At 54.6% G+C, this 69,939-nt stretch overlaps 1 protein-coding gene and 1 non-coding gene across 2 annotated transcripts; both read right to left on the reverse strand.

The window, feature by feature from the left end:
* Positions 1-678: 678 nt before the first annotated feature.
* On the reverse strand, positions 679-32,092 carry NFAM1 (NFAT activating protein with ITAM motif 1). The gene is made up of 6 exons (XM_060656182.3): positions 31,660-32,092; positions 18,479-18,808; positions 17,157-17,269; positions 10,686-10,769; positions 2,778-2,865; positions 679-1,197 (listed from the first exon to the last, which is right to left on the reverse strand). Exons 1-6 carry the CDS (start codon positions 31,757-31,759, stop codon positions 1,172-1,174), a joined length of 741 nt encoding a protein of 246 aa, XP_060512165.1. The 5' UTR covers positions 31,760-32,092; the 3' UTR covers positions 679-1,171.
* Positions 32,093-44,526: 12,434 nt separating this feature from the next.
* Positions 44,527-44,634, reverse strand: LOC145715636 (U6 spliceosomal RNA). The gene has a single exon (XR_014138021.1). It is a non-coding gene; the product is annotated as a U6 spliceosomal RNA (small nuclear RNA).
* Between the last annotated feature and the right edge of the window lie 25,305 nt (positions 44,635-69,939).

Raw genomic sequence — 69,939 nt, forward strand, 5'->3', positions numbered from 1 at the left:
CCAGGTGATCCCCACCCTTAGCCCCCTCCTGCCTGTGTAACGGGTTCCAGCAGGGCTGCTGAGGACTTGGAGCCCCAGAAACGGCTCTGTGCAAGCACTGAGGGCCACTGTCTGCACGGGGCCTGAGCTGCGGCCACATCGAGGGGGCCCTCCTGCAGCCCAGAGGAGCCCCAGGCACCAAACCACTCGGCTAGGCTAGAGCGTGTGAGGAGGTGCCCCGAAGCACTGGGGCAGGTGCACAAGGCAGACAGAGGGAGGAGGTGGGTGGGGTCCGCGGAGATCAGATGGTGAGGGCTCTGGGGGAAGGAGAAGTCGCTGAGGCCCTGAGGGTGGAGGAGGGCTGCAGGTGTTGGCAGAGCGTGTAGAGGGCCAGGCCGATGGGAGACGGCTTTGGGGTCCCCGTTGGGGGATGGAGAGCTTCGGGAGGTTCAGCCCGTTTGGCCAGCATCTGCCCCAAACGTGCTGGATCTGCTTCCTCAGCTGCCCTGCCTCAGGCCCCCAGCCTGATGACCGGCCCTCAGCCACCTCCTTGGCCTCTGGCTCTGTCCCAGAGCCCAGCCCCGCCTCTGCACAGCTCCTTCGGGCCCACACCCCATTCCTCCTGCACCAGCCCCCTCCTCTACTTTGTGCGTCCGCCTTGTGCCTTTGACCTAGCTGGGCAGGGGCACGGAGGTGGGGTATTTGTGTAGTCGTTCCTTTATTCATCCCCGCGGATGCGCGCGCTCACGGCACCAACAAGTGTCCTTTGCTGGGAACCTCCCCGAGGAGCTCACGGTTGGCCTCGCCGGCTCAGGCCGTGGTGCAGGCTGGTGCCCAGAGAGCCCATGAAAGGGTACGGAGGGCTTGGGGGGGGGGGGCTGTGTCGAGGAGAGCCTGTGAGGACTGAGGAAGGGCTCCCGGACAGAAGGGACAGTCTGGGCAAGGGCCAGATGTGAAACGCTGTGACCGGTGGGTCTGGCTGGGACACAGAAGGAGGGGGTAGGGGGCAGGCCAAGGCCGGAAGTGCCTTGAATGTGGGGGCAAGGTGATGGGATGCCCCTGGGGCCTCACTCCTGGGATAGGACAAGTCCTGTGGAAGGAGGAGCTGCTGTGGGGCATCTGATCCAGGGCGAGACCGAAGGGCCCGTGGAGCTCATCCTAGAGATTTTCATAGACCAGGTTAAATTCGCTGTCATTCGTAAATCTGTGCATTTTCTCCTGGGGAAAAAAAGGAAGGAAGGAAGGAAGGAAGGAAGGGTAGGACACAAGGAGAGAAGGAGTGGAGAAAGGAAGAAAGACAAAGAATAGGTAGGAAAAGAACAAAGTTGTACTAATGCAATTTTAGTCAGAGGCGCAGCTCTGACTGGGAGGCCTGTCCTTGTCCCCAAGGCCACCTCACCAGTCTCTTCCTCCACTCTACCCACCCTTGCTCTCTGCCCTCCAGCCCTTCCGCCTCCCCACATGCTCTTCCCTCTGCCTTGGGTGTTCCCCCACCCCACCAACTCCCCGACCACCACCTACTCCCCCTGCAGGGTTTGGTTCAGCGCCCCCGAAAACCCCCTCCCCTGGCCCTAGTCCGATGCCTCCCCCCAGCACACCCCTCACAGGGGGCGGCAAATGCCTCTGTTTGTCAGTGACTGTTCCTGCAGACCCGAGGCTCCCGAAGGGGCCAGCCGTCCTGGCGACACCTCAGAGCCTGGCACAGGGCGGGCACTGCCTAGGATGGCCCAGACATCCTTGGGGGTCTCGGCATGGGGAAGCCCTGCTTCCAGTCAGGGCCCAGTTCAGGGCTGAGTAGAGCACGGGCTTGGAGAAGAGGCATCAACAATGCCAGCCTGGGCCTCCTGGGCTGGGGGGGAGGCCAAGTTCCAGCTCCCTCACTTCTGACGGCTCTTCCAAGATGCCCGTGGGCCCACCCACTACCCAAGGGCTCCTGTACTGGCTCGATGAACCCCCTGCACCTTATGATGCCCAAAGCTCGGGCGTCGACATTACTTAACCTGGAACTCATTCGAATTCAGGGCAGTTGGTGTTGTAGGAAAGGGTCACTCATCCAGTTTACAGATGAGCAAACAGGTTTCAGAGAAATCATGACCAGTGGCGCCTGGGTGGCTCAGTCGGTTGAGTGTCTGACTTCGGCTCAGGTCATGATGTCCCCGTTCGTGGGTTCAAGCCCCGCGTCGGGCTCTGTGCTGACAGCTCAGAGCCTGGAGCCTGCTTCCTTCTCTCTCTGCCCCTCCCCCGCTTGTGCTCTGTCTCTCTCAAAAATAAACATTAAAAAAAAAAACAGAGAGAGGGAGAGAAAGAATAATGATCAAGTGATATGCCTTGGCCTCCATCATGATGAACACGGACCCCTGACCGGGCCAGCTCAGGCTGGCACCAGCCCCCACACCAGCTTCCAACTTTAGCCAGTGTCAGCCTGGGGACAGCTGGAAACCTAATAACCCCCGCCAGATCGACCAGTGTAGACATTGCTCACACCGCAAAGACCCTACGGGGCCCCAGTACCACGTTTGACCCTCATGGCAAGTCTGTGACTCAGTTTACAGAGGAGGGGACTCGGGCTCGGAGGTAAGCCCCTCGGCCAGGGCCGCGCAGCTGCCTGGGGACAGAGCAGAGGTTCAAACCCACTAGTCCTCTTAACCACTAGGCCACCTGCCTAGGGGAGAGGGCTCTGATTCGACTGCAAGAGGTTCACTCCTGTGGTCCCATTTACCCCCATTTCACAGATGAGGAGAGAAGGTCCCATGGAGTAAGAAGGGGAGCCAGGCACGCTGCCCCACCCCCCTGCATACCTGGGAGACAAAGCTCTGGTTTGGGGGGCAGGCTGCTGGGCACGGTCTGGATGCAGGAGTAGACTTCGGTGTCTCTGCCCTGTAGAGACTGTGGGAAAGGGCAAGGGTCAGAGGAAGGTGACCTGGGGGGCAGGGACTGGGTCCCAGCAGCCAGGCCTCCCCGTTATGATCACCTCTGCCTGCGGGCACCCAGGAAACAGAGCCCTTTGGGCCACAGCCTGTGAGGGGACAGTTACCTCGCCCAGCTACGTCACGCACGGCCATACCACTGTACCTTTGCCCCTGCCCTCCTCTCTCTCGCGGAACCGCTTTGCCCTTTCCCACTTGTTCACGGACACTCTCCTCTCTGTGCCCCCTGTTATCTGCCTCACACCATCTCAAGGTCTTCTGCTCAGCCTGGGTGGGCCCTCTACAGGCTTCTGCCAGGGGCCCAGAGCCACTCCCACAGTCCTTGCCGGTCCTTAGACCCTCCAGAACCTGGTTGCCAGCAGTCCCAGCCATGACACCCATGGCCGTGGTTCCAATAGGATGCCCTCCCGGCACCTGTCCTCACTCCCTGGGTCCAAAGCCGCCGCACCCATGAGGGTCCTGGCCACCCATCCACCCCTATAAGATTCCTTTGACACCCCCACCGCGGCCCCTGCTCACAGATGACTTAGGCACCTGCCGGGTCATACACCTCTCCCATTACGCTGTACCTGGTGTGTGTCTGGGTCACTGAACCTACAGCTTGCTGGGCATGCTTGGAGACTGGCACCACAGGAGCTATGATGAGGGGGCTCCTTGCTCACCAGGGCGTGTGCCTTGAGGCCACAGTTACTCTTGGCCTAGCTATGAACAGCCTGGCCAGAGGTGTCAGGATGGTAGAAAGAGCTAGGCCTTGAAATCAGACAAGAGTAAGCGTGGCTCTCAGCTCTGACCATGTGCCAGCCCTGGACAGCCCCTGGAACTCTCTGTGTCTGAGTTTCCTCACCTGCGAGATGGGAATAATCATATTTTACCTTGCAGGCTCAAAGCACGATTAAATGAGAGATTATATGTTTGGCACAGGGTTTGGCAAATAGTAGGTGCTGAACACCTACTGAAGGACTATGAGTTGAGCAATCGTCCGGGGAGGCTTGGTGCCTCCCTCCCCTCTCTGCGGTCAGAGCCTGGACCCTCCTCCAGACTCTGCGGGGGCACCTGGGTCCCATGCGAGGAGCAAACGCTGTTCTTCGGGGTTGGCACATCAGAGCCACCAACGGCCTCGGCGAAAGGCAGGAACCTTCCCTTCCCGCTCGTGTACATGTCATATGGAAGCCGGCTGGTTGCCAAGGAGGTGGTTTCCCTGGCAACAGGCAAGCAGGGGTTGCCGAGGCAGGCTGGAGAGACAGGTGGTGCTCTGAGGCAAGGGAGGGGGGAGGTGGGGAGGAGAGGAGGGAGGGAGGCGCTGAGAGGTAGCAGTGCATGAAAACCCGAGTAATAAACCATTGGCGCTCCGGAGACCCTCACTTCAAGGGCATCACACACAGAGATGCCTAGGCAGCCCTGGGGATCAGTTCAAGGGGCCCTGAGTCAGGGGTCTTGAGGAGAGGGGCTTCTGACCCTCCTCCGGGGAGGGAAGGGGGCCAGACTGCCCCAAGGAGAAGCCCCATCTCCAGTGCAAAGCGACCTCTAGGGCTCCTGCTCAGGCCTCTCTGGTCTTCAGGCCTGCCTGGCACACAGAATAGGCATCTGCTACTCAGCAGCCCTGTGCCCCCAGCCTCTGTCCGCCAGACCTGGATCTCCTCCGAGCTGGCAGCCCTTCCAAGCTAGACATTTCCGGTCACAGAGTGAAGGGAAAAAAGGGCCTCCCTGCTGACATCTCAGCAGGGGAGCCGGTCTGGGGTCCCACAGGTGGCTCCCTTCTCCCTCACGTCCAGCCCACGTGGGCTGCCTATCACACATGAGCCCAGAGAGGCTCAAAGATGTCTCGGGTCACACAGCCCCCTTGGGTGGCAGAGCCAGGATTGAAACTCAGGCCTCCTGCCCCAGCTCCACGCACTCCCCCTGGGCCAGGCAGCGGCTGGGGGACTTCTGAGACACAGAAGAACACCCTGTCGCGGGACCCCACCGGCCTCTGACCCTGCTGAGGGCAGGAGAGGCAGGGGGGCTGAGGGCAGGGCAGGCTGCAGGGGTCGCTGCCAGTTAGCAGCTGCTGAGTGAAGCCTTTGACAAGCCCTGACCTGCTGGGCTGCATTTGCATTCAGGGTGTGACCCGCTTCGCTGGGCTGTGAAATGCCTGGCGGCCTGGGGGCTCCGCACCTCCTAGCCTTCCTTGTTGGTGATGGGAACTGCCTCCCTCGGGGTGTGCCTGCTGGGAGAGGACTGCCCTGGCCTCTCAAAGGGCTGCACTGGGCTGGGCCGGGCTGGGCTGGGCTACAGCAGGGCTGTGCTGAGCTAGGCTGGCCTGAGCTGGGGCGGCTCGGAACGTACTGTGCTCAGGCCATGCTGGCCTGTGCTGTGCTGGGCCAGGGCTGTTTGTCTGGGACCCGGGCCCCCCAAGTCCTTTGCTTCCTGCTGCTCTGTGGGCCACAGTGCTGACCCAAATGGCTGTCAGTGCTGAAGTGTGGAGTCAGTGGCAAAGCCTTCCTCCAGGTCAGCTGAAGCCAAAGCTGAAGTCAGCTGCCCCGGGGCCAGGACCTAGTACGAGGGTTCTAGACATTGGTCCCCCTGTAAGACCTACCCCTCCCTGTGACCAGGAAAACACAGGAACTGCACTCTTGCGGGCACCTGCACTTAGAGACTTGCACAACGCACTCTGGGGGCAGCTGGGGGCAATTTGGGGGTGTTGTGCCAAAAGGGGCAGCACTCATCGGAGAAGAAGTACCTCTGCTGTAGCTCAAGGTCCTGGCATGTCTGAAATGAATGGCCCACTGAGGGGACAGGAGTCCGGGGAGGCAGGGCTGGAAGAGCCCTCCAACGAAGGCTGCCAGGCTGAAGAGCTGGCAGTGGGGAGTCCCTGGAGGCTTCTGAGTGGGAAGCGACCGCATTGATGGTGTGTTAGTGAGGTCCCCCCGCTGCAGTGGGCAGGAAGGAGGGCAGCAGGCCAGGCTGAGGATGTAGCAGAGCTGAGGGAGGTGTTCCGCAGAGCAGATGCCCCCCATGTGCCCCGGGGTGCCCAGCACCGAGCCCCGTGGAAACCCAGGCATCTGGAGGGTAAGAACGGCCCTCCGCTTGTCCATATGTCACTTGACTGCTAGGCACCCACTGTGTGAGACAAACCACTGTCACAAAAGTAAGAGGTGGCCATAAGGACCACAGAGGGACACGGAGAAGGAGGATAGGGAGGTTGGGGTCGTGGAGGGGGTGGGGAGCTTGTATTCTAAAAGGGAGGTCAGGAAAGACCTCATGGCCAACGTGCCATCTGAGCAGGGTGCCAGGGAGGGAGGGAGCAGCCCCCATGGACAGCTGCAGAAAGGACACTCCAGAACAGAGGGCACGGCCGACAGCGAGACCCCGTGGTGAGGGAATGCCTGGTGTTTGGGAACAGCAAGGAAGCCAGTGTGACAGGAGAGAGGGGGAGACCATGAGGGCAGAGCTCGTGGAGGCTCTGTCGGGGGCTCTGACGTCAACTCTGAGTGAGGCAGGAAACTTGGGAGGTTGGTGGCACTTGTGAGAACGTGCTCCCCAGACCTCCAGGCCCAGGGACCAGTACTGACCAGGGGCCCTGGCTGCGGGGCTCTGGAAGCCATCATCATGGGTACACGGAGGCCACGGAGGCCCTGGGGCCTCCTCCCAGCCGGTGGCCAAGCACAGTGGGGGTGCCCGCACAGCCTCCTACCCTGGCAAAGGACCTCCTCTCACGCGCGTGCGCACTCCCACCGGCCTTGCCGAGCCTTCCCTAGACCGTGCGGCCTCGGGACTTCCTCTCTGCCGTCCTTCCCACTTTCCTCACTCAGGACCAGCTCTGCATTGGTCTGATGGCTCGCCCAGCCTTCCCCATTTTCTCCCACAGGTGGTTTCCTTGCTAAGACCATTTCAGGTTCGCCCCAGCTCTGTGGCTGCTTCTCTGACTCCCCAAGGGCCCCGAGCAGAGCGAATGTGATCTGTGCTTGAGCAAGATCGCTCTGGCTGCTGCCCAAGGACAAGGATAACAATAGGCCAGCTGATCAGAAACCAACTGCAAGGCAGCAGACAAGAAAGGGTGGTGGGGGGCGGGGATTCCGGACATGCTATGAAACGCGACGCGCTGACAGATCAAATGTGAGCCGTGACAGAAACAAGGGAAGGACGACTTCCAGGGCTCAGCCTGGACAACTGGAAGGCTGGAGCAGTCCGTCCCTACAACGAAGACCATGAGTCGAGGCACCTCAGTGGGTAAAGACCTGGAGGCTGGTCTGAGAGAGAAGCCGGTGACTCGGATGGAGGGACTCTGGTGTTCAGAGGAGGTGTCTGGGCTGGACGTAGAAACGTGAGAGTTGTCAGAATATAGATGGTGTCAAACCTTAAGGTTGAGTGAGATCACCCAGGGGTTGAAGATGGGGAAGAAGATCAAAGAGAAAGGGTCCCAGGACTGGACTCTGATGTTGAGAAGTCAGGGTTCCACGAGGAACCAGTGAAAGAAGCTAAGGAGGCCCCGGCAGTGAGTCTGAGGAGGGGGCATCACGAGGGTGTAGAATGTTCTGGAAGCAAGGAAAGAAAGTGTGTCAAGGAGGGAAGAGAGTTTGGTAGATGCTGCTGATTCATTAAGGAAGATGAGGACCAGGATTTAATCCAATGACATTTGGATGTAACAAAGTGGAGGCTGATGGTGACCTTGAGGAGGAAGATTTTGATGAATACCTGGGCAGGAAGCCCTCCTGAGGGGGGTCGGAAAAGGAGAGAGAGGAACTGAAGACAGAGAGTTTTGACATTTCTGTTACGAGTCGTGGAGAAAGGGCAGGGTCACTGGAGAGGGACGTGGGCTCGATGTAAGAAATCCAGGATGGAAGAAACCATAGCACGTTTGCAAGCTGTAAATGCAATATTCTACTGTTAAACCCTACTTTACAGATTAGGGAACCAAGACTCAGAAAGTTTAACAGAACCTACGAGCAAAAGAAGTAGGCTTTGAACCCCAGTCTGCCTGACCCAGTCCAAATCCATGCCCCTGAATAGATTACTTTTAAAAAAACAAATTGGAGTGGTACAGCTTTTTTTTTTTCCTCATGCCACAATATATCATGAGTATTTTCCCACATGAATAAAAAGGAAGACTTGACATAATTAAAAGGAGAAATATACAAATATACAAAGAGATGGACAGATTTAACTCACTTCTCTTAACATCTGATAGACCAAAAACAAAAAGTGATAAGGAAATGGAATATTTTATACAGCACGATCAACAGATTTGACCCAATTAACACACGTAGAACACCTAGTCAGCCGTGCACAATGCAAGTTCTTTGCCAGTGCACACAATACAGGCTGAGCCATAAAGTAAGTTTCGAGAGACTTCAAAGGATTAAAATCATATAGACTATATTCCCTGATCACAGTGGAATTGGCGAGAAATAAAAAATGGAACAATGACTAGAAAGTAATTAAACATTTGAAAATGAAGCAAAATACTTTTAAACAACCCATGGGGTAAGGAAGAAATCCCAACAGAAAATTTAAACTGAAAGATAATAAAAATATGACACATCAAAATTTGGGGGATACAGCTAAAGCCATAATTAAAGGGAAGTTCATAGCTTTTAGTGCATAGATTAGAAAAGAAGAAAGATTGGGATACCTGGGTGGCCCAGTCGGTTGAGTGTCTGACTTCAGGTCATGATCTCACGGTTCGTGAGTTCGAGCCCTGCATCACAGAGCCTGCTTTGGATCCTCTGTCCCCGCCCCCCACCTCTCTGCCCCTCCCCTGCTCACTCTCTCTCTCTCTCTCTCTCTCAAAAATAAACATTAAAAAAACCAGAATTAATGAATTCAACAAGGTCACTCTATATAAAGTCAATATGCAAAAGCCAATCATATTTCTACATACTTACGATAGACAATTAGGAAATAAAATTGAAATGGGGCTAGCACCTGTATCTGAAATCCCTAACGTGAGACTCAATGACATAACAGGTGTAGAATCCTACCACAGTGCCTGGCACATAGTAGGCACTCAACAAACGCTCCTGAAGTCATCACCCCTGTCGTTAAAGTCATGCCTACCTGCCCAGCTGGTAGGGACCGGCCTCATGGACTCCCAAAGTCTGTGGCCTCCCTTCACGTCTCCTTTCTTGTCCCGAAATCTCTTGAAACCACCCCTTAACCCCGCGGGGCCGTTGGGCTTCTTTCGCACACCCTGGAGAAGTCTGCCTGAGCCTCGGAGAAATCTAAACACGGGCAGGAAAAAGATGTTCCGTGCAGAAGTGAGTCTCTTCCATTAAAACCACGCTGGTAGAAGGATATTTATTCATGTGGAAAGATGTTCATGAGATACTGCAACACGAACAAAAATAGCTGTACTACTCCAATAAAAAAAAAAAGTACGTGTGAGTGTGTATATGGGTCTCTTTGTATGTATTTATAGAAAAAAGACTGGAAGGTATAGAAGTCGATGTTACTAGTATTTATCCTGGAAGAAAATAGGCTTAGGATGATGGTTATTTTCTTCATAGACATACATACATATATAAGAGAGAGAGAGAGAGACAGAGAGAGAGAGAGAGAAAGATCGTGTGTGTGTCTGTGTGTGTGTGTGTGTGTGTGTGTGTGTGTGTGTGGAGAGAGAGAGAAATGTTTTTATTCAAAAGCTGACACCAGCATCCCTCACAGGGAAAATACCCTGAGTCGTCAAGAGAGCAGAGGGGACATGGGGAAGTCTGGGACCACGTGGGAAAGTGGCTGGTGGAAATTCCCCGGAGTGGAGGGCTGGCCGTGTTCTGTTCCATTTGGAGCTGTTGGTGCTGGAGGGACATTGCCTTTGCCCCATCCCCATCTGTCCCCATCCTCAGGAAGTAGGGCCATACTCTGAGTGCCCTCTGTGTGGCCCCGCGTCTCCTGCGTGTCCGGGTGGTGGGAACAGACCAGCGACAGCAGGTCCCGGCAGAAACGTGCAGGGACAGCCCTCGAACACGCCCCTGGGGAGCCCGCAGGTCCCCGGCAGGGCTTGGTACCTCCAGGTGTGGAGCCGAGATCCTGACCTGGCAGCTGTCGGTCTCATGGTGCCGAGAGCCCAGCTGACACTGGGTGGCATTTATTCACTTCCTCTACAGTGAGCATACGCTGCTTGTGGAACTAAACTAGACGTAGCTGAAAAGGCACGGTTGTCACCTTCCCGGCCGCTGGGCAGAGAGGGGCTGCGTGGGGACCGTGGGGACCGGTGGGCGGGCTCACTCACACCCCGCGGGAGCGCCAGGCTGAGCCTCCCCCAGGTAGATACGAAGACAGGTACAGCGACAGGAAATGCTTATGACACGACATCCCAGCTCATCCCAGCTCGTGTCTCTGCTTGATTTTAAGGAGAAGCAATGCCTGCGTGTGGGGGAAGGGAGGTGTGAAAAACTGAAAAGCGTTGATGTGTTAAGGGCTTGCGATGGCGCCTGACCTTTCCCTCTTTCTGCTGTTTGCTGTGATGCTGTTCGTGCAATAAAAACAGGAAAGAGCTGCTGAGCCGGTCAACGTCACTCATTCCTCCCCACCTCGTGCCCCGGCTGGCCCTTGTCCCGGAAGCGGAGGGGCGTGCCAGGGAGCGGGGCCCGGGGCCACCTCACAGCTCCCTGCCCGCCAGGGGCCAGGGGCCACACGCTTGCTCATCTTCACAGAAATCCCGCCAGGTTAGAATTCTTGTCCCCAGTTTGCGGGCTGGGAACTGGAGGCTCAGAGGTCACGCAGCCGGTGCATGGCTGAGCCGGCCCCGGCCCCTGTGCCAGGCCTGAGAGAGGCAGAGGGAGCCCAGGCCCCAAGACTCACTGTGTAGATGGATTCGGCCACAGGCTGCTCCTGGCCGTGGGCGGTGCCGGGGTCCAGGTGCTTCGGGGGAGCCCGCATCTGTCCCTGCGAGGAAAGGAGTCGGGCGTCAGGGCGGGGGATGGGCAGCTCCCACCGCGCAGACCCCCCCCCCCCGGGGGGGAAAAATAGCAGATTGTCACCAGGCCCCTCAGAAATCGATCACTCAGCACCTCCTCCCACCCACCTTCCCCCAGGAAACGGGGCAAATGCCTCCAAGACCCACGTCCAGCCACCCATCTGCCTGTGCTTATGGAGCGGTCAAGACCCCCACGGGGTCAGCCAGTGCCCGGCTCAGGGGAGACAGGCAGTGCAGGACACGGTGACAGGGCCCCTGGCTACGGAGCTGACTGCTGTGGGTGGTCCGATGTCCGGTGCCACTCTGCCCCTCATTGGCCCTGTGGCCTCCTTCATGCCACTTCCCCCCTCCGGGCCTCACTTTCTCCAGCAAGAACCCTCCTTCGCGAGATTGTTGCAGAGAGGCGGGGAGGTGGCCAGGGCACGAGTACTTGGCACTCAGTCCAACACACGCCCGTCAGCCACCTCCTGTTGGCCGGGTGGTCCAAAGAGGTGGACGCCGTCCCCGCGTTCCTGGAACCGAGGACCCCGTGGGGAGACGGACGATGAACTCCCAGTTTTGCCAAAGCAGGGTTCATGCGCTGACCGACAGGACAGAGAGCCTCCGGTGCACTCTGGGGGGGGGGCATACCCCTCACCTGGCAGAAAGGGGGTTTTAACACTGAACGCTGAGGAACTACGTCGGGCAAGAGAGGGAGGGGAGGCAGGCAGAGAGAACGGCATGTGCCAAGGCCCTGAGGTCTCGAGGAACTTCAAGAGAGTCAACGTGGCCAGAGAGAGGCGAACCTGCCGCAACGACCAGGGCTGAGCTAACAGTGTGGTCTCCGTGGAAAGCGTCTGAGCGCTTCCAGCGGGAGGACGGCCCTCCTCGTGGCAGGCACCACACCGCCACCAATGGAGCCACGGCGGCCTCGTCTCGGGGCAGGGGCTGATGAAAAATCCTGGCCGCCTGCCCGTCCCCAGCCCGTTTACTCGGATTAGCTCTCCAGAGCTCCTCAACTGTCAGGCAGAAGCCGGCGCCACCCCGGTCGCAGCCTAATCATCGCCCAGGAGAGGAAGTCTCACCAGATGCCAGGTGGGGCCCTCTCTACGCGCTTCCCCCGCCCTACCTCATGTGCTTCTCAACACACCAGCAAGACAGGTTTTCACATCACCTCCGTTCCCCACGTGAGGACGGGGAGGCTCAGAAAGGGCAGGCGACCCGCCTGAGCGACACCCCCCCCCGCCGGAGCCGGAAGGGGCAGAGGTAGGATTTGAACCCGGGTCCGTGTGATTCACCAAGATGGCCGACCTGAGAGTATCAGTTTTCGCCTCTCTGTTTTGTCCGAACGTGCGGGTCTCGTGGGCGGTTAGATAGGCCTTGGCACCCGCGTGGCACTTCACAGCTTACAAAACAGCCCTGAGACTTGCTCTCATTTGATTCTCTTTACTGCCTGCGGAAGTAGACCCTACAGAGGGGGAAACTGAGGCATGTCTAGCTAGTCAATGACCGCCTTTGCACGGAACCTAGACGTCCTGTTCCAAATCTAGTGTCCCTCCCCTGCACCATCTGTCACAGAGGCCATGGCTCACCTCAAGACAGCCGGGGGCCTGGTGCCTCTCCCCTCGCTGACCCTGCCAAGGCTGGTGGGTGCGAGCTCATGGGCAGGGGCTCTTCTGGGCCCTGGGGGGGGAGGGGGGGAGGGGCAAGACCCAAACCTGTCCTCACGGTGCTTCTCCTGAGACCAGTGGGGCCACCAGGCAGGTAAGTACCATTGTGGGGGTGTGGGAAGGAGCCCCGAGACTGCCAGGGGGCCGGGGCAGACTTCGGAGGGCTTGCCCTGTCTCCTGAGGATGGGAGAAGAGTCTGAGAAAGTGTCACAGGCCACGGGGACAACGCATGGAATAGCATGAGGGCAGGAATATCCCGTGTCGGGGACACGCTCAAGGATGGACTGTCTGATGGAAAATAGCCGATGGAAGTGAAAGACGAAGGCAGCAGACGAGCAGGAGGCTGGCGAGGGCGTTGCCACACGAGGCGGGGTCCACAGTGTCTTCCCTCGGAGGGCAGGGAAGCCACCAGATTTGGTGACATTTGCATTTTCTAAGGCTTCTCCACTCCCGCCGGTTTGGGTGGGCTGCAAGTGGCGAGGGGCGGTAAGGGGAAGAGGCAAGAGATCTCCAGGAGTGGGGGGGGGGAGTCCTGGGCTGTGGCGCAGAGGGGGTGCCCCCCGAAAAATCAGATGAGTGCATTTTGTTTCGGGGCTGGGGATGCTCCGCCCCTTGGAGCCAGCCTTGCCCTACCCAGGTGCCTTGTTCCCTGCCATCAACATGTGCCCTTCCAGTTGGGCTTTTCAAATGAATACACCAATCCGTGTGGCCGCCAGCAGCTCAGGAAACCTGTAGAGCCCCAGCTTCCCCCTCTGTGAAATGGGAACAATCCCGTCGCCTTGCCTACCTCACAGCCTGGCCGTCTTTGACTCATCTTCCAGGTCTCAGTGCTCACTTACTCAGCCACTCCTCCCACAAGCACTGAGCATGTGTCAGGCTCCCCCTGGCAAGGGGGAGACGAAGTCCCTGCCCTCTAGGGCTTAAGTTACGGTGGCGGAAACAGTGGCAAACACAAAGCACAGGTGTGGGGAGCAGGGCCGGAGGGGACAAGAGTGGAAGCAGGGAGACCGGTGAGGGGTGACGGCAGCCCCAGGCTGGGGGGCGGGGCAGGGGAGAAGGGGCTGGATCGCAGACAGATTGTGGGCAGGGCTTGCTGTGGGGGAGGGGGAGGAGCCCAGCACAGCTCTAAGGCTTTGGGCTGAGCATCTGGGGACATGGTGCCATTTGCAGAGACAGGGCAGATCTGGATGCTAAAGAGTGATGTCAGGTGCGGACGCCTGTGGGCCTCACACAGCGGGCCTGGTCTGGAGCTCGGGGAGGAGCCTGGGCAGCGTCAGGGGTGAGGAACATCACTTCAGGAGCAAAGCCATCACCAGGGAGTGTAGACCGAGCAGGGAGAGCACAGAAGAGGGGGCCTGAGACGTGCAATGTTTAGATATGTGTGACCAGCCCAGGGCTGCCCGGGGGTCCTGGAACCTGGGGAAGAAGCCTGTGGCGGAGGAGGGAGACCTGCTGTGTCACATGCCCTCCAGGGCTGAGGACCGATCAGCCTGCTCCCGGGGAAGCCAGCCTTCATCCCCAAGCCGGGTGGGAGCCCTCCAGCCTGCTCTCGTGGCAGGAAATCATCGGCCTTTTCTAGGCCAGTGGCTCCTGGCTTCGATTCATTTCTCCACAGCTGCCTGTGCTCCTGGGGTCCTCTGTGCCTCCCCCTCCCTTCTCCTCTTGCCTCTTGGCCCCCATGGCCGACTGCCTGGCCTGGTCACGGGCTGGGAGGGCCCCCTGCATGCTTGGTTCCTGCATTCGGTTCAAACCATGCTGGCCTGCGAGGGGACGGGCCACTGGCGGCCATCCAACTCTGGAGCGGCATCCACGGGGTCTGCATCCCAAATTTGGATCCAGTTCCAGGGAGCTCTGGGGACACAACACGAAGGCAGCAGGAACTTGTGGCCTTCCGAGTTCTCTCTCCTTCAAGGCCGGGTCTTGCACCAGCCCTTCCTTCCATACGTGCACGGAGGGAAGACAGGACGTGTCTAAGCACTTCGTTCCCCTGGGGGTCAGGCACCCAGCTGGTGCCTCGCAGACGCTGTCTTTTCCACCCTGGCCAGGTGAGGGGGAAAATCTATCCTTCTCCCGATTTCTGGAGGAGGAAACCAAGGCTCAGAGAGGGCTATGGCTCGAAGCGAGGGCAGGGACTGCATCTGTCTTACTTTCCACTGTGTCTGGCACTCAGCCCAGTGCCTGGCATATACTAGATATTCGAGAGCTATTCCTGGAAGGAGGCAGGGAAGGTAGGAGTCATTGAAGCCAGGCAGCGGGGTGAGGGGCTGGGATTGGAAGTCAAACTGGGATCGGCTGAGTTTGACCCCGCCTCCCAAGACTTCCCTGAGCACCTACTCTGTGCCTGGTGCCTCCTTGGCCTTGCGGGACCCTAGACCCACTCATCACAATCCTGTTTTGCAGAACAGCGGCTGAAGCGGAGGCTCAGGGTCAAGGTCTCGCCCTGACCCGGCTCTGCCCTCCACCTGCTGTGCTTTGCGCCCACAGAAGCCGCTTGTGTAGTCACTCACATAAGCCTGGCGTGGGGGTCCGCAGACGGAGTGTGGGTCCCTCGCCACCCCCGCCTGAAGCACGGTTTCTGGGTCCACACCCCAGTTCCAGTAGACGTTCGCTGAGGGGCAAGCCAATCAAGAGCCGCCCTGCCCGTTGCCGTCATGGGAAGAGCAGAAGTGGTGCAGGATGAGAGCCAAGCTGGACACACAGTAGGTGCTCAGCACGTGTTGGTTGAGGGAGGGAGGGAGAGTGGGCCCAGTGGCGGGTGGGTCCCTGTCCTAATCCTGGGATTCCCGCGAGGCCCAGAGAAGCGTTTCCTGCCATCTTCTGCCTTCACTGCTCAGCTGTCCCTGTGGCCAGGCCAGGGGCAGGGGGTGGGGGGTGGAGGGCAAGGGCCCACGGAGCCGGCATGGCCCTCTCGGACCTCATGGCAGAGTCTGCACCTGGCCAGAGCAGAGTGGACCCCTTCTGCAGCTTGTCGGCAGGATGAGCCAAATTAGGAACAGGCCATGCCAAGGCCACAGCCCCCATCTGTGGCGTCCCAAAGCAGATCACAGGACAGGAGAGGAACTGGAGGGGCAGCTGAGGTTGTCACCAGGCTCTGGCCCACAGCTGGTGGGAGAGGCAGCCTCTGGAAGTTAGTGGCAGATAAAGTGGCCGCATCCACCTTTTTTGAGACCTTGGAGCCTTTTCTGGAAGAGCGATTATGTCTCCAGCCTTGAAACGAGGTGGGAAACGGAGGCCCGGGTTCAAGTCCCAGGCCTGCCATCTCTCCCCCCACCTCCCTGCACTCAGGCCACGCGACCCACGTGGGTCTCCCTGCAGCTCCTGCCTCAGAGCAGCCACGCCTGCTGTTCCCCTGCAGGACACACTCTTCCTGATGTCTGCCTGTCCCCCATCCTTCCGGGTGTGCTGTGGGGAGGTCCTCCCTGGCTATTGCTTAAAATAGCAAGCTCTCTCGTTCCACACTCACCACCCTCTTTGCTTTGCTATATTTTCCCCCAACACTGATCGCATCCGTTATGCTACTTATTTGTGTATTTGTTTATAGTCTGTCTCCCCTCAGCTGGAATCAAATTCGACGAAGGCAGGGATTTCCTGGGGATGAATTTTAGTCATTGCTGTAGCCCCAGGGCCTAAACAGGACCCGGAATTTAGTAGGTGCTCAATAAATAAGTGTTGAATGAATGAACGCATGAATTCCCATCTCAGGGTTCCGGGCGGGGGCGGGGTGCTTCCCTGGGTGTAGATAGGGACCGGCACTTTGGGTGCAGCTGCTGAAACTTTCTTGACCCAAGGAGCCCACATGGCTGTGCGAGAGCCCTCGCCCCACACTCAGGGCCTCAGCTGACTGAGATGTTCCCCAGGCTCGGCCCCCAAGGCGAGGAGCAGAGAAGCTCTTGGTCCCTAGAGGAGGGAACAGTGGCCTGAGCTGCTCTGATTAAAGCCTTCAAGGAGCCAGGACAGAGGGTCCAAACCGCAGCCCGGGGCCCTGATGGCCATCTTTGCACCCCAGAGCTGCACAGAACCTGGCACCCACTGGGTAACGCATTATTCTTTCACCCAGCATTTACCGAGCACCCACCACGCCTGGGCACGCGCGGAGCCACGGAAACAAGCTTGCCCTGGTGTCTGTCTTCATGGCACCTGCTGCCTGGCAGGGAGGGCGGGCAGGCGTAGAACGAGAAACCACAGGGCTGGGTGACAAGGACCGCGACAAGACCCCTGTGGGGAGGCAACCCCAGCAGGAGTCGGCCAGGCGTGGAGCTGGACCAAACCGCTCAATCCATCTGCCCTCCAGCCCTAATGGCCACGTGCTTTCTGCACCACCAGGGGAAAGTCACCCCCCTCTCTGGGTCTCACTTCCCAGGGCTGCATGGTGGGGAGACACCTCCCTCACAGAGTGACGGTGGGACACAGATGAGAGCAAATGCTTCTTCCTTCCTTCTGGGGAGCTGGGGACCCAGAAAACCCAGGACAGGGGCTCCTGATCTGGGGAGCTAGAAATGTTGGCATGTGGGCTTGAGGGTTCCACCAGATACCCAGAAGGGCCCATGACCTGGAAAAGGCTGAAGAGCCCTGGTTTGGAGCAACGAGATCGAAAGGCAAGGAAGGGGTCCCTAGTGCAAGAGGCCAAGGCCCACTGGGACACCGCGCCCCTGAAGCCGCAGGGAACGGGGTGGGGAAACAGCGCCACTGGGTGGGTGCGTCCCCTACCTTCTTCCAGAGGAGCAGAGCTGTGACCAAGATGCTCAGGAGGGTCAGGAGGCCCGTGAAGCAAAAGAGCAGAAGCTTCTGGGCGCCCTGTGGGGGCTCTTGGTACCCTGTGTCTAGGAGGAGGGCAGGGAAGCAGAGGGTTAGTTCCCCGAGAAAGGCTGGGCACACCCCACCCGGCCAACCCCCGGGCCCCCAATTCCTATGTTCTCCTTTACCCAGGACTCCACTCACAACGCTCCCTGCCGAGGGACCCCCCCCCCCCCAAGCCCCCACCTCTACCAAGGTCCTTGCTTTTGGCTAAGCTCCTGTGTTTGCCGCTTTGATTCTGGTTAAGGGCAAGGACCACGTCTTTGCTTCTCAAGTGCCCCTGTCTCGGGGTGAACTGGTGCCACCGATTGCCGCTTGTGGGACCCTGGGTGAGTCATGCCATCTCCCAGGGCCTCCTGTTTGCCGCAGGTGAGACGGGGCTCACGCGGGCAGGTGCGGTGAGGGTGAGGGGCCGGGTTTGTCCTGGGCCTAGCCGGTGGCTGGCCTGCACCAGGGGTAGGTGAAGGGCACTGTCCATCCTTTTATCCTTCCCTCCCACCCTCCCTCCCTCCATCTGGCTGGCAGAAAACTGCAGAGTGCCAACCACGTGCCAGGCACATCAGTGTCTGTTATTTATCAAACACTTCCTATTACCAGACACCAGCCCTTGCACACAGGATCTCATTCTTCCCCGTAAGAGCCCTTGACGGGCAGGGTTTTGCCATGAAGGCCAGGCCCACAGCCGCACCCTGGCCAGCCCAGCTCCGTGGCGTTCCCAGCCCCCAGCCCCTGCTGGCGGGAGGCCCCGGGGCAGGTCAGAGAGTCATGGCTTTGCTGATAGGCTGTTCTTAACTGTCTATAGTCATCGCTCCTTTGAGGATGTGATGAAACTAGGAAGCTTTCCCAGAAATACGCACATGAGCCCAGAGCTCAGTCACGGGCTGCCACAGACACACACACACACACACACACACACACACACACAGCAGCCCAACTTGTGCCCAGCCCCCCCGCCACGTTGTGCCGGAGGGACACCGAGACCCAGGGCCCAGTGGTTTCTCTCGGGTATCCCGTGGGGTGGCCAGAGGCATAGCTCCATCCCAGGCCTCTGTCCTTCCCGAACCGAGGTGGGTGTCGGCACGCCTGTGTGGCCAGGGGCTCCCCGAGGACACCCTGTTCTGTTTTGCCAAAGCTGGTAGATGAGATGTTCCCCGCTTTAGGTCCGGGGCCCCAAACCCTGCAGTGTGAACTCTCTGGGCCCTTCGCCCTGGGGAGACCCCGCGAGGGAGCCTCACCTCTGACCAGGATGAAGATTCCTTCGCTGATTCTTATCACGTCTGGCCAGTGCACGGAGCAGTAGTAGGTACCGGTGGCTGATGCATTGGGCAGCTGGGGCGTGACCCAGCATTTCAGGCTGTGTGTCTGGTTCTCTTTGACCGGGTGGGATGAGCAGTTGATCTGCTTCTCAGAGCTCCTCTGACTCTGAAGGTCCACGTGAAAGTACCAGGCTGTGAAGTTCTTCAGTTCGGGGCTGTGCGGGTAGGAGATTTTGCAGCCAAAGGAGATGGCCTCGTTGGCCAGAGAGACCATGATGGGGGCGCCGATGTGGGTCACCAACTGTCCTCCTGCAGGGGAAGGAAAAGGAGAGAGCGGGAGCTTACCCTCCGGGCCGCTTCAGTCCCTTCTCCCTCCTGAAGGCCTCAGCTCACACTCCTACCTTGCCACGCAGCCACGGCGTGCGGTAAAGCCAAGTGCTTTGTACGTACAACCCTGCATCTCTCGGCACACCCAAGGCAAAGTGTGTAAGAGCTCCAGTTCACAGAGGGGAAGAGTCCGAGGGTCAGGGAGGTCACCCTGCTAGCTTTCAATCTCTCAGCAGGTAGGGAGTGGAGCTGTAGCCCTGCCCAAGGCAGGCAGACTCCAGACCCCACATTCCTAACCGCATCCCTACTCAAAGGCCGGGAAGCCACGTTGGATAAGAGCACCGGTTGGAAAAGACCCAAAGCTGCCGAAGGACAAGGAGTAAAAGAGGAAGGAGGCAGGAGACAAAATCAAGAAACCCTTCCTGGCAGGAAGAACTTCCTGGCAGAAGACACACAGAGGGGAGCCATGGCTCTCCCCTGCCTGAAGGAGGAGGCACGCCAGGCATCAGGAGGGACAAACCTTGCCCTGAGTCTGTCGCACCCAGCGGCGCTGTTTCCCCACCCTGTTCCCTGCGGCTTCAGGGGCACGGTGTCCCAGTGGGCCTTGGCCTCTTGCACTAGGAACCCCTTCCCTGCCTTTCGATCTCGTTGCTCCAAACCAGGGCTCTTCAGCCTTTTCCAGGTCATGGGCCCTTCTGGGTATCTGGTGGAACCCTCAAGCCCACATGCCAACATTTCTAGCTCCCCAGATCAGGAGCCCCTGTCCTGGGTTTTCTGGGTCCCCAGCTCCCCAGAAGGAAGGAAGGAAGGAAGAAAGAAGCATTTGCTCTCATCTGTGTCCCACCGTCACTCTGTGAGGGAGGTGTCATCTGTCGCACCCAGATTCTGTCGGGACATTCCTTGCCCTGCCTAGCAAGGTCACGCTGGAGTCCTTCCCCCCTTCCCACCACGGCCACTTCCCGCTCTGCGTCCACCCCTGAGGCCCCTGGGCCTGGGACTCCCCCCTCTTCATCTGGCCTCCTCCCACCCAGTCCCCAGACTCAGCACGGGATCCACCCTTTCAGCCACATTGTCCCGTTTGGCCCTCCAGGCAACGGCACCAGGCCAGTGCTTCCTCCTGGGGGCCGGGAGGTTGGAAGCCAACCAAAACCACCAGGAAAGTGGTCTCGCCAGGGCCTGCGAGGAGGCGTCTCTGCCTCCCCCCCCCCCCCCCCGCCCGCCCACCCCAGGGCCTCCGCGTCTCTTCTCTGTGTGTCTAAGAGGCCTGGGGAGGCCAGACACGCTGTCACTACTCCAAGGCCACCTTCCTGTTTGTCCAAGCAGGAAGACGTTCATCCAATTGTCTTCAAAATTATTTCCCCGTTTGAGGTATCCTTCTAGAACATGATCTAACGTGCTAGTGTGATTAGGCCAATCTTTACAATTCGGGGGACATCTATAAAAAGAGATGGCCTTTGTTCTGCATTCTGCCAGGGTTCGTTATTTTACGGTCAGAAGGTTAGGATCGTGACAGCGCGTGGCCCCCGGGTCAGGTCTGCCTCGGACAGGAGAGCCCCAGACCTCAGAGAAACCACACTCTCCAGCAGCGAAGAAGGAGGCAAGTCTCTGTCGACCAGGAAGGACGGACAACCTGGGAAGAGCGGGTAAAAAACGAGGAGGAGGGGGGCAGGCCTGTCACTGCCGAGAAGGAGCCTGGGTCCTGGCCGGATGGTGCAGCCCACCGCTCCCAAGGCCTCTTGCTCTTATTGGGGTGTTAGCAACCCCGGAGCCCGGACCACAGCAGCCCGGCTGCCACCTAGGCCGTGCCAGCCCCTGCCCTGGCTGGGCACAGCTAAACACCACAACAACCCTTTGAGGCCACCACCGCAGCCCCATTTTGCAGACAAAGACCCCAGAGGGTCCTAGAGGCCCGGAGCCACGGAGTCCCTAAGTGGCCAAGCGGGATTTGAGCCCAGGCTTTGTCCATGCTGAGGATGTGAAACCAGCCCCCGGACAAGGTGGGTAGTCGAGTCAGGGACACAGTCCAGTGTGGCCTGGCCTGGGGCTGGTTCACGGTGGCACCAATGCCACATGCAGATCCCTGGCCCAAGTCCCAGCTTCCCAGAGTTGGAGGCCAGGGGGCTGCGTGACAGAGAACATGGGTGCCGAGAGGCTTGGAGAGGGCACCCGCCTGCCCTTTGGGCACCTAGGCCTCACCCCAGACCCAGAGGGGCTTCAGTGGGACCCTCTCAAAGCTTGGAGTGTGTCCCCCGGGGCGCCCACGCGGGTGGCACGGTGGCTGGTGTCCACCTTGCACCCGCTGATGGCCGTATCACCCTTCGGCCCTCGTTCAGGCAAAGGAAGTGTGTCCCCCGCCGGACGAGGTGGGTTGGGGCAGAGCGAGCTCCCTGGGGACCCTCTTGCATTTCATGGGCCGCCCAGAGGGGCACGCGGCCCAGGGAGGAGGACTTGAGGGCGGGACTTAAATTCCTGGGGCTGAGGAGGGAGGCAGAGCCGCAGGAGCACAGCCGGCGCACAAAAGTGCCCGAGGGGGCCCACTGCCAGCCCTGTGGGTACCCAGAGCACAGGGCCAGCTGTCACAGCACCCACCAGCAGGGCTCCTCTGCCCTCTCCCTGCCCCTTCCCTGTCCCCTGTCTCGACCCAGCTGACACGCGGGGAAGGACGCCGAGGGGGCTCCAGGGGGGAGAAGAGAAGGGGACCCTCACCCCTCACTCTCACACAGGCCCCAGACGCTGCTTCAGCATGCACCGAGTTCAGCCTTTTGGCTGTTACCCTGGTTGGAGAGACGAAGAACCGGGGCTTCGAGTCTGCCTGCGAGTGACCGCTGGGCAGAGCGGCTGGAGCGGCCGGGCTGGCTTGGCTTCCCCCGCAACGTCTCCCTGCGATGAAAGGTCTACGGGGCCGCGGGAGCCCCGCCAAGTCGCTCTTTGGATAATCCTCCGGGAGGCCGGTGGGTTCTTGGTGCAGCCCAGGCCAGGACTCAGGCAGGGAGGAGGGAGACGCCTGGCTTGTTTTCTGTAGGGAGATGGGTTCGTCCAAGTCACAGAGCTCCCTGCCTGGTAGGGAGAAGGGCCTGGGGACGACGCTTGCGTGGAGCCGAGGCAGAGGTGGGGCGGTGGTGAGGAGAGGATGGCCAGAGATGGGACTGGGAAATAGCGTGATGCCTGAGAGGACCCCACTCCGAAGGGCCACCACCCCGGCCTGAGAGGACCCCGCTCCCGAGGGCCCCCAGCCCAGCCCAGCCCTGCCCCGGAGCTTGCTTACTTCCAAGGCATCTCCAAGATCTTCCCTCCCCTCCCCCACACCATTACAAGCACAGCCGGTTTGCTGGGCAACGTAGGTTCTACAGCTAAGCCCTCCGCCACCCACCCCCCACCCGCCCCGCCACCAGCCCTTGGCAGGACGGGTGTCCTCAGGGATGGCACACCCTCCACCCCTCACTTCTCTGTAGCTCTCAGGACTGCTAGGAAGTCTGGGGCCTGGCCAGAAATGTGGGTGGGGGCGCCTGGGAAAAGCCCAGTTTCTTGAGGTATCAGGCCTGGGTTTGGATCCTGGCTTTGCAGCCCGAAGGCTGTGCCACTTCCGGCAGGTGGCTTTCTTTCTCCGAAGCTTGGTGTTGCCCCTGAAAATCGGGGAGAGCAGCAGAGGGTTGGCATGGGATTAAGTGGGGCCAGGAACATCAGAGGGGCCACCAGGCCAAGCTGCCTTTCTTCCCCGGGCACCAGAAAGAGGTGAGGAGGTCGGAGGAGTCCTCGCTGAGTCTGGAAGGCCAAATGCAGCCTGACCCTCTGCCTGTGTAAGCGACAGGCCCGCAGCGGGGCGGCCTGCCAGCACGACAGCCTGTCTAGCTCCCCGGGCCCCGGCCTGGCCTGGACACAAGGGAGTGGGTGACACCCCAGGGTGCAGACCCTGGGCCTCGTCCCCAGGCTCCCCAGCCAGGTGTGTCGTGTTCAAGTGCAGGGGCTCAGAGCCCGGAGAGCCCTCTCTCCGGCAGTGTCCCTCTGTCCTCCCCCCATCCTGAGGATCTGTTGCCCCTGTTGGGAAAGAGTCTGTCTGCCACCCACTGTCACCAGATCCTTCCTTTTCTGGTTCTTCTTTTGAGTCTGTGGCCGCTTGAGCCGCGGGCTGGAGAGCCAGCTGCAGGCGTCTCACTGCCATCCTGGCCCCGCGACCCTGTGCTGAGTCCCTTGGGGGAGGGGCTCGCGGTCAAAGAACTTGACTCGATGCAGGAAGGGTGCCCGCTCCATCTGCCCTCCCCACACCCCACACATCGCACGCCCCCATTCGCCCGACAGCTCCCCTCCCCTGGGCTCCTCTCCCCTGCAACCAGAGACCTGCCCTGCACTGCTCCCGAGGGAGCCACAAACCATCCTGCTCACCCTGCTGGGCTGCCCCACCAGGGGAGACCCAGGAAGGAGACTGAAACCAATTTACATGGTGAACACCAGCAGCTAAAAAAAAAATAGAACACGAAGCATTTTGTGCATAACAAGGGCAATTTCTGTGACCTCCTGGTTTCAGTTAAATTCACGTAACTGGGTTCAGACGGGGTCATGCTATAACACGCGTCCCTTAGCTTTGGGCCACCTTTAAAACATAAAAATTGCAAGTCCCTTGATTGGAAGATCCAATCCGTGCCTCCAGGCCCTGCGCGGCCCAGCTCAGCTGCCCTCTGCTCACTCACCCCCAAAAACCAGGCCTGCCAGGCTCTTGAGTCTTTGCCCACGCTAGTCTCACTGCTCAGAACGCCCTCCTGTCCCCTTCCTCTCCCAGGACTGTGCCGTCACCCTCTCAATCTGCAGGACTTCCTTCCTTCCTGAGCCACTCCTGGGTGCCCGACTCCCCCTGCTTGGCACAGTTTCTCAGGCATTGCTGGTAAGCCCTGTGATGAGACACGTTAATGTCCCCGGGGTCACCGGTGCCTCCCCTTTTGCAGATGAGAAAACTGAGGCTCTGAGAAAGGAAGAGGTTCGCCCAGCATCACAGCTGGTCAGGAGTGGGGATGTGATTTTAAGCTGGTCCTTAACCCCACACCCTTTTTTTTCTTTTTTCTTTTTTCTTGTTGATATTTACCTATTTGGTGGGAGAGCGCAAGTGGGGGAGGGGCAGAGAGGGGAGGACAGAGGATCCGAAGTGGGTTCTGCGCTGACAGGCTGACAGGCCGACAGCAGTGAGCCCGATGTGGGGCTCGAACTCAACAAACCCACGAGATCACGACCTGAGCCGAAGTTGGACTCTCAACTGACTGAGCCACCCAGGTGTCCCTTAACCCCACACTCTTAACCACTGGTCTATGCTACAGTTTTAAAATCTGAGAGCAAGAAAAAGAAAACATTTCTCAAATGAAAGAGCTGCACCCCTTTATTTACTTTTTTTAAGTTTATTTATTTTTTTGAGAGAGACAGAGAGAGAGTGCGAGTGGGAGAGGTACAGAGAAGGCAGGGGGGCAGACAGAGGATCCGAAGGGGGGTCCACACTGACAGCAGCGAGCCCCGCTTTAGGGCTCGACCTCTTGAACTGTGAGATCATGACCTGAGCTGAAGTCGGACGCTCAACCCGCTGAGCCACCCAGGTGCCCCAAGAGCTGCACCCCTTTAAAGGAAGCTAAAAATTCGGAGGCCATTTCCCTAGATTTGGGTCATTTAATAGGCAGACATGTCTGGCAGCCTATGGGATCTGGGGACGAAGGTACTCATCAGAAATGACCCTGCAGCTTACAGGGGACAGCGACTGCTGTCCAGCTCAAGGAGAGCTTGTGGCTCCCAGAGCAGAAAGCAAGGGGCCCCAGGAGCCCTCCACAGACTGGTCCGGTGGCAGAGGCAGCCAGTGTCCCTCCTTCACTCCACCAATGACATCCCTCCACCCCCAAAATCTGGTGCTCCCTCCTTCCCCACTCTTTCCACCTGCCCTGGCCTCGAGGCCCCTCTGACCCACCCACTCCTAGGCCAGGCCTTGGCCCCAGCTCCCCGCTCTGCCCGGAACTCAATCCCTTCCACAGCCCCCGAGCGTCAGCATCGTCAACCAGGAGGGGTGTGAGAGCCAGACGTGCCGATCAAAGGTATCCATCCCGACTCAGGTCGATTTTAAAGGAAAATACTTTGATTCCCCAGCTACAGAAGAAAGCCGTTCCCACGGTCTTTATTTGAGGCATGTAGTTTTGCCCTCCAATTTAATTCTGGCATTTCTCAGACCATGCCTTTTTTTTTTTTCAAGGCCCATCTGAAGGGCTCCCGGGAAGACACAGAAGTGGGGCTGCCGGTCTTATCACAGGGCTCCGGCCATCTGCCTGAGCACACATCCCAGGATGCTGCAGAAAAACGGGTGAGTCCTTCAGGACACGGGCATCAAACACAACGGCGCGTGGCCAAGTGGCTGATTAGGGAGAAGCGTATAGCAGGCGTTGGAAGGCAACCTTTGAACAGAGAGAGTGTGTTATGAAGCTTTTAGTGCTGGTGCCCTCCAACACTGCCATCAGACTGGCTGTCACATCTTTCAACACCTCCGAATTACAAAGCTACATACGGATGTGGCTTGCCTCGGGGGCCATTTCCACAGCCTGCCTGCGTTCTGTTCTAAAGCCTCCAATCTTTGGACCCCGGGGTGCACCGCGGCCAGGAGGGGACACAGACCAAGTGCAGGATGTCAAATGTTTGGTCCCAGAAATGTAGAAGCTTCGTGGGTCTTAATTGGCATTTTTACGGCATCACCTCTCCTTCGGCTTTGTGAAGAGGCAAGTTGTTCAAACTTTGGAGCTCGTTTGGACTCCGTTTCTCCCTTTGTACCCTCCTTTGCCAGCAAAGAAGGGCATCAGGACGGAGTGGACCAAAGAGGAAGGGTGAGAGGGTAGACCCCGCCACGGCACCCACCGCAGTATGCTCTCTCCAAGTCCTGCCAGGGAGGACCGGGCCCTGCCCCTGGGCAGAGCTGACTGGTGAAGCTGGAGAGTGGGGAGATAAAGAGACGTCTCAGAGCCTGCACAAACCCAGAGGAGGGGACCCAACCCAGCCGGGAGGGGGCAGAGACTTCCGGGAGGCATGACCCTTGGACGGGGTCCATTGTTTTTCAAACTATGATTCTTTAGGCCCTCTTCTCCCCATTATAAAAGCGAGACATGCTCACTGTAGAAATTCTAGACACTGCAGCGAAAGATCAAGAACACTGAACCGGCCCGCGGTTCTGCCGCCGTGACATCACGGCTGTGGACCTCATGACGATTCGTCCACATCCCTTTACCGAGCTGGGCTTTGAAGGAGGAATCGGAGGCAGCCGGGTGGGGGAGGAGGGCGGAGAGGGGGTTTTCAGCGCAAAAACCTCTCGGATGAAGCTTCGAGAAATCTGGAAACCAGACACCCGTCCTGTTGGTAGTTGGGGGGCTCAACAAGGCGCAGTGGAGTCGTAAGGGTTGGGGGCTCAGGGAGGCGGGAGGTGGAAGGTGGCAAAAGTCATCCTGGAAACCCCGGGGGAGCCTCTGTGGGCTTCTGGATTGGGAATTGACACAGTCACATTTTGTGTTAGAAAGACAACAAGAGAAGGGCGCCTGGGTGGCTCAGTGGGTTAAACGGCCGACTTCGGCTCAGGTCATGGCTCGCGGTCCATGAGTTCGAGCCCCGCGTCGGGCTCCGTGCTGACAGCTCAGAACCTGGAGCCTGTTTCAGATTCTGTGTCTCCCTCTCTCTCTGACCTTCCCCCATTCATGCTCTGTCTCTCTCTGTCTCAAAAATAAATAAAATGTTAAAAAAAAAATTTAAAGAAAAGAAAGACAACAAGAGAAATACTGCAGAGTTCCAGTCTTCCTCGGCTGCCTAAGCCCCTTGCATTAGTGATTCGGTCTGAGGGCTTGGGACCCCCTCCTCTTCCAGCCTCCTTTTAAAATATAAATGCTTCTGGCTGTCAACACACTAACTCCTTCCTGTAGACGCCTTCCCCAGATCACTTTTATCCTGACTTCTCTTAAATCTCTACCTCCCCAAAGACCGGGTACCCTCCAGGCACAAAATCACTCACTGCCCTCTGTCCTCCCCACCCTCTCCTTCCACTCGGCCAGCCCTGTCCCTGCCTCCTGTAGGCCTCCTCCCCTCCCACCACCAGCGGAGCTCAGCAAAGACCTTGGAGGCTAAGCTGTGGCTCCTGCAGCATCTGGCCTTGACCCTAACCTGCCGGTGCCTTCCTCTTTGACCTTTCCTCCTCCCCCCAGAGCTCCCCAGCCTGCACCTTCTCTCTTAGGCCTCTCTCCGGCTTTTTGTGCACAGTTCACCTCTTAAGGTTGGGCATGTGTTCCTGGTGCCATCGGCACCCTCGCCTGCCCCGGTGAGCCCAGTCGTGCCCTTCAGACCTCTGAGCTCCTGAGGCTCAGAACCACAGGTGAACTGGTGGGGCAAGCCGGCCATTGGGTTTGTCAGGGCCTGGCTGAGTGGGCCACAATGGGCACCACAAAGAAGGTAGCACAGTTCGACCTTGGCTGACAGGTTGGAGTCACCAGGTGGGGGAGTGAGAAGACCCCTTCCAGGAAAAGGGAGCAGAAGCAAAGGGTTAGCTGCAGGCAGTCCTCCAGCATGGCTCCAAAGTGGGTTGTGGGTGTGGGAGGCAGGAGCCGGAGGAAAGGACAGCTCAGGGCCAGGGGTGGGAGAGGGTCTTATCCAAACCCCCCGCAGCAAGGGGCCAGCCGATGTCAGTGAGTTAGTCTCCGGCCGTGGTCCATGGACCCGTGAGCGACCATCCTCGTATATAAAGGTTTTCTTGTCCAAGAAGGGGAGTTGCTGATTCAAAGGGCACGTACCCTTTTAAACTTTTAAGTTTTGCTTTGGGTTGCCGAGGGGCCTTCAGAAATAGGCCTTGGGCCCTATGAGCAGAGCGGCAGGCGAGGTGTCTGCAGGCTGTGGGATACCAGCCTGTGGGTTGGCCTGGCTTGGCGTCCCCTTCCCCTGGGCCACCGACAGCAAGCACAGACCTGGTTCTGACCTCACCTTCTTCCGCACGGCCCGTGCGGCCCTGAGGAGAGCAGACACACGTCAGGTTCACCACACCACCTCTTACAGGCACCCCGCCCCACGGGCCCTTCCTGAGGGCTCCCTGATGGAGGTCCCAGGGCCACCGGTGGTCCTGGCGGTATCTTCCTGTCACCTTAGCAAGAGGTCTGCACGGGAGGGTGCCGAGCGCCCTGCCGGGGAAGTGGGGGGCTCAGCGTGGTCAGGTGACTTGGCCACATCTTCCATGACTGCAGTGAGTTCATCCAATGGGACGCTCCACAGCGGGGGCTGGCGGACGTGCTCCGTAAAGGGCCAGAGAGTAAACATCTTACACCTCGTGGGCCAGTTGGTCTCTCTCGCAACTACTCAACGCTGCCGACGTAGGGTGACAGCGATCACAGGCGATCGACGAATGAATGAGTGTGGTTTGTTCCGATAAAACTTTATTTATGGACACTGGCATGTGACTATTGTATAATCTTCACGTGTCACGACACGGTCTTCTTTCGATTTCCTTCCAACCGTTAAAAAACAGAAAGACCACTCACGCCTCGCAGGCCAAAAGGCAGCGGGCTGGATTTAGCCCTGGGGACTTGCTTGTGATCCCTGCTCGGTAGCAATGAAAATAAACAAACCACAGCCACAGCGTCAACTAGATCTATCTTAAGAAGCATAACTTGGAGCGAAAGAAGCAGGTCACAAAAGAATATACGGCATCGTTCTGATCATACAAAGTTCAACACCAGGCAAGTCCAGTCTATACCATTCAGGAACACATACCGAAGGGCAAAACTATAAAGAGATGCCGGGACACGATTGGCCTAAAAGTCTGGGTGGGAGAGAGGGGTGTCTTGGTGGGGGGAGGAGGGGGACCAGGGGCCGTGGGGGCCTGCAGCGTTCTCTGAGTGGGAGCCGCACAGCTCTTTGTTTTAGAACACTGTACTTTTCCGTGTACGTATTATAGCCCACGAGTTAAAAAGAGAAAGCAATGACGACAGGGCCAACCGGAACCCCTACCTGACAGGCATTTGAAATCCACCCGAATATAGCCCAGTGGGATTCGTAACCCACTGCTCCGCCGAGAGCCCCTCCTCTCCAGTCAAACTGAACCTCTCCCCATTCCCTCCCCCTGCCTCTGCCTTCTGGCCTCTCACGCTGCGCCTGCCACCCACCCACCTGCTCTGCCTCCTCCCCATCTCGGCTCCCTTGCCCCCTCCAGCCCTCCCCCTGCCCCACCTCTCCGCCTGCCTCGCAAGCTCTTTATTGGGATTAGACAAAGATGAAAAGCAGAGGCCAATCCTGACAGAGGCTCGGAGCTGCGGGCAAGAAGGCAGGAGGCTCCTGAACATCTTTAGGACAACAAAGCGAGCGGGGACACCTGAGTCTAGAGCCAAGGGGGAGAGGGCGAGCCGGCATCGGTAACTCCCTCCTTGGGTCATGTCCCGTCACGTCCTCTGGGCAGATCTCAGCGTTTCTGCCAGGCTGCGGGGTACGGGTTCTTCACCTCCGGGTCCCCCCCCCCCCCCCCGCCGCCAGTGCCTAGAACCGGTCCTCCTCCAAGGACACTTGAGAAATCACTATAGCCCAGAGTTCTGGGAAGGCCGGGAAGAGAAAGGGGACTGACATTTGTTGAGGACACAGAGGCTCAGAAAGGTTAAGTCCCTTGCCTAAGGTCACACAGCAGTCAATAGAAGAAGGTAGGACTTGAACCTGGCCTGTCTGGCCCCAAACCCCCAGCAGGTGACTAACGAGCCACCCCTGGGGGAGAGCAGTTGCCCATGAGACCACAGTGGCTGCCAGACCCTTTGAGAAAAGCAGAATTGGCAGGGAGCTCAGAAGACCAGAGGAGAGCATGCTTGAGTCCCGCCTCACGATGGGAGGAGGGTTGGGAACAATAGCGGTTCTGACACACCATTCTATTGGGATGCTGTGCTAGAGGCCACTGGAAAAGTCAGAAAGACCCCAAGGGGCCAGTGGGCTCGCCAAGATATCCAGCTGGCCAACTGAATCTTCAGTTTCGATGGGCTCTGCTAGGCTCAGCTAGGACATCCTCTGAGCCCCAACTAGGGGCAGGTACTACCATCCCACCCATTTAACAGATGAGGCAGCGGAGGCAGAGCGACATTAGGAACCTGTGCCCAGGGTCCTGGGGCGAATTACAGAGCTCAGATCGAAACTCAGGCTGAATGCCCTCGCACGCACTCAACCCTGCGTCTTTCTGCAGTTCAGGAAAATGGCACGGTGACCCTGGGCGTCAGTGACAGAGAGAGCCAGGCACCCGCAGGGGCAGGACCAAGAGAAATGGGGTGCCGTCTGCTGCTCCAGGAGGTGCTGGAGGATCCCCAGGCTTTTCCACCTCTTGTGAAAGAGCAGAGTTTCTCTTTCGCACAAACTTCGCTGCAACATTGGGGGGAACGGTGCTGCGTGTTGACAGTGAAGACAGTTACAAAAGCGCTCCTCACGGCAGCATCCCGCAAAGTGTCATCCACGGTTACCCAGGCGTGCAGGGTCCCTTCGGGGGAGGAGGGGCCGCACAAAAAGAAATGACGGGAATTGGAAGGAAATTAAGTTAGAAATGACTAAGCGTGAGTCCCACCAGCAGGCTGCGTTTCCTCGGACCATCTCCGAGCCGGCCATCTCTGGGGGACGGGAGAGGTGCAAAGAGCACAAGGTTGAAGGGGATGATGTCGCAAGGGGCCCAGCCCAGGAAGCCTACAGTAGGTACCACAGTCAGCTCTTGCGTTTTTGAGGGGAGGGGAGAGAATTTTTTCTATGAGGAATGTTCTTTACAAAGAAAGCGGAGAGGAGCCCCACGAGCCCGCTGCCAAGGGTCCAGGCTTGGGCTTCAGGCTGACTCAGGTCTAACCTTGACCTGTCCTCACCTTCTAGGCCTCAGGAAAGCTACCTGGCCTCCCTGGGCCTCAGTTTCCCTGTTTTTGAGTGGCTGGCAGGGACAGTACCCCAAGGCAGGCCGGAGCGGGGCTGAGTGGGAGAGTAAAGTCCAGATTAAGTGTTCGAAGAGGCTAATCCACAACAATAAGGATAGCTGCCGTTGTTTACGGTATAAAGAAAAAGGTAGAGGACGAAGCAGAAGGGGGGCATAAAAGTCTAGACGAAGAGGAAGAAACATTTCTCGGCTGCACAGTGGGGCGGGGGGAGCCTGGGAATCCAAGAGGGACCCCGGTGTGGACAGCCCGGTGAGGCACACTCCTGGGGGTGGCTTGGATCCAGGCCACCCAGCTTCTGAGGGGATCTGGGGCCAGGAAAGGGGGCACAGCGCTGGTCCTGGGAACGGCATAAGCTCCCGTTGCGGCCTCTGGTTGGACTTGAGGAAGTGGAGAGTGCCACCCTTTCTGGCAACAGTGACAATTTTGTGGCCCGGGGCACAGTGCTCCTGGTGGCCAGCCCCTGGCTGCCCCTCGTCTCCCTGGCTAACACGGGGAACAAGGCTGAGGGTGGCTCTGCGGCTTTGCAGGGTCAACTCTGTGGCTCCACCGTAAGATTCCTTGGGGGTGAGCTGTCCCTCCCCACTGACCCCACGCCTATTCTGACGCCCCCTGGCCGCAGCACGCCTGCCCCCCACCTTGTTTAAGGCCCAAAGTACAGGCTATCGGAAGAAGACTGTGAACATAGCAGTGGGGGCGGGGGGGAGGAGCACCGTCCCCACCCCTTCAAAAGCCACCTTGGCAAGGCATTAGCTAAACATCTCCTGGGTCCCTGAAGGCTTCCCCTGTGAAGTCTGCAATGTTCAAACGCAACCAGCAAATCTCCCGAGACAGGTCCCCAGGAATTAGCTGCTCGGGCAGATGAAAGTCACTCTGATGTGCGAGCCAGGGAGCGCGTGGGAAGAAGGAAGGAGGCCGTACCTGCGAGCTGCAGGGTCCAGGGAAACAGGAGCAAACCCAGGAGCTGGGGGCCCGAGAGCGGGTCTGGCGGGGCCCGACACCACGGAGGCCGCCTCTCCATCCGGGCCTCCTGGTCAGCGTTCCTCCTTCCTCTCTGGTTCACAGGAGGGGACGGCCTGCTGGCCGTCAGTTCCCCTTTGCGTCCCCACAAAGCTCCACCCTGGCCACCCTTCTGCTTCCTCGGGGCCTTACTGGGCCTGCTCCTCTCAATAACCCTGGGCTTTCTGGGGCGCCTGGGTGGCTCAGTCAGTTAAACATCCGACTCTTGGTTTCGGCTCAGGCCGTGATCTCACGATTCATGAGTTCGAGCCCTGAGTCGGGCTCTGTGCTGCCAGCACGGAGCCTGCCTGGGATTCTCTCTCCCTCTGCCTCTGCCCCTCCCTCACTTGCTCTCTGTCTGTCTCAAAATAAATGAGTAAACATTTTAAAAAATAACCCTGGACTCTCTGAGCAAGTCGCGGGAACAGCCCCAGATGACTGTGTTCACACAGACTTCCCCTCAGAGATGGTCCAGGGCCCCCCTGATGGACGTGCTCATCCAAGGGCCGGGTTCCAGGTGGAAAGGGCTGGGAGGGCTCGGGTGGGGCGGGCGCATGATGGAGGAGGGGCCGGCAGCGAGGGTGAGGGCAGGAACTACACGGTCCCAGCCCTGAATGGTGCCAGAAGGCCAGCTGCCCGTCATCGGCACAGCTAGGGCCACCGTGGGAGCAGCGCAGAGGCCTCCTCCCTGACTCACCTGAGATGTCTTTCCCTCCCCTCCCGCACCCCTGCTGAAGCGGCCCTCGGCTTGAGCCCATCCCCTCCCCCGCCAGGAGACAAATGAATTGCTTCCCCATCTGGCCCGGAGCCACAGCCCCTTTCCTCACCTCCAGCAGGCACTGCCTCCGGGACAGTAATGTTTGCTGACCGCACCCCTCTCCCCAGCAGGATGGAGCCTCTACCCTTGGCGTTCAGGAGCCCGGCACTGGGCCAAGCTGGATGAGGCAGGGGGCTAGACGTCTGCCTGCATATCCGGAGAGGCAGAGGGAAAGGGGCTGGGGGCCGTGGGGAGGATCCCAGCATGCCTGCTGGCAGAGGAGGCTGGGGTAAATGCAACCGAGTTTCGGCACCTGCTAGCCCTTCACCTCCTTTCTCCACCAGTGTCCACGAACCCTCAAGATAAATGTGATGCTCCCAGTTTTACAAAAGAGAAAACTACGCCCCCCAAGAGGCAACGCAGCTTGCTCAAGATCAGGGCAGGTACGCGGGGCCAGCATTTAATGGCCAGCGGTGTGAAAGCTGAGCCTGCCCCCCACCCCCACCCGGCCGCATGCAGCCCCCAGTGACGGCACAAAAGGGGTCCGGTTTCCGTCCTTCTTCCAAATGCTCTCCCCTCGGCGGCTTTGCACATGAACAATGAAAGCCGGCAGAGGTTTCCCACCGACTCCGGCGGCACCGGGAGGGTGGCCCCCAGGAGCAGGGACTGCCCACCAGGTGAGGAAGACATATAAATGCAAGCCACTTCCTACTGGCTGGGGGGCGGCGGGGACCCCGGCGGTATTGACTGTTGATCCATCACGGTGATACATGATCGCATATGTCACAGGGAGACACATAATCTGCTTCACGCTGTTTCCGACCTCCGGGGGGAGCAGGTTGTCTAAGCACCTCGATGCCATGGTGATAGACGTCATGTTAATGCCTCTGTGCATGGAGGGAGCATTATAAAGGCATCGGTCTGCGCCTCTAGGAGTCTCTTTACGACTTGGCACTGGGAGGCGGCCGAGCGCCAAGCTGCCTCGGGACGCGGACGCGGGCTCTGCCCCCGCGCCTGTCTGTCCTGGCAGGTGCCGCTCTGCAGCCTGGGCCCCCAGACGGTGCAGGCCTTGATCTTCACCTCTTCACCTCTGACTCTTCTGTGCTGGGCACAGTGCAGGCGCCTAGTACGTGCTCAGTAAATATTGGTGTACGATGGACGGATGAATGAGCTTAGGATGGGATACAGCACTTGAGGCACCGGGGTGGCTCAGTCGGTTAAGCGTCCGACTTCGGCTCAGGTCGTGATCTCACGGTTCGTGGGTTCGAGCCCCGCGTCGGGCTCTGTGCTGACAGCTCAGAGCCTGGAGCCTGCTTCGGATTCTGTGTCTCCTCCTCTCTCTGCCCCTCCCCCAATCGAGCTTTGTCTCTCTCTCTCTCTCTCTCTCTCTCAAAAATAAACAATAACACTTTTTAAAATTTTAAGATGGGGTACAGTGCCTTCTTCCCAAGCTTGCCATGAGGGTGGGTGCCCAACCTCAACCCTGACACAGAGCAGGCTCCCAACAGGCCTCGGTGGGACTCCTGGCGAGAGGCAGGGAGGGGCCCTGGGCAGGGAACCGGCGGGGCCAGGCTGTGCTGTCGTCAGGCCCTCAGGAACCGGGGGACGGAAATGAGACCACAGCTCATCCAGAAACCTCCTTTTGACCAATACTTTCCACCTGCTGTCACCCACGTGGTCGCCGTGCAGTGAACCTGCTGCACTTGAATCTGATGGCGTTCCCTCCCCTCTCAGTCCCCGCTCCCCGCACTCAGTGGAAGCTTTGGGTAAGCAGGGACAGGAGGGTAGGGGACACGGGCCCGGGTGGCATCCCCGGTGGGGATCCGCGGGCCAGGCCTCCGCGGCTGAGTTCGCGGGCGAGGTCCCTTGGAGCACTTGTGCTCATCCAGACATATGTCCCTGTGTCCGTCCCTCCGTCCGTCCCTCCGTCCCTTCACATTTTGCTGAGCGCCTGTTCCACACGGGGCACTGACCTCAGCAGGAGGATGCAGAAGTGAAAGACCCAGGCTTCGAGAAGCCCACGTTTGGGTGAGGAGTAATCATCCCAGCATAACCGAGCGATAACATAGCGGTTCGGAGCAGTCACTAAACAGCAGACACTTTTCAAGACACTTTTAATCTACGATTCAACTTAACCCTCACCACAGCCCCATAGGTAGGTACTATGATGAATTCTATTTTACAGATGAGAACAGCGAGGCACCGGGAGGTTCAAATGAAATCTGCCTAAGGTCACACAGCTGAGAAAGGTATCCAGGGGGAGTGACTCTGAAGATAGCCCCAGGGTCTGGGGCCCTAACCCCTCTTCCAGCCTGCCTTAATGGCACAAGTGTGTACAGAGCGAAGAGGGAGGTGGGGGGGTAGAGGGGAAGAGGTTATTTACTCAGGGCGTGGGAACGAAGGCGTACTAAGGAGGGCTTCGTGGAGGAAGTGGCAGGCCTGAAGAAGGAGGAAATGGGAGAGCGCAGAAGTCCCCTGCAGTCCGGAGGTGCCTTGACCCCCTGAAGACTACAGCTTTCCGAACTGGACCACAATGGGTGCTCTTTTCTTTTCTGTGTAGTTCCCACGCACGTATCAAGTGTTTAGTGTGTGCCAGGCCGTGCAAGCACAGAACATAAGCCACCGTTTTGCCCTCCAGTTGATTCCCCTGTAGACAAGAGAACAGAACCCCCAGGCAGGATTTCCAGTCGCCCTGAGCGAGCAAAGGGGAGTGAGCGAGTGGCAGTGAGGCCCCCAGGCAGGCTGCTTCGGTAGGTTCGTGCTCAGGAGCTGCCCGACTTCTCTGTGTTCCCTCCGCCAGCTGCGTGCATAGCGAGCAGCTGCAGGAAGTCATTTCCTTCCTCCCCACAGACTCCAGCACCAGGAGGCCCACCCGTGGAGGAGCCCCCTCAAGACCACCCTCTGCGCTGGCCTGGTGGCCAAGATGGGGAGCGTCCACTCTCCGGGTCCTCTCCTAACACCACCCAGCTGTGCCTTCGGGGTCCCCCTTTCTGTATCATGTAGCAGCCTGGGTGCCAACCTCCTGCCACGTGCTAGGAGTAGACCTGACCACTAACTAAGCCAGGGACATGATCCAGCCCGGACTCAGTTGAGGGGACCCATCTAATCGTGAGCTGGGCTGGCCCACAGGAGACCAGCCTCCTTTCTCGGGAGAAAATGAGCTGTTACTGGACGCGTGCACACCCTCCTGGAGGTCATTGTCCCTGCACGCTGCTAGGAGGTTCCCGCCCTGCCCTGGATGGAGTGCTCACAGGGCCCATTTCCAAAGTGCCTTCTCGGTTCAAGCCAGTATTTCCGCCCGTTTATTAAGTATTTGTTTCACGCCAGACATGGTTCTAAAGGTTTTTCACGTATTGACTTCAGTCCTCACAGAAACCTCATGTGGGCGGGTATCATTAGGGCCCCTATTCTACAGGTGAAGAAACTGAAGATCAGAGAGTGTAAGCCACTTGCCCAAGGCCACACAGCGAGGAGGCAGCGGGGACAGGGAGATGAGCTCTCGTGATTGTGCTTTTAATCATTATGTTCTCCTGCAATTCGCTTTGATTCTCCCAGCAGGGCTGGTATTATAACTCTCATCTTACAGACTTAGTGACGGAGAAAAATCACGTAAATGGCCTGCTCAAGGTCACGGAGGGGATCAGAGGCGTACCTGGGACCAGACGCAGGGGTTTTCCTAATGGACACAGGCCCCCAGTTAGACAAGCCCCTCCCTGCTAATTCTGCTGGGGGAAGGCGGCAAGGAGGTAATGGCCCCTCTTCAGCCCCTGCCATGCTGAAAACAGTCCTGAAGATCGGGGGGGGGGGGGGGGGGGGGGGGGGGGGGGGGAGGGGAATGAAAAAGAAAGATGGCATCCTTTTTCACTTGTTGCACGTTCCGCATGTGCCAAGGCCTTGTTCGGCTCAGACCCTTGGAACAACTGTGTCCCTGGGAGACATAAGCACCGACTAGGAGGTTAATCATTGCAGGTCCTCTGGTGGCAGGCACCGCAGCCTTGGCACCACCCCTGTCCCGACCCGCCACTGGGGACAGCCCCGGGTTGTCCTGTGCCAATGGCGCCACCTGGTGGCACATGGGGGAATGCTCCATGCCCCTTCTTCCCCTTCCTAGGGTCTTGGGCTGCCAGAGGCCGCTTCCCAGCAAGCTCAGGTTGGAGCTGGAGGCAACGCGACAGAGAGGAGGGAGCAGGACGGAGAAGGGGGGTCGTCAGGGGCCGCCGGGACCGGAAGTGTGCTGGGGGTGGTCTGTGGGAACGGAGTGCAGGGCACGCTGGCTGTAGACCCCCCAACCTGCCTCTGTGATCTAACAGGCTGCTGCTTTGCTGGGAACACTTCGTAAAATCCACTTGGGGAAACTTGACTGGAGCCAGCTATTGGCCACCAGGCAAACCAGTCCCCCGGCTTTGCAGGGACAACTGGGCTCCCACAGTGAGATCAGCCAATTAAGGAAATAATTAGCCTCCCCTGAGGCTAATTCATGCATTGTCACCCCTCACAGTTGTCTGGTTTTAGGAGCCAGAGGGCCTCGGTGTCCTATGGGCAGAGGGGTGTGTGTGGCAACCAGTAATTATGTGCATTTCTGGCCCCACCCCAGAGAGGCCAGGGGATCAGTATTTTGACATCCTGTGGTTCTCACACTGGAGAAACTGCCTGAAGCACTTTCAAGGCAGTTTCCCAAGGGGCTGTGGGCAGGGCCGTGGGCAGCCTTCCAGGAGGCCCGTTCTGAAGGGACCAGGGAGAGCCCCTCAAAGAGATCTGATCCCCCCCTCCTCCCCTCTCCTCCTTCCCCCTGCCCTGGAAGGCCAGCAGGTGCCCTGGGAATGTAGAGCAAGCCCCCCCCCCGGCCCCCTCCGAGTGCCTCTCCTCCCCTATCTTCTAAGCCAACGGGGAGTCCTGTCTTCATCTACCATATGGGGGTGAACTAGCTGCCTTGAATGGACGTGATGACAAACAGTTGGGAGTGACAGAGGGGAAAGCGCTTTGCAAAGAATAAGATGTTGGTTGAAAGGAGCTGCGTAGGTCTCTAGGTGGGGATGGGGAACTGGCAGAGAGCCACCAGGGTCCAGCAAGGGGTGATGGGGCACGCACAGACCTCGAGGGTGTGTGGTCATGGACGAGGAATCCGTGGAGGGTGGCAGGTCTGGGAGGGGCAGCAGGGAGACATTCGGGAAGGCAGGTGGGAACAGGAGGAGGGGCAGGAGAGGAGGATCCTCCCCCTCCGCCCCCACCCCTCCCACCCACCCACCCCCCCCACCCCACCCCCGCCCCGCGCCGAGTCTGGACTTACAGCTGGCCCGTGTTAGGGCTCCAGAGATGGGGGCAGGGGGCTGGGCAGGGGCAAAGGATTCTCAGGGGACTGTCCCACCGGCTTGGCCTGATTCCTCGGGAAAGCTGTCTCTCTCCTCTGCCCAATAGGTTCTCTTCTTCCCACTTCTTTCTCTTCAGTGCACTGTGCTGGGCCATTTCCCTCAAATACTCCATGCCTGGGGAGACCTGGGTCATAGGTCAAGACCAGGCTGAGCCTGCCACTGAAGCCAAGGCCACAGCATTCACAAGGACTCAGTGAGAAGCTTCTCAGCATGAGCTGGCCAGAGGGACTGGGGTGTCACGTCCTGAGCAGGACCCAGGGGAGCCGGGCCGGGGAAGGCCTCGGTGGTCTCCACCCTTTGCTGAAAGAACCTTCGCTCTCCAATGACAACGGTCAGATGAATAAAAACCATTTATTTTTTTATTAAAAGATTACCGGTATTGCGACTGGTATCGATTTCTACTGTTTTCATTTCACGTGTACAGATTTTCAGCCACATCTGAGTCGAGCAGCTTTCTGGCCATTCCTGGAAGCCTGGCATCATTTACGATAGGCTTTCTGAGTAGAAAGACCTTCTCCACAAGACAGCTTGTCTGGAAGTTGAGACACTCCCGGCATTCGCTGGGGTGAAAATCCCATTCTGGACAAAACGCCCTGCGACCCCAAAAGGACGTGGCAGTCTTTTTAGGACCCGAAGTCTCCAGAGGACAAGCCGATCAACAATAACCGTGGTCTGTTCTTCGTCCGGAAAGAAGGAGGAAGGGAAAACATCAGCTGAGTGGAGATCTTGGGATCGCTGGACCGTGATATTCCCGTAGGTCACTGCAGATGTAGCAGGCCAATGGCCCAGAGATTTCTCTCACCCAGAAGCCTCCTCCCCAGGGGAATCCTCCCACCCCACCCAGGGCCAAAGGAAAGTATTTTCAGGCTTTTTGCCTCTGACTTGGGAGAAAGTCTTCCTAAGCTGTCCCCCTGCTTGCCTTTCCTCCTGCACCTGTCTACTGATCTTTGTGTCAGCACCATCTGGGGACACGCAGAGGACATGGCCATCCCTGAGCTGCCCATGGGACGGGGCTGGGCTCCCTGCTGGGTGTGCAGCAGGAGGCCCTTTGCCGCCTGGACCCACACAGGGGTCCCCTCACTCCTCACCCCCAGCTTCTTATGACACCACCACTCATGGGGCGTCCAGCCGTCGGCAGCTGGGCCCGGCCGGTGTCTGGAGGCGGGCAGGGCAGGGGGTGTAGGGGGGGAGTAGCCCAAGGAGGAAGTGGAAAGTCATCTTTGCCCAGATGCTGGGCAGTGCCACCCTCTCAGCTACCCTGCCGGCTCAGCTCTATGGCACCCACATCTTGCAGATGAGGAAACCGAGGCTCAGAGACAGGAGGTCACTTTTCTTTTCTTTTTTTAAAAACACATCTTAGGGGCGCCTGGGTGGCTCAGTTGGTTAAGCAGCCGACTTCAGTCAGGTCATGATCTCGCAGTCCGTGAGTTCGAGCCCCGCGTCGGGCTCTGTGCTGACAGCTCAGAGCCTGGAGCCTGTTTCAGATTCTGTGTCTCCATCTCTCTCTGACCTTCCCCCATTCATGCTCTGTCTCTCTCTGTCTCAAAAATGAATAAACATTAAAAAAAAGTAAAAAAAATAAAAATAAAAACACATCTTAAAATGTTTATTTATTTATTTTGAGAGAGAGAGAGAGAACAAGCAGGGGTGGGGGGGCAGAGAGAAGGAGAGACAGAATCCCAAGCAGGCTCCACAACGCCGAGCCAGACGCGGGGCTCTGTCTCACGACCCGGAGATCGTGACCTGAGCTGATATCGAGAGCCGGATGCTTAACCGACTGAGATACCCAGGTGCCCCAGGAAGTCACTTTTCTAAGGCCACACAGCCAGTGAGGGCAGAGCTGGGGTTTGAATCCAGTTTGCCAGCTGGTTCTGCCTTGTGACAACCTTGGGGGTGTGCACTCCCTGGCTAGATTGTCAGCCCCCTGCAGCCTCCCCAACCTGTTCTACCTGAAGCCGCCCTCCCTTCCCAGGTGAGGACACCTCCATTTAGCAGGTGCTCAGGCCAAGCACATGTACCTCTTGAATGAATGAATGAATGAATGAATGGAGAAATTGGGGGCTGGGGCGGCCGGGTGGCTCAGTCAGTTAAGCGTCTGACTGTGAGGTCATGATCTCACGGTTTGTGGGTTGGAGCCCTGCATCAGGCTCTCTGCTGTCAGCGCAGAGCCCGCTTCAGATCCTCTGTCTCCCTCTCTCTCTCTGCCCCTCCCCGGCTTGCACTCTGTCTCTCAAAAATAAATTTAAAAAATGGGAGGGAGGGAGCGAGGGAGGAAGGAAGGGAGGAAGGGAGGAAGGAAGGAAGGAAAGAAGGAAGGAAGGAAGGAAAGAAGGAAAGGAAGGAAGGAAGGAAGGAAAGAAGGAAGGAAGGAAGGAAGGAAAGAAGGAAGGAAGGAAGGAAGGAAGGGAGGAAGGAAGGAATTGGGAAGAGTCCCTGTGTGAGACCCTTTCTCTAACACAGGTGAAACGGGCTCCACAGGGAATTCTCATCACATTAATAGTCAATAAATGACCTTGGTTTTGAACTCGCAGGAAGTGCACGTCAGAGACTGAAAACAATTTGGGCCAACTTAGGAAAGAACTGGCTAACATGTAGAAATATGAAGTTAACAGGAAAGTCGGCCTCAGAATGAAGTTCTTCCTTCAATCCAGTCCTGCAGGTGTTTGACATGTTGCAGGGGCAGAGGTAGGGGGGTGTGGGGGGAGCTGAGCCTAGTGGTGAGAATACAGGAAAAATAAGATCCCCCCCAACCCTTCCCTCCTGTCACAGAGGCCACTCTCAGGGACACAGTGTGGAAGCTAAGGGGGAGGGTGGGCTCTAACGAATAGTCTGGGCACAGGGGCAGCCAAGGGGACAGGTGGGAAGGGGCAGGAGCAGGAGGCCTTGGCTGTTTGGGGAACATGGTGGAAGGAGGAGGGCGGGGATGGGCTCAGTGCGCTTCCTGGGGTCCTGACCTGGGGTTCCTGCCACTTCCCCTCTCTATCCCGTCCCTCTCTTGGCCCTCCCCCGCCACTCCTCTCTGCTCATGTCCCCAGTGACTGGAAGCTCGAACCTCACAGAGCAGCTCTCCCCCGGATGAAAGGTCTTCCCTTGGGGTTATGACCCTTTCCTTCCCACAGCTAAGAACAGGGATGTGTGGCCCCCAGCCTCCCCTCGTGCAGGCCAAGACATCCTTTGTCCTGTCCATTCCCCCCAAGCTGGCTTCCAGACCCTTCCCCTCAGAAGGCTCCTCCAGCCGGCATGGCCCTGGTGCCCAGGTCAGTAGGACCATGACCTTCCCTACATTCTGGAGATGCCTCCTGAAAGCGCTTAGCTCCTTTTGGTTCCCCCATTTCCTCCAAGTTGCTGGTTGACCCTCTGTTGCATCCCCTGGAGGGAAGCCTTTCCTTCCGCCAGGAATGTGGGAGCCACCAGGACGTGGGTGCTCTTTCCCAGGAACCCATGACGTGACTAACATTTGCTTCCCGCATGGCAAAGCCCTGCCCTTTCTGGAAGAGGCCCATCAGGATGGCCTGTTGGGGCGGGACTGTTTCAGAAGACCCACCTCCCCACCCCCTCTGCCCCTCTCTCAGCCCAGTGCCTTGCATCAGTGGCTGAGATTGTCTACTGGTGATTCTGATTCGGGAAAAAGGCTCTCTCAGGCTCTGGCACCCACTCTCTGTGGGAAAGCTCCGAGCGTAGGCAAGGACAGCGCTCTCACACTTAGCACGGCCCATGGGAGGAACCGAAAGCGTCTTTGTGGACATCAGGAAAAGATTGAGGGAAGGGGACCCAGAACTGGCATCTGTTAAGGATCCAGGACGACCATGAGCACTTTATACGTGTGATCTCACGGCCCCATTGAGGGGGCCTGACTCACTGATAGGGAAGGAACTCAGGCTGAGAAAAGTAAGTCAGCCAGCGTCCCAGAGGGAGGAAGTGACAGGATCAAGCACCTCTCTTCTCTATAAACCACCTGTTTTCAGCAGAGAGAAAGTCGTGGTCTGAGGCTTACGCAGTTTTGAGGCGGGGGGGGGGGGGGGTCTCACTGCAAAAAAAAAAAAAAAAAAGACCCATAATTACAAAGCCTAAATTAGGTATGACAGTGAATATTAGCGTCCCTTCTAGCGAGCTAGAACTCACAAGTTACAGACTACAAGGCTGACAAATACCGTAAACAATCAAGCGACTCAGGATAACAGGATATTTCGTATTGACCCCCTACCACTGCTGACTTTGCCCACTCTGATCACCTCCTTTTCCGACAAGGATTCTACGATGCCCAATCCTGCGGAGAGTGTATAAACTTCGGCCGAGTTTCCTTCATACATGAGCTGTAAGAATTCAGGGCACGCCACATTTTCTCATGCTGGGACTGACTTTAAAGGCCCCTTGGATGGACGGCACCGCACGCAGCGTGGCTCTGACGCCCTCTTTGCAGGGACCTATAGCGACTTTTGTGTTATCCTTGTTTGATGTGGCTATTTCGGGTCAAATCGGCAAGAAATGCAAATCTTTCTCTACTGTGTTCGCTGGATTCCCTTTTCTTGTACTCGTCAGTGTCAGTGAGTATTTGTGGAAGCCCTCCATACCCTCGGCTGCCCAGAACTGTGGGTGGAAGTGAACCACATAAAATATCCCACGAGCCCAAGCCAAACGCATTCCCAACTGAATGCCCACGGCCGGTCCCACGCCACCCACCTGGAGGAGAGGTTTGGGAAGGGAGGGAGTCAGATGGAAAGAGGTGGGACTACCTGAGCTTAAAATGGCTCAACATTTGCAAACTTGATAGAAACGTATGACCGTGTGAACACGTTGCAATTACACGTTGCGATGCGGTGGCAAAGAAAAAAAGATGGGGGGGGGGGGGATTTGTGTTAATCGAATGGTGCTGATTAAGCAGGTACATCCAGGCAGGTGGAACCAAGCCACTCCCTGGCTGTTCCGGAGAGAAAGTTCCAAAAGAGGATCGGGCAGCCAAACTCCAGCTAGTTTTTGATCTCATTCATTGAGGCCCAGCCTGCGACACAACGCTTGCGGGTGGGTAGGTGTGGCCTCCGCCTTAGGGGAACCCGAGCCTGGACTTGGAGGCGGGAGATCTGAGGTCAAGGCCCGGGCCTGCCACTTCCTACCTGAGGGGGCTCGGGCCAGTCATGAGGGCCTCTGAGGCTCACCTTCTTCCTCGCCAGGCACTTCCTGAGAGCAGTTCGTATTCCCCTGCCGGGCCAGGCTGATGAGAGGAGGAAAGGCTATAGGGAGCAGAAAAGTAAGAGACCGTGGATATGTTTGGGGCTATGCTCCCTAGAGAGGCAGCCAACTCGGGTCTGGGGAATAATGCCTTGTAGGGGGAATAAGGCCTTGTAGGGCTCTGCTGGGAGGAGCTCATCCACCTCCCCAGGTACGGAGAAGGGATGGTGTTTCTGAAGCAGGATTCGGAGCCAAATCCCAAACAGGACTGTGGTTTACCAGCAAGCTAGGCCCCCAGAATCCCCATCGCGCTGGCCTTGAGTCTGCCCCGGCACAACCTGGCGGTGCTCGACCCAGCCAGCTTAGGCCACATTAGCAAGCCAGGCTCCAAGGAGACACGGGGAGGCCCCATTTCATTTTCTCTTTCAGGCTTGACAGATGACAGGAGACTCCTCCTCCAGCCAAAGAGAACTCCAGCCCACACTTTACCTCCAGCTCAATCACGCGGGGACTCGGCCCTTCATCCTGGCATCAAAGTCTGTTTGATCAGCTTTTCATCCATTTTCTGAAAATGTGGGATTTAGGGGTATTCTGAATCTTGCAGGACTACAAATGTTGCGCCCTGAGAATATATCGGTGTGGCCCCAAATCGGACATTGGGTGGATTCCCTGCTCTGTGCCAGCCAGTGCTCCCCCCCCCTCCACCTTTGCCTGAGCCTTTAAGAGGGAGTTAGAGAGGCGGGGACCTGCCCTCACTGGGTGGAGATCTGGTGCCCCCTGGAGGTCAGAGAGGAAGGGGTAGGAGGGGGAGAAGGATAAGGTGGCCTCTCTGTCCTGACCTCCTGGACCCAGAGCTGCCCTACTCAGCCTTCCTGACAGTCAAGGACACCGACTGAGTGCTGGTTAAGTGTTGTGCGTCCTGTGTCTTTAATAATAAGCTTTCTCATTGGGTAGCAAATCCCAGTCTCACGGAGCATTTTTTCAACCATTTTCTCCCTTGCGCACAGAACCCTGTGGGGTGGCAGCTCCCTGTGTTTTCAGAGAAGGGAACGGGGATGTGAGAAACTGCCAAGTTCATGAGTCACTATCCAGGAGGGCCTTGGTCAGTCGGTCAAGCGATGGGAAAGGTCAGGGGCACCTGGTGGGGGCCTGCTGGCATCAGGGCCAGGGAGCCAGGGGTCCTGGAAGGCAGGGCTGTGGGCGGCAAGACTCTGGACCAGGGCTCAGGACGATAGCCCTGAAATATTTCCCAAGGGTGAGGAAGGAGGCAGAACAGAGCGAAAAGGAAACTGAGGACCCAGCCAGGGTTGCTGGCGGGGCAGAGCGATATCAGAGCTCAGAGAGAGCAGTACACAAAGACCTATAAAGAAAAGCTCATCGCCCCCATTCTACCACTCCCAGTCCCTCTCCCCAAAAGCATCTACACCCTCAAACTCAGCTGCAGCCTTCCTCACTCTCCTGACTCTGCAAATAAATAAAGCCACAGTTGGGGGCCAATCTTGCTCTTTTCACTTCATGAATTTGCGTGTCATCCTTGCGCAGGGGCCATGCTAATCTTCTCTGTATCGTTCCAATTTTTAGTATATGTGCTGCCGAAGCGAGCACGCTCTTTTCACTTCAATGCATCCTGCTTGGGGCAGCGCTGGGCAGGTCGGCTAGCCAGGCGGGGAGGGCCAGGTAAGGCTATGGGAGAGCAACCCAGCAGTGGGGAAGGAGAGGGCAGGGAGCTGAAAAAAGCCAGAGGTAGGACCTGAGGGGAGGGGCTGGCCCAGCCCAACCAAATGACCTTGGGAGGCCAAGAGTCCCCACCAGAAAATCTAGGCTGTTCCTGGGGGGTTGGGGGAGGACGCCAGGCAGGCAACAACTGGCAGAACCACTCCACTCCTAAAAGGATGTTGTGTCAGGCACTTTTCTAATCCATAATCATCTCCCTCCGTTTTCTCCGGGTCAGCTGGTTTCACCGCAGACATCACTGGGGAGATTGCTGGCAGGAGGGAGAAGCAATGGGGTTTATTAGGAAAGGGGAATTTGTGATTCTCTGCCGCTAAGTGGAGACTCTAGCTCACCTCCCCAGCCCCCCTCTCCCCACTCCAGGGTGACAGCGGAGGACAGGAAGGGCTGCAGGCCCCCCAGTGAGCATCAGGGCTCCGGCTTGCCTCTGTCCTCATTGAGAAAGTCTCACTGAACACGGTTAAGTTCCCCAAAAGATATGTTCAAGTACTAACCCCTGTTCCTGTGAATGTGTCCTTATTTGGAGAAATGAATAGATAGATCTCGAGATGAAATCATCTTGGGTTTAGGGTGGGCCCTGAACCCAATGGCTGCTGTCCTTATAAGAAGAGAGGGACGCACAGAGAGGCAGGAAAGATAGACCTCGAGTGCGCGGGAGGGACGCAGCCTCAGGCCAAGGAGCCCTTGGGGGCAGGATTCTTCCCCAGAACCTTCAGCAGGAGCACAAACCTGCTGAGTCCTTGATCCTGGGCTACCAGACTCCAGAACCAACCTCCAGAACTGTGAGAGAAGGAATGTCTGTTGTTTTAATTTTTTTTTAATGTTTATGTATTTTTGAGGGAGAGGGAGAGAGAGAGAGAGAGAGAGAGAGAGAGAGAGAGAGAACGCGAGCGGAAGAGGGGCAGAGAGAGAGGGAGACACAGAATCCACGGCAGGCTCCAGGCTCCGAGCTGTCAGCACAGAGCCCGACTCGGGGCTCAAACTCAGAACTCAGAAGCTGTAAGATCATGACCTGAGCCAAAGTCAGAGGCTTAACCGACTGAGCCACCCAGGCACCTCTGTTATTTTCAACCACCCAGTCTGTGGTGCTTTGTTACCGTGGCCTCAGGGAACGAATACACTGAATAGAGAAACCCAGCCAGCACCAGCAGAAAAAATGGTGAATCTCCTTACCAGGAGGCAGGTGAACACTTTTAAGTACTTCTGAGGCCAGGACAGGACCAGCTCTTTTACAAGCAATGAGTTGGAGGAAGGAAGTAAGTAACTTTTCACTGTAAAGCCACATAACCTTGTGCTAAGTCTGGAAAATAGAAGAGAACAGGTACCCATTATCCCCTAACACCCTCTCTGGACCCTGCAAGACCCAGGTTCAAATCCCTCCTCTGTCATCTTCCTTTTGGCTTGGGGCTAAGTCACTTCTCCGAGCCTTGGTTTATTCATCTGTAAAATGGGGATAGTTAGCTGTCGTCCCAAATTTGTTAGCATGAGAAAATGAGAAAACACACACGAGTTCCCAGCATGCACCTGGTTACTCACCAAAGCACACTAAGATGCTCACTGATTCCTAGTTCCTTCCCCTCCCTGATTAAAAAACAACGCAAAACAAAACAAAAACAAAAAACTCCAAAATGACAAAATTTGGTTCGTTTTAAAATCCCTAAATTTGGATGTATCACAACTCTCTTCTTCCTTTATTTGGAAACAATGATGGTTTTTCTTTTTTAACTTTTGAAATTTTATTTTGGAATTCGCGTGCAGTGGAGTGTACCTCCTTTGGTGTAGCTTTCTGGGTTTTGACAAATGCAGAGCCACTACCACGGTGGATATAAAGAACCCTCTGTCACCCCCCCCCCCACGTCCTTTCTCTGTCCCCTAAGGTCAGCTCCTCCCCCAGCGCCTGGCGACCACCGGTCTGTTCTCCTCCTGCCTTTTCCACGGTGGCAGAGAAGCGGAATCACTCGGCATGTGGCCTTGGGGGTCTGGATGCTTCTTTCACCAAGCGTAATGCTCCCGAGGCTCCTCCGTGCTGTTGTGGGGACCCCCCTCGTATCGCATATGATCCCACCATCTTGCTGAGTAAACCGTGCGTCCCACCCACTCTGTTCGTCCCTTCACCAGGTGAAGGATGTGGGCCACGTCCCCAGATTCTGGTGACTATGAACAAAACTGCCAGAAACATTCATGTCTGGGTTTTCGTGTGAACCTAAGTTTTCGTTTCTCTGGGGTAGACCCCTGGCGGTGAGGTTCTGGGTCCCCGTCAGGTTTCGAATGACCTCCAAGTCAGGCTGGCTAAAAGGTTAGGTTGGGGAGAACACCACATGGTCAGCTCCGGGGCCCTGTCAGCAGCATGGGGGTGACAAAGGTCAGTCGCCACGTTAGCGGTCACTTCAGCCTCCTCCGATTCTGTGCCTTTTCCCTCAGAACGTGATATCGTTGTTCTGGTTTTCTTCTAGTTCCACAAACGTGAAGAAATGCCTGAGAGCGGTGAAAGAATGCAAAAGTGAATCAAAACAGCCCAGAAAAGGGTCCATAGTCCCTGAACAGGATGGTCAAGTCCCAAGTAACTGGTCATCAACCTTAAAAGCCAAAAAACCCCCAAAACAAACAAACGAAACAAAGTCTTAAAGAAAATCGTCATTATATCCCGATTTTTTCTCCATCACAACACATTATGCACATCCATCCTGCCCTGAACACGACAGCTGAGGGACTTTCTCGTGGTGAAGAGGCTGTGTCCCCACGTCAGATGAAGGCACAGCGTCATGACAGCAGGCTGGGTCGGGGTGACCCTGCGCAGGGCTCCCAGACGAGGAGACTCGGTCTGCTGGGCTCGCTCCAAATCTCCCGCTTGGAGCTACAGCCATCTGCCCCGTTGCCCCCGAGTCCCGATTCTGCCCAGATGTGCCCTGGCACGGCTCGGGGGGGGGGGGGGGGCAGCTGGCCTCCCTGTCTGTCTCCACAGCTCTGGCCATTTTTCAAACTGTTCTTATTGCTAGAAGAGTCTTGGAAACTGTCTTAGTCTGGAGTCTCCAGAGAAATAGAACCGATAGGGTGTGTGTGTGTGTGTGTGTGTGTGTGTGTGTGTGTGTGTGTAAGAGTATAAGAGACAATACAAAATTGGCCCACATGACTACAGAGGCTGAGAAGCCCTAAGACCCGCAGGCGGCAAGCTGGAGGCCAGGAGAGCCGATGGTGTAAGTCCCAGCCTGAATCTTCGTCCAAAGGCGGGAGAAAAACCAATGTCCCCACTTGGAGACAGGCGGAGAGAGCAAATTCCCCCTTCCTTTGCCTTTTTGCTCTATTCAGGCCTTCGATAGATTGGAGGAGGCCCACCCACATCAGGGAGGCCCACATCCGCTTTACTCAGTCAACTGATCCAAATATCTGAGCCCCCAGCCCCCGCCCCGGCTCATGGCTCAGTCAAGTCACGTGTGAAACGAACGATCGATCGCAGGAACCGGGGGGCCCCTACCTGCTAGGTAGGCCCGAAGCCCTCCCAGGCAGTGCGCCACCAGGTGCCGCCTTCTCAGGCCTGGCTGCCGGCGCCGTGCCCGGGTCTTGCTGCTGGACAGCAGGCCAAGCTGAGGTCAAGGGTAGTGGGCAGCCGGCGACCGGCTCCTGTCGGCAGAAACCCTGCATCCAGCCCTGTCCCCTCGGGGAATAAACACGAGTTTTGCAGGGTCATTCCATCAGGGTTCTGCTGCAGCCTTCTTGCGGAGACCTGCTTCCTCCTAGTCCCGTGCTGCTACTGAGCCTGGAAATAGGGTCTGTGCCGTCCTTGCTCCTCAATGCTGCTTCTGGAATATTCTCCTCCACCCTCCTCGTGAAGGCTGACGTCTGAACCTCCTGTTGTCAGATCTTCTTAACCTGCTACCTCTCCTCACCCCGGCCACCTACAGACCTCCAGCCCACCTACTCTCAATCCTGGGAGATTTTATTTTATTTTTTACAAAAAAAAAAAAATTTGTTTAATGTTTTATCTATTTTTGAGAGACAGAGAGACAGAGCACGAGTGGGGGAGGGGCAGAGAGAGGTGGAGACACAGAATCCGAAGCAGGCTCCGGGCTCTGAGCTGTCAGCACAGAGCCTGACGCCGGGCTCGAACCCATGAACCGTGGGATCATGACCTGAGCCAAAGTCAGACGCTCAACCTACTGAGCCACCCAGGTGCCCCTCAATCCTGGAAGATTTTAGTGCTGGGCCCTGCTCACTTCTTGGTGACTCCAGCATCCTTGCAGAGGGTCTCTCGGCCTCCGTCCTTCACCTCCTCTCTTCCAATGGCTTGGTCGTCCTCACAGCTCAGTAACTGGTTCCTGAGCACACACTAGGCCTGGCAAGCGGACCCAGATCCTTCAGACCCCCAATTTCCGGCACTTTCAGGCCACTATCTCCGACTACCCATTTCTCGCTTCTAGATTCCTGCCTCCCAGCAATCCTTGACCACCTCAGCAGCTGCGAACCACAGTCCTAAGGTGGCCTCATCCGGTCCTCACTCCTGGACCCCTCTCTCTACTCTCATCCCACCACCTGGGGGACCCCCCACCCTCCGCCCTGTGCTCCTGAAAGTGGCTGGAGATGCACACGTTCCCGCTGACCGGTCTCATTCACAACCAAAAGTGCTCACCTGGGAGCCCTCCACCCCCAGGCCACCTTCCTTCCTGGGACCCACTGCCTCCTGGCCCAGTCCCTGCTCCGCTCCTCGGAGAATATTCCCGTCTGCCCTTCTCTCCTGCCCCAGCCTGCTTCCATTGCACTGAAGAAAAGGGGGCCCGTCAGCAAAGAGCCCCCCGCAGGCTCTCCTGACCACATTTCTCTGTCTGTCCAGAGGGGCCTCGGAACCATCTCTCACAGAGCCGCCTCTGCCTGCAAAATGTCACCAGGATACAGGCCCTCTGCACCCCTGCCTCCCACTGCCTGCGAGGCCCTCTGCTTCGGTGTCCTTCCCCAGCCTGTTCAACACAGCGGCCAGAGGGATGGAGTTAGACACAAGCCGGGTCACATCACCTCTGCCAACCCTAGCGGAGGCTTCTCTTCTCTTTGGGGATCAAACCTCCCTCGGCCACCCGCCGATGCTGGGAGCAGATTACCTTCTGCCCAGTCCCCAGTTCCCCCCTGCCCTTTCTCTCTCAGGTCGGCTACTGGTCAGCCAGCCTGCTTACTGGTTCACCAGCCACACGCTCCCATCTGAGCCTTGCTGTTCCTTTGCCTGGAGCCCTGCCCCAACCTCAAACTCAAGAGTGTCCCTCCTGTCGCTGTTTGTGCAGCTTTAAAAAAAAATTTTTTTAAATGTTAATTTATTTTTGAGAGAGAGAGAGATGGCATGGGCAGGAGGTGGGGGCAGGGGGAGTGGGGGAGGGTCAGAGAGAGAGGAAGACAGAGGATCTGAAGCGGGTGCTCTGTGCTGACAGCAGAGAGCCTGACGCGGGGCTCGAACTCACGAACCAAGAGATTATGACCTGAGCCAAAGTCAGGCGTCTAACCAACTGAGCCACCCAGGTGCCCCTGTTTGCCCAGCTTTTAGAAAGTATTACCGTCCTAGGGAGGCCTTTCCTGGCCGCTGCATCTAAAATGCGTCCCTCCCTGAACCCAGCATCTCCCTCCCTGCTGTGGGTTCCCCCTGGCATTTAGGGCGCTGTCTTGTTTTAAAGCTTGATTTACTTTGTGAACGTCCCCCCGTACAGTAATGCAAGCTCCATGAGAACACACAGTTTTCGTCTCATTTATTCATACTCGTGTATTCATTTACTTCGTTATTTTCACTGATTTAACGAACAAATGTATTGTTTCATTTCCGGCTCCCCCACCCCCCACCCCGTCTACAACAATGTCTGGCACGTGCCGGGAACCCAGTAAGACTCTGTGCTCCTTCGGTGTCCCTGCCCACCCCGCACCTCCACTTGGGTCCAGATCCCACCCCCTCCTGCTGACTCCGGCCCGATGCTTCAGCAGCTCCCCGATCCTGCACCGTTTCCCCCTCGCCACCCGCTCCCTCCCGCCAGTATGCCAACACGCAGACGTCCTGTCAGTTCTCCCTGCCTAAAAAAACAAAACAAAAACCAACCCAAAACCCCACAGAAGCCTCTCTCGGCCCAGCATCGCTTTCCAAGAAGTGCGCCATTCCTCTGATCTAGAAAACTCCTTGAGAGAATGTCTGCATTGTCTGTGTTGCTCCGCCTCCTTCCGCTCTCTCCAGATCTCTCTCTGAGGGGCTTTCCCCCTCTCCTCTCTCCTAAACGCCCTTGGCAAGGTGCAGGGATCTTGGGGCTGCGATCCAGCAGCCCTGTCCCAGGCCACACCCTACATGGCACAGGGGTCCCCTCCCGCCTGGTTTGCCCTCTCTTGGTGGCCGCTCCTTCTGGTCGCCCCAACCTCCAAACGGGGGCAAGACCGAGTGCGCTCTGCCCACACTCGCTCCCGTGATAAATCTCACTGGAGGGCTTTGACTCTCGGCCTCAGACTTCTGGCCAGGACCTTGCCCTGAGTCCGGACATGACTGCCCAGTGTCCTACTCAAAACCTCCACTTGGGGTCCAGTGGGCTCCTGAGACTTTCCACTTCCAAGCCCATCGCTGTGTCCCTCCCTCACCAACAAGCTCCTCTCCCAACCACCCCATGTCAACAAAGGACCAGGCACTCCCTTCGGCCAGGCCGAACACTTTCCTCCACATTTTCCAGCCATGCCCCCCTCCTCACTGGGTTGGAACAAGCCAGACATTGCTGCTTCGGGGCCTTTGCACGGGCCGTTCCCCATTTCTGGAATGCTCCCCCAACCCCTCCTGTATCTGCACAGCTTGCTCCCACCCCCTCCTTGGTGTTTTTCCTCCATGGAAGCTGTCATCACCTGTTCCACTATATATTTGATTGATTGATTGATTGATTGTCTGTCTGTCTCCCCCCTACTAGAAAGTGCCAGAATCTCTTTTGTTCACTACCAGAACAGTATTTGGTACATAATGAGTCCTCGCAAAGATGTGCTAGATGAAGAAAAATGACTACAATTGCACTTGAGAATTTCATGTAAATGATTAAAAAGTTTAAACGGCCATGCATCTCTGCAGGCACATGGGAAGGGCAGCGTTTTGCCTTTTCGGACTAACTCAGAAAGGAGAGCACCAGAAAACACCATCCGCTGTGATTCTCTGCATCCTCGGCAGGGATGATGGGGACCAATGATTCCTGATGGAAATCCAGAACCGCACGTAAATCACAGAAAAATGGAGACTTGAGCGGGAGCTCTGCCGAGTCAGATGCTCTGAGATACGTGGTCTGGGTCAAAATTCCAAGACGCTTCTGTTGAAGTGGCTGGTGCACATGGCGGACCCGGCACTGAGAGCGTCTGTGTGATCCTTGCTGATACTTTCCTGGGGGCCAGGCTGCTGCTTAGACCCCGCCCCGCCCTCTCCTGGCTCTGGGACACTGCATAAATTGCCTGTGCTCTCCATGCCTCATTTTTCTCATCCATCAAGTGGGGATAGTAATGCTTCCCTCATGAGGCTGCTGCGATTGTTGAAGATGTAAAGCATGGGTAGTAGTCACCTTCTAAAAGGCTCTCGGAACCCGCCCCCGCCCCCCCCCCCACCCCCCCGCGTTCACAGCCTTGTGTAATTCCTCCCCTTGTGGGTGGGCTGGATTTACTGCCTGCTTCTAACCAACAGAACTGCCCCTTCTCCTGCTCACTTGGTTACTCTGATTCTATATTGTGAGCAGCTTTCCGGAGAGGTCCACACAGCAGATAACTGAGGACAGCCTCCGGCCACCAGTCTGCCAGGAACTGAATCCTGCCAACAACCACACTGAGCGGGCTTGGCCTGGGTCCTTCTCCAGCCAAGCCTGAAGATGACCACAGCCTTGGCTGGCGACTCCTCAACTGCAGTCTCATGGGACACCCAGAGCTAGGGGACCCAACCAACTAAACTACGCCCAGACTGCCATCCACAGAAACCATGAGATAATAAATGTCTGTTGCTTCAAACTAAGATGTTGGCTGTTGTGTGTTATACGGCTGTAGGTAACTGATACGGCACATAAAATGCTCAGTACGGGCATCTGACTGGCCAGTTGGTAGAGTATGAGACTCCTAACCTTGGGGTCGTGAGTTCGAGGCCCATGTTGGTTGTGGGGATTACTCAAACTAAACAATAAACTTAAAAACAAAATAAATAGAACATTTTTAAAAGAGCAAATAAATCATAAAGTGTTTTCAGTAATTACATTGTTAGCAATAATCTTGGTATTTTTCTGAAATATATAGTGTAAATTAAATACGTTATATTTATAACACATATCATATAACGTATATTACACATAGTTATGCATGCGGATACAACAAATAAGTAACATGATTAATGTTTTTAAGAACCAAGATTTTTCATGAGAAAAAAATATATAAAATCAAAGAAGATAAGTAGAAACCTATAACCCTAAATTTAAGCTGGAAATATAAGCATAAATTCATTGTGCGTTTTCCCTATAAAATGAAAAGTATTTCTCAGCTCTATCCACTAAAAACACCTAGAAACTAATAACTAACCAGTAGCAAAGCACTCAGCTCCCAGACTGTGGTCTCTAAACACGATTTTCCACTAAAAGAAGTTAGAGCTTCTTGGTTGATTCCAAGTCTGGGCAAAACAGAGAGCTTGAGCCTGGAATATCGGGTCATTCTAGAAAGCAAGAAAGCTCTTCCAGACTACTGCAGCTGTCCCTCTTTCCTTCCCTGCTTTAGAAAATACTCATTGGCTTGGGGCGCCTGGGTGGCGCAGTCGGTTAAGCGTCTGACTTCAGCCAGGTCACGATCTCGCGGTCCGTGAGTTCGAGCCCCGCGTCAGGCTCTGGGCTGATGGCTCGGAGCCTGGAGCCTGTTTCCGATTCTGTGTCTCCCTCTCTCTCTGCCCCTCCCCGGTTCATGCTCTGTCTCTCTCTGTCCCAAAAATAAATTAAAAAAAGTTGAAAAAAAAAAAAAAAAAAAAAAAAAGAAAATACTCATTGGCTTTTTCCTTTTTTTCTTCACCAAAAAGCCAGTAGGCAGATGTGAACAAGGTAGGCTGTGGGGGGCAACCCAAATCAGGTTGGGGGTGTGTATGCAGTCCCACACTCAAGGTGAGTGGCAGCCCACAAGGTCTGGAGATAAATCAAACGGAGGGGTTGAAATAATTGGGGCCAAGTTTCCATCTGTCAGAGAAGGGAGATACAAACATGAGAAGAGGAAAAGCTAAGATAACTTCAGTAGTCCTGAACTGGGATTGTCAGTGGTAATGCTGAGACCGAAAGTGTTTTTAACAGATGGGAGGAGAGAAATGGAGGAACTATTGCAAGGTTCTTATACTTTCCACCAAGTGGTATGTTATCACTTAAAGGTAGACTGTGATTTTGTTTATTTATTTTTTAGTAATCTCTACACCCATCGTGGGGCTAGAACTCATGACCCCGAGACCAAGAGTCACATACTCCTCTGACTGAGTCAGCCAGGTGCCCCAGGGTAGACTGATTAATTGAAATTGTATTATAAACCTTGAAGCAACCATTACAATAACAAAAGTTATAATAAGTCAACAAATGAGATAGTATAGAATCATTAAAACGTTCAATTATGCCAAAAGAAGACAGAAAAAGCGAAAAAAGGAAACAAAAAACAATAGGACAAATAAAAAATTAATAGCAAAATGTTAGATTTAAACCTAACGAGGGTGCCTGGGTGGCTCAGTTGGTGAAGTGTCCGACTTTGGCTCAGGTTATGATCTCATGGTTTGTGAGTTTGAGCCCCATCAGGCTCTCTGCTGTCAGCATGGAGCCTGCTTCAGATCCTCTGTGCCCCCGTTTCTCTGCCCCTCCTCTGCTAACTCTGTCTCTCTCTCTTTCAAAATAAATAAACACTAAAAAAAACCCAAAAGAAACCATAATGATGGCCATATTAAATATAAATGGTTTAAATATTCAAATTTAAAGGCAGAGATTGTCAGACTGGATTAAAAAAGCAAGATTCAGCTGTATACTGTCTATAAGAAACATACTTCTGGGCACCTGGGTAGCTCAGTCAGTTAAGTGTCCAACTCTTTTTTTTTTTAAACAAGTTTTTATTTCATTTATTTACTTTTCAATGTATATCTATATATGTCTATCTACATCTATCTATCTATATCTATCTATATATATTTTTTTTTTGAGAGACAGAGAGAGAGAGAGCGTGAACGGGGGATGGTCAGAGAGAGAGGGAGACACAGAATCCAAAGCAGGCTCTGAGCTGCCGGCACAGAGCCCAATGCGGGGCTCAAACTCACAGATGGCGAGATCACAACCTGAGCCGAAGTTGGATGCTTAACCGATTGAGCCACCCAGGTGCCCCTCAAGTGTTCAGCTCTTGATTTCAGCTCCGGTCATGATCTCACAGTTTGTGAGTTTAGGTCCTGCATTGGGCTTCGTGCTAATGGTGTGGAGTCTGCTTAGGATTCTCTCTCTCCCCCCCCCTGCTCTCTCTCTCTCTCTCTCTCTCTGCCCCTTCCTCACTTGCATGTGCTCTCTCTCTCAAATAAATAAACTTTAAAAAATATATAAGAAACACATTTCAAATATAAAGACACATAGAGGTTAAAAGCAAAAGAATGAAAAAGATATACCATGCTATCATTAATCAAAATAAAAAGCTGGAGTGACTATATTAATATCAGACAAAGTAGATTTTTTAGCAAACGATATTACCAATGATAAAAAGGGTATGTAATTATGATAAAGGGGTCAATCCATCAAGAGGACATAACAATTTCAAATGGTTACGCACCTAATAACAGCTTCAAAATGCTTAAAGCAAAACCTGGTATATCTGCAAAGGGAAATACACAAGTTGACAATGACAGTTGAAGATTTCAATACCCTTTTTTAAATAACTGATAAAACAAGTGGACAGAAAACCACTTAGAAGATTTAGCAGCTTTGATATTATCAACGAACTTGACCTAATTGACATTTATAAAAACTTTACCCAACAACAGCAGCACGTACATCCTCTCAAGTACCCACAGAACATTTATCAAGACAGACACTATTCTGGGCCATTAAAAAGTCTCAGTACAGTTCAAAGCACTCAAGTCAGGGGTGCCTGGGTGGCTCAGTCGGTTGAGCGTCCGACTTCGGCTCAGGTCATGATCTCACGGTTTGTGAGTTTGAGCCCCACGTCGGGCTCTGTGCTGACAACTCAGAGCCTGGAGCCTGCTTCAAATTCTGTGTGTGTCTCTCTCACTGCCCCACCCTGGGCACCTTGGTAGCTCAGTCAGTTAAGTGTCCAACTTTTTTTTTTTAAACAAGTTTTTATTTCATTTATTTACTTTTCAATGTGTGTGTGTGTGTGTGTGTGTATATATATATATATATATATTTTTTTTTTTTTTTTTTTTTTTTTGAGAGAGAGAGAGAGAGAAAGAGAACATGAACGAGGGACGGTCAGACTTGTGCTCTATCTCTATCTCTCAAAAATGAATAAATGTTAAAAAAATTTTTTAAAAAAGGATTCAAGTCAGAGTATGCTCTCTAACCATAATGGAATTAAATTAGAAATTGAAAATGGAAAGATGTATGAAAATGAAATAGCATACTTCTTTTTCTTTTTTTAACATGTATTTATTTTTGAGAGACAGAGACAAGCATGAGCAGGGGAGGGACAGAGAGGGAGACAGAATCTCAAGCAGGCTCCAGGCTCTGAGCTGTCAGCACAGAGCCCGATGCAGGGGTCGAACCCACAAAATGTGAAATCAAGACCTGAGCCGAAGTCAGCCACTTAACCTACTGAGCCACCCAGGCACCCCTAAATAGCACACTTCTAAATAACTCATGGGTCAAAAAAGAAGTCAAAAGGAAATTTCAAAGTATCTTGAACTGACTGAAAAGGAAAACATGATATACCAAAATTCGTGGGAGTATTAGCTCTCAATTTTTTGCAGATGCTCTTTATCAAATTATCCCTCCTATTCCCAGTTTGCTGAGAGTTTGGAAGTATCTTAAATTATGAATGGGTGTTAGATTTTATCAAATGCTTTCTCTGTATTAATTAATATGATCATATGATTTTTCTTCTTCAGCCCGTTGATCTGGTAGTTTACATTAATTAATTTTTGATTATCGAGACAGCCTTGCACACATAGAATGTGACCCACTTGGTCGTGTTATGTAGTTCTTTTTTTACATATTGCTGAATTTGATTTGTTAATGTTTTGTTGAGGATTTCCATAAGTTCATGAGAAATATTAGTCTGTAGTTTTCTTTATGCTATCTTTGTCTGATTTTGATATCAGGGTAATACTGGCCTCACAAAATGAGTCAAGAAGTATTATTTCTCCTATTTTCAGGAAGAGATTGTGTGATATTCATGCTAATTTTTCACTAAATGTTTGGTCTAATTCTCTGTTGAACTCACCTGGACATAGAAATTTTTTTAAGGAAGATCTACAATTATGAATTCAATTTCCTTTATGGTTATAGGACTTTTCAGATTATGTATTTCTCCTTGGTTGAGTTTTGGTAGTCTGTGGTTATAAGGAATTGGTCCATTTCATCTAAATGATCAAGTTACAGGGGTGCCTGGGTGGCTCAGTCAGTTGAGCGTCTGACTCTTGATTTCAGCTCAGGTGATGCTCCCAGGGTCTTGGGATCAAGCCCCAAGTTGGGCTCCGTGCTGAGCATGGAGCCTGCTTAAGATTCTCTGTCTCTCTCTCTCTCTCTCTCTGCCCTCCTCCCCCGCTTGCACTCTCTCTCTCTCTCTCAAATAAAAAAAAAACATATAATAAATGATCAAGTTACAAGTGTAAAGTTGTTCACGGTATTCTTTTATTATCCTTTTAACGGCTGTAGGATCTGTAGTGATACTCTTTGTTTTATTCCTGATATTGGTGATTTGTGCTTTCTGTCCTTCTACCTTGTCAGTCATTCTGGAGGTTTATAACATGTTATTCTTTTTTTTTCCTAAAGAACCAGTTTTTGTTTCACTGATGTTTCTCCCTTGTTTTCCTGTTTTCAATTGCATCGATTTCTACTCTTTATCATTCTTTCCTAGTGCTTGCTTTAGATTTATTTTAGTCTTTTTTTTTTCTAGTTTCTTGCAGTAGGAATTTAAGGTTATTGATTTGAGACTTTCCTCTTTTCAAACGTAAACACTTTGTGTGAGATATTTCCCTATCGGCTCTACCTTACCTACATCCCACCAGTCGCTGTATATTTTCATTTTCAGTACTGTGCACAGGGTTATTTTTGAAAGTGATCAAGAGATGCTTGGAGGAGACAAAGACAGCTATCTACCAAAAGTCATGCTCCAACCTTCAATGGCATAGACGTGTTGCCAGGAAGTAGCTGTCCAATTATGTTCCCAAGTTGTCCTTGCCTTTGGTGAGAAAAGATGAACAGCTCTTGCCAATGGAGTTTGAGATGTACTGTATGTTACTTCCAAGCCAATGTAGACAAGAAGTAAATTATTATTTTTTTTAATGTTTATTCATTTTTTGAGAGACAGAGCACGAGCAGGGGAGGGGCAGAGAGAGACTTCAGACTCTGAGCAGGCTTCAGACTCTGAGCTTTCATCACAGAGCCCAACGCGGGGCTCGAACTCACGAACTACGAGATCGTGACCTGAGCCGAAGTTGGGACGCTTAACCGACTGAGCCACCCAGATGCCCAATATTCTTTTTTTTTTTTTTTTTTTTTTTATGTTTATTGATTTATTTTGAAGGAGAGAGAGCATACGTGTACAAGCACAGGAAGGGCAGAAAGAGAGAGGGAAAGAGAGAATCCCAAGCAGGCCCTGCACAGGGCCCAGTCTCCTGAACATGAGATCACGACCTGAGACAAAATCAAGTCTGACAACTAACCAAATGAGCCACTCAGGCGCCCCAAGAAGTAAATATTCTTTGTCCACCCTCTCCCTTTCCTCTAACAGAGGCAAGCAATGATGACAAAGCCTTCCGAGTTAGTGGAGTCCAGAGACGGAAGGTCCCTGAATTACTGGGGAGAAAAGCCTTCCGCTAACCGTGAACACTCATATGGGTCTCTTGAGTCAGTGAGATACATGTCTTTTGAATTAAGCCACCTGTAGTTTGGAATGTGTGTGCTAACGACAGCTAGTATTTCTTTGCCGTTAACCTCAAAATTCAGCAGCGGAACTTGAAAGATGCCTGCTAATAACACATTAAGGACATGCATCTGTGAACGTACTTGAACTTACTGATTTGATCCAGAATCAATTCTTGGGTATTAAAGGCCTTAAGTTTATTGCCTTGTTATAGTTACTATACTGAGAACGTAAAAAAAAAAAAAAAAAAAAGAACACTTTGGACACGAGGCCTCATCAGAACTCCCAGTTCAAAACCATTTGGGAGTGATTCGGAAAAGCACAGCTCCGGAGCTATCGTCTCTGACATCACCAGCCTGGACCGCTCCTTCCCCAGCCGCCCCACTAATTTCTGCAAAAGACAAACATTTGGAGAATTGAGAATCCCTAAAGCGTCTCACTAGATTGTTTCTGTTTCCCGTGTCGCCACACTGGGTATGGAGACGCCTGGGGAAGGAGCTAATGTTTCTAGGCACTGAGCCTGTTCTCGCGTCTTTATGCTTTGTTTTTGAAGATCACAGAAGACGGGGTCCAGAACCCCATACAAAACACGCCCCGCCCCCAACGGCCTCTCTGTGTGTTTGCAATTAAAACAACCTGCTCTGGGGGCGCCTGGGGGGGCTCCGGGGATTAAGCATCCAACTTCCTTCCGCTCAGGTCCTGATCTCACGGTTCGCACGTTCGAGCCCTCTCTGAGCTGACAGTGTGGAACCTGCTTGGGATCCTCTCTCTCTCTCTCTCTCTCTCTCTGCTCCTCCCCCACTTATGCTCTCTCTCAAAATAAATAAATAAACTTAACAACAACTGCGACCCTGTTGGGGTCTTAGATCTCTTTTGCATCACTTGCTGTATCTGTCTCCTTGGCCTCCTCTTTTTTAGCCAAGTGTATTGTATTTAAAATAGGAAGGGAAGGGTTGTATTTTTAAAAGAGAAATCCCTTCCTTACCAGGCCAAATGAGGGCGGTTCCCCCCGTCTTTTCTCTCTGCACTTCCTCTCATACGAAAGCTATGCAATTTGAGTTCTATTAACTCCTCTCTGGTTTGTAAGCTCTGATTTATAGGACAAATTACCTACGTGCGCTCAAGAAGGAACCTGTCTGTCGGATAACGCGGGACTTTGATTTCACCGCCCTGCCCCCACCCCCGTTTATTCATTCGTGGCATGGAGAGATCCAGAGGGCCAGAGCAATTTCATCAGCCCTTGGAATTCACGTACTGTGAGCCTCCTCTCCCCAGACCATACCGCTACCATAAATAGACATCACGTGGCTTCCTTTTATGATAAGGTCAGAGGAAACGAGTGCACAGGGAGAAGCCGTTAGGAGAGTCAGAGCTCTGAGTTTCGGTTTAAAACCTGAACAGTGCTAGTCCTCACGCCTGGGGGCTGGATCAGAGAGGAGGGGCAGGGAGCGAGAACGAGGTTCACCTCCCGAGGCGACTCCCCTGGATGCCCGAGCCGTTCCCTGACTCCCAGCAGCCCTCGGCCTTCTTTACCGCGCCTGGCTAGGCCTGCCCCCGGCTCCCCTCCCCACCTGCCTCGCCAGGCTCTGTGGCTCCTCTGGTTCATTTTCTGATAAAGCTGTCAGTTTTTATTGCTGATGGGAGAAATCATTTTCTCTCTTAGCTGAATGTTAATTGGCCTTTCCCCTCTCTCATTCAGTTAGCACGTGCAATCCCCTGGTCCCCACCCCAAGCAGAGGAGCGTTCCAGAAAGACCAGGAAGGTGGTTCTTTGGAAACTGCTCAACCAGAGGTTTAGAAGAAGCGAAACGGGACTGCACAGGGGGAGTTTTACCCGCGCACTCAGTTCCTTACGGGCTCTTCCCTTCCCAGGCTAAGCTTATTCGTACTACAGAGGACTCAGACTTACTGGGGAGACCCGCGAAGCCTGCTGGGTCTAGGCGAAGCCTCGGCCGAGCGTGTGGAAGGTGCCAGGCACCAACACACGTCCTAGAAAGCCAGCATGACTAAGGGGTTCCAGGAGACCAACTGATGTACTGGGGCCGACGGTTTGATGTGACCAGAGCGGTGGCAGAGGTGAGCCAGGATACCAGAGACTCACAGAGGGTCAGAGAGACTCCCTGGAGAAAGCCAGGCCACAGACCCACCATACAGAATAACGTTCAGCGGGAGGGGTGTCCCGGGTGGAGGGGACAGTCTGTGCAGTCACGGGCGCACGGAGCAGGGTGGTGCACCGGAGGAGGGGTGGGGAGCTTGGTTTGGCAGAAGGTTAAGGTCATGTGGAGGACCAGGTCACAGCAGGGCTTGGGTACCCAAGCAGGGTTTGGGTACCCAAATTATATGGGTTCCCCCCATATAATTTCATGCACTTAAAAATATATATATATAGTCCTTCTCATGAGTTCGAGCCCTGCGTCGGGCTCTATGCTGACAGCTCAGAGCCCGGAGCCTGCTTCAGAGTCTGTGTCTCCCTCTCTCTCTCTGTCCCTCCCCTGCTCACGCTCTGTCTCCGTCTCTAAATGTTTGTTTATTTTTGAGAGACAGAGTACAAGCAGAGGAGGGCAGAGAGAGAGAGAAGGAGGCACAGAATCCGGGGCAGGCTCCAGGCTCTGAGCTGTCAACACAGGGCCCCACGCGGGGCTCGAACTCATGAACCGTGAGATCATGACCTGAGCCGAAGTCGGACGCTTAACTGACTGAGGCACCCAGGCACCCCCCACACAAATTTTTTTTAATTAAAAAAATTTTTTTAAATAGCCTTATTGAGACTTAACTTCTACAGCATTAAATTCACTGGCTAAACTATATAATTCAATGGTTTTTAGTATATTTGCAGAGTCAGGCACCTGTCACTATAACCTAATTTTATAATATTTTCATCATCCCCCAAAGAAAAACCTTCTGAGCAGGTTTTTTGATGGGGGCCTGGCCCGGCCAAATTATGCCACCCATCAGTCTGGCAGCAGAGTGGAGAGGGGTTTGGAGGGGCAAGCCTGACCCCTTCGTGGAGCCTAGGACATAAGTGATGGGCACGGTAGCAACTGCGCACAAGGGTTAAAGATTTGTGACAGCAACGGGGGGAAATTCAGTCTATCTCTTAGGTTCTTATTCCTTGGCAGGAAGAGAACTGGGTTATGAACACGCGGGCCAGTTTTTGCTGGCTGGCTATTTAGTGGCAGTGATATAAATCAGTATTAGAGATAAATGTTACCCATTTACAAAGAAAAATGGACAGAGAGGCCATATCGCAGCAAAATCCAGAATTCTGAAGTTTCTGCAACATGGGAACAGCACAGAGCATGATCCATATGGTTTATGTAGCAAAACCCACAGCCAGTCTGTCCCAACAAAAGGGCAGGGGCTCTGTCCTCAGAGGCCCTGTAGGGTGACCAATGCACGGTCACTGTGAACCAGGGCGATGAACGGGCCTGCCTCTGGGTAGCACCGGTGGCCCATTCAAACCCGGAGTCCTTAGCAAGGCAAGGCCCAGAGAGAATGAGGACTTCTCTGCAGTGGCTTTGGGGACAGTGAGTCTGATCCCAGCATAATGCTATGACAATTGAATAAGTTATTATTTTTTTTTAATTTTTTTTTAATGTTTATTTATTTTTGAGACAGAGAGAGACAGAGCATGAACGGGGGAGGGTCAGAGAGAGGGAGACACAGACTCTGAGGCAGGCTCCAGGCTCTGAGCTGTCAGCACAGAGCCCGACGCGGGGCCCGAACTCACGGACCGTGAGATCATGACCTGAGCTGAAGTCGGCCGCTTAACTGACCGAGCCACCCAGGCGCCCCTATTATTATTATTTTTAATTGCAAGTCAGAAACAAAAGCAAAAGCAAATGAAACCAGCTTTCACGATAAAGGGGACTCAATTCTGACAAAATCTTGATGAGGATAACCTGAAAAAACTCTCCCTACAAAAACAGAAATGCATGATAAACTATAACCACGCGAAGAAATTGTAATTACGTGGCTGAGCAAGAAAGGGATATCTCCAGGGTCCAGAACAGAGAAAGGAAAAACCAGAGCGGTAATCCTGAGATTTGACCCACGGCTCCCTCGGGGAGGGATGTGAGAGAGGGGTGGAAGGGTATCAGAGCCAGCAACCCAGGACCCCGGCTTTGGCCTCCACGTTTAGGTGAATGTAGAGACGAGAAGGAAGATCTCCAGCTGACCGGAGGTAGAGAGTTGAGACCGCGACTTTTTGTGAAATCAGGCTCCTTAGAGATCCTCTAGGGGCTGATCGCTCAGTGAAAGGGGGGCTAGGCAAACCCTATCACGGGGCACAGGGGACAACAGGAGGCTCGTCTACCACAGAGCAGCGGGCGCCTTCCAAAAGGATCTTCTGCAAACTGCAAACTGCAAACTGTCTGTCGCCTTGAGTAGGTTGGAGGTCCAGATTTAGATTGCATGCGTCGTCTGGGATTCTCAGGTCGAGAGAAAAAAAATGATCCCAAGCGGGTGATAATCCTAGAGCACCTGGTAAAGCAGATGTAGAGTGGCTTTAAAGGGACCCTCTCACACCTCAGGTAGCAGTCTCCAAGTCCCACAGAAGAAACAAGCTCCGCCAAAGGTGAGCTCACAACATCAAGTCCCAGGACGATGTGGGAAGAAAGAGAGGTCGTCCCGAACGTGTCAGCAGGGGCCACAAACATGAGGATTAGAGCCCTAAGACGCGGAGACAGAGGAAGAGCTGGCAAACGAGAGCATATGTAGAGTGATTGAAGGCCGAAACGAAAGAGTCAAACTCCCAAGAAAATGAAGGCAACAAGAAATGAAGGCAAGAATAAACAGGGTTGAACAACATTTACAGATGGAATGATATGGTGTCTGAGATTTGCCCCCAGATAATCTCCTGGTGGGGAGCCGTGGGGAGGAGTAGGTCCACAGGAACGGCCACGGGCTGATACCTGTTGAAGGTGGATAGTAAGAAGTACGTAGGGGCTTTTTATTCAATTGTCTCTAATTTTAAATACACTTGAAAATGTCCACAACGAAAATTAAAAAAACAACAAAATGCAAATCTCCAGGTAGAATTTCTAGAAATGAACAAGAGAAGTAAGGAAATGTAAAACTCAGGGCAGGCCTGGAAGGCAGAGTGTACACAGATAAAGAGAGAATTGAAGGGCACCTGGGGGGCTCAGACAGTTAGGCGTCCGACTCTTGGTTTCGGCTCAGGTCATGATCTCGTGGTTCGTGAGTTCGAGCCTCGCGTCGGGCTCTGCGCGGACAGCACGGAGCCTGCTTGGGATTCTCTCTCTCTCCCTCTCCGATGTGCATGCTCTCTCCCTCTCAAAATAAATAAATAAACTTAAAAAAATACTTTAAAAAAATGATCAGGGGCGCCTGGGTGGCTCGGTGAGTTAAGCGTCCGACTTCGGCTCAGGTCATGACCTCGCGGTCCATGAGTTCGAGCCCCGCGTCGGGCTCTGTGCTGACAGCTCAGAGCCTGGAGCCTGTTTCAGATTCTGTGTCTCCCTCTCTCTCTGCCCCTCCCCTGTTCATGCTCTGTCTCTCTCTGTCTCAAAAATAAATAAACGTTAAAAAAAAAAAATTAAAAAAAAAAAAGATCAGTATTCCATCTTAAAAAAAAGAGAGAGAGATTTTATGAACCAGAAGATATAAAAAATTATCCAGAATGCGGGGCACCTGGGTGGCTCAGTCGGTTGAGCATCCAGCTGTTGATTTCAGCTCAGGTCATGATCTCATGGTTTGTGAGTTCGAGCCCCGCGTCGGGCCCTGCACTGACAGTGTGGAGCCTGCTTGGGATTCTCTCTCTCTACCTCTCTCTGCCCCTCCCCACCTCTCTCAAAGTAAATAAATGAACTCAAAGAATATATATCCAGAATGTAGAGAGGTAAATATGTGAAAAGCTTCAAGAGAGATTAAAAGACACAGAAGAGAGATCGCCACGTTAGAGAGCAATTTGACATTATCGGGGCGCCCGGCTGGCTCAGTCAGTAGAGAATCCCACTCCTGATCACAGGGTCGTGAGCTCAAGCCCCATGGCAGGTGCGGAGCCTACGTAAAAAAGTTTTTTTGACATTATCGAGTGACATGCTATGACCCATAAGTTTTACTTCTAGGCAAGTATCCTAAGGAAACTTACGTAGGAGCACAAGGCTGTGTGTAAGAACGTTCCCGGCAGCACTATGTGTAATTGAGAAAAGATGGGAATAAGTCAAATGTCCTTCGGTGGCAGAGAAGATAAATCGATTGCATTTTCTCCATATAACCAAGCACTACAGAGCAGTCACGATAAACCGTAGTTCCACGTATCTACATGGACACATCTCAAAAAACGTAAATGGCAGAGGGATCCTTCAGAACGATAACTTTTACTTAAAGTTTAAAAAATGTAAAACAACACTACATATTGTTCAGGGGTACGGACACTTCTAACAAAATGTACTATAAATAAACGGGCTTGCTGCGTATGGTAATCGAGCATCAAGAAGACATAAGCAGTCTGAACCCCTATGCACCCGACAGCGTGTCACGAAGTGTCAGAATTACACGGAGAGGTTGACAAGTCCATTGTGCTGGTTCGGATCGCCCAAGGAACACGCCCAGATGGAGTCGGCTGCGCAAGACATTGGTTGGGGGCAACATCGGTGAAGGACCAAGGGGAGAAGGTACGGAAGCAGGCTTGCCAGGCTTAGCCCACTTAACGCAAGTGTGACATGGGAGAGGGAAGGAGGGAGCCGCGGACCGCGGTGACTGAGAGGAAGCTTTGTCCAGGCCAGGTGGGTTGTCCCCACGCAAAGACTGGGGTGGGAGTGGTCCCCGCTCAGGCTCTCGCACCCCCTGGTGATTAGCCACTGGCCAGGAGCAGCCCGGGGAGGTGGGAGGTGGGAATGTGGTTTGGGCTTCGGTGCTAGAGTAGGTGTGAAGGTGTCGTGGTTGGAAGCTCTCCGTGGACCCCACTCCCTGTGGCGGGTTCCTCTGAATCTGAGCGGTATTCGACCATGGCTGCCACAGACACCATCACAGTAGAATGTCACACTCTACATAACATACGGCCCTCGGTCACTGATAGATCAAGCAGGCCAAAATAGAGATGTTCTCCTAAAGACGAATGGACAATAATAGACCCCTATGTCCAGGAATTAGCCAACAGACCTTACAAAGAGCACAGGGGACTTTTTAAAAAACCACACATGTAGCAGGTCACCAAGCCACTTCCAACCCACACAAAGAACTGAGAGTTGGCCACGATGAAGTAAGATTAGAAAGGAATCCCAAACCATTTTTTTAAACCCATATGTATTGAAATTTAAATTTATAGATCATCCAGAAGGGTCAAAGATATCAAGTGGGAAATCAGAACATATTTAGAACTGAAAGATAATTAGATCACCATGGGCTCAGAGTAGACAGACGCCACTAAAGGAGTGTGCACAGGGAGATTTACAGCCCGACACACACACACACACACACACACACACACAACACACACACAAGAAAAGAAGAAACATTCAAAATGAATAAGCTGAGTGTCCAGTCCCAGAAAAGAAAGAGAATAAAATAAAACAACAAAAACAGAAGGAGAAGGAAAGAAATAAGGCAATAATAAAGGACAGAAATTAAAGGGGGAAATGAAGGGAGGAAAACCACAGCCGGGTCTCAGAGAAGGCCGGTCAACCAGGCAGAGCTCTGACAAGAGAGGCTGAGGACATAAAGGAGAAGGCACCAGGCATGTTGGGAACAGACAAAAAGAACCTAACACAGCCAGAGCAGAGATTGAAAAATAAGGATAGCTCAGGGGCGCCTGGGTGGCTCAGTGGGTTAAGTGTCCGACTCTTGGTCTCAGCTCAGGTCATGATCTCACGGTTGGTGAGATCGAGCCCCGCATCAGGCTCTGTGCTGGGGATGTGGAGTCTGCTTGGGATTCTCTCTCTCCTTCTCTTTCTGCTCCTCTCCCACTCGTTGTCTCTCTCTCTCTCTCTCTAAATAAATAAATAAACTGAAAAATAAATGAGGACTGGGGTGCCTTCATGGCTCAGTCAGTTAAGCATCCGACTTAGGCTCAGGTCATGATCTCACGGGTTGTGAGTTCAAGCCCCATGTTGGGCTCTGTGCTGACAGCTCGGAGCCTGGAGCCTGCTTCGGATTCTGTGTCTCCCTCTCTCTCTGCCCCTCCCCCGCTCACACTCTGTCTCTCTCTCCTTCAAAAATAAATAAACATTAAAAATTTTTTTAAAAAATAAAATGACCACGACTAAGGGTGCCTGGGTAGCTCAGTCGGGTAAGAGTCTGACTCTTGGTTTTGGCTCAGGTCATGATCTCACGGTTCATGAGTTCGAGCCCTGCATTGGGCTCTGCACTGACAGCACAGAGCCTGCCTGGGATTCTCTCTCTGCCCCTCCTCTGCTCTCTCTGTCTCTCAAAATAAATAAACTTAAAACAATTTTTTTTTTAATGACCACAACTACAATACTATATTTACAGGTTCCCCTGCATCTCAGGGTGGCATGTGACACAGTTTTGGCCAATGAGTTATAAATAGGCATTTGCTAGGCATATTTTTTGAACATTTCTTTATTTATCCACCCATCCATCTATCCATCCACTCGTCCATCCATCCGTCCACCCGTCCATTCATCCGTCATTTCTGAGAGCCTATAAAGTGCCAGGCACAATATTTAGGTACTTGACATAGACAATGAGTGATATTTGTCCCCTGCCTTTAAGTAGCTACACTATTTGGGAAGACAGATAAGGAAACAATTTCAATACATTTGTGGCAAGTAAGCGCTATGCTAGAGGTAAACGAGGAATCATTTTTTAATGTCTTAATATTTTTTCATTCTCTTATTCAACCAGCGGGATCTGTTTGCCTCAGGGAGGATTGTGATTTCCGTGGAAGGAATGTAACAAGACAAAAAAAAAAAAAAAAAAATGACCTTTTTGCCTTTTGAGTGTTAGAGCAACTCTGAGTGCACAAGACAACAGTCTTGAAACTGAGCTTGTTTCAGAGAAGAAAGGGACTTTCTAAATTCCAAAGGCTCCCCTTTAAGAAATGGCAACCGAGTCTGGCTGACTTGGACATAATCAGGGTACAGGGCCAGAGGCTGTGACTTGGGGAAGTTGCCATCAGGTAGGAAGAGACAGGAGATCTGATAGGAAGATCGTGCGTCCCTCCTCCCAGTCCAAACAGCAGGGGGAAGGCCCAGCACAAATGTAGCACCAGAACACGGGGCTGCTGGGCAGCGTTTTTGAAGGATACTGGTGGGGAACCCGAGAACCAGGCAGGACAGTGGGCACAGGACAGGCAGCCAGGAACCACCTCAGCCCACATGTCTTAGAGCCAGAAGCCTGGAGCCTGGACCCCATCTTGGGAAGAAGCAGTAGAAGGAGCCTACCAGGGGCAACTTGGTGGCTCAGTCAGTTAAGCGTCTGACTTTCGCTCAGGTCATGATCTCGCGGTTCGTGGGTTCAAGCCCCGCGTCGTGCTCTGTGCTGACAGCTCAGAGCCTGGAGCTGCTTTGGATTCTGTGTCTCAATCAATCAATCAATCAATACAGGGAACCTGAACCTGAATGTACTTGAACTATCATCTTGATGCATCTGAGTTAATGCAGGAGCTTTTGAAGCCTGAAAAGGCAGTTAGCTTTGATTAGCAAGTTCATGGTTTTAATTTTTTTGTTCGTTTTCTGCCCTTGGTGGGAATGGGGACTTGTGAGCCAGACAGAATCAGTTACACATCATTTTCAGTTATATGTCTGTGTACCTCTGCTTACAGCATGAAGATTTTTATCCCACGATGGAGGTGTGCACAGCATGCAAGGAGCCAGAGGGGCTGGGTGTCAGGAGGCCAGGTTCATGGGCGTTCAGCCATGCAGGGCCCCAGGCCCAGAAAGGCCTGTATTTAGAGTTTTATGCTCCATGGTGACTATCTTGAAATTCTTAATAATTTTACCTTTGAATCTGTGTTTTATACGTGAAGTCTAACGGGACAATGGAAGTGTGGGGACTTGGGGTCCTGGCTCACAGACAGTCCCACCTCCCATTGCCTCTCTGTACTAGACGGTTCTCAGCCACCTGCCCCCTGGCCTTCCCCCTCTCCACTCCAGCTTGCTCTGCTCTCAGCCCAGGCCGGTGACTTAGTCATGTTGATGGAAGTTGGGGGGTAGGGCGTAGGGGAGGCCAGTGGATTGCTCTAGCCCTCTGTTCCTAGCAGAGGCCTCAGGACAGACGTGGTGGCAGCCGTCCTTGTCCTGGGGTGCCTCTGCTGTGGTTTGACTCGGTGTGGACACATATCCCCCCAGCTCCTTATCCAGGCACCAAGTTGCATTCCCTTGGGGTTCCCCATCCACAAAAGCTGGGGTGGCAGGCTCATGGGAAGGGAGATTGACTTCCTGCCCCCAGCCAGGGCACCGTCGTCCCACTATGGCAAGAGGGGGATCCTGGCAGCCTCTGAGGGTGGGCACCGAGTACCCTCATGCCTGCGGGGGCACGACATTAACAAACGAAAAGCATCCTGGGGCGCCTGGGTGGCTCAGTCTGTTGAGCGTCCAGCTTCGGCTCAGGTCATGACCTCACGGTTGGTGAGTTCGAGCCCCACGTCGGGCCCTGTGCTGACAGCTCAGAGCCTGGAGCCTGCTGTGGATTCTGTGTCTCTCTCTCTCTGCCCCTTCCCTGCTCGTGCTCTTCCCTATCTCTCAAAAGTAAATAAACATTTAAAAAAAAAAAAAAAAAGCATCCTGTCCAGCCTCAGAGGAAAAGAAAAAGCTTTGTACGTTAGCGTCTTTCACGGCACTTTTTCTTACTTTCTGAACAGGAGGCCTGCGTTTTCCAGCGCACCCTGGACCCCAAAATTCAAGCAGCCGGCCCTGGCAGCCGGGAAGCTTTGCCAGGAAGGAAGCCTGCTGGGCCTTTGGCTGGGCTGGCCCATCACTAACTAGCAGGCCACCGCTTTGACGGCCAGAACACAAAAGGCACCGCCCTGTTTCCTAGGCTACCCCAGCGTCACAGTCAAAGTGGGGCTTTAGAAACGCTGAGGCCAGATTCGGGCGCTGGCTAGTAACATCTCCAAGGCCTTCCTGGGAGGGTTGCCCAGAGCTGTCCGCAGCCCGCGAGGCCCGAGAGAGTGTTGCACCACTGCGCGCCTCGATCCCCATCTGAACAGATT

Source organism: Panthera onca, chromosome B4, assembly GCF_046562875.1.
Source record: "Panthera onca isolate mPanOnc1 chromosome B4, mPanOnc1 haplotype 2, whole genome shotgun sequence".
NCBI classification, from domain to species: Eukaryota; Metazoa; Chordata; class Mammalia; order Carnivora; family Felidae; genus Panthera; species Panthera onca.

What these genes read in the sequence shown, in the direction of transcription:
- NFAM1 (XM_060656182.3), bottom strand. Translation starts at nt 31,759, where the DNA reads ATGGAGAGGCGGCCTCCGTGGTGTCGGGCCCCGCCAGACCCGCTCTCG. An exon ending in CTCTGCTCCTCTGGAAGAAG is followed by an intron (nt 10,770 to 17,156) that starts GTAGGGGACGCA and finishes CTTTCCTCGCAG; the next exon opens with GGACAGATGCGGGCTCCCCC. An exon ending in ACCAGAGCTTTGTCTCCCAG is followed by an intron (nt 1,198 to 2,777) that starts GTATGCAGGGGG and finishes TTTTTTCCCCAG; the next exon opens with GAGAAAATGCACAGATTTAC.